Here is a 72,089-nt window from a genome sequence, read left to right on the forward strand (position 1 = left end):
TGGTGTAAAACTCGCCGACATTGGTCTCTGGAGCAGTGGAAACGTGTTCTCTGGAGTGATGAATCACGCTCTACCAGTCCGACGGACGGATCTGGGTTTGGCGGATGCCAGGGGAACGCTACCTGTCCCAATGCATAGTGGAAACTTTAAAGTTTGATAGGGGAGGAATAATAGTCTGAGGCTGTTTTCATGGTTTGGGCTAAGCTCCTTAGTTCCAGTGAAGGGAAATCTTAACGCTACAGCATACAATGACATTCTAGACAATTTTGTGCTTCTATCTTTGTGTCGACAGTTTGGGGAAGGCCCTTTTGTGTTTCAGCATGACAATGTCCCCATGCACTCCAGGACCAACTCCAGTTTGCATACCGCCCCAACAGATCCACAGATGATGCAATCTCTATTGCTCTCAACACTGCCCTTTCCCAGCTGGACAAAAGGAACACCTATGTGAGAATGCTATTTATTGACTACAGCGCAGCATTCAACACCATACTGCCCTCAAAGCTCATCACTAAGCTAAGGACCCTGGAACTAAACACCTCTTGTAATCCCTGTTCACTCATGACTGCATGGCCAGGCACGACTCCAACACCATTATCAAGTTTGCCGATGACACAACAGTGGTAGGCCTGATCACCGACAATGATGAGACAGCCTATAGGGAGGAGGTCAGAGACCTGTGTGGTGCCAGGACAACAACTTCTCCCTCAACGTGATCGAGACACAGGAGATAATTGTGGACTACAGGAAAAGGAGGACCGAGCTTCAAGTTCCTTGGTGTCCACATCACCAACAAACTATCATGATCCAAACACACTAAGACAGTTGTGAAGAGGGCACCACAAAGCCTATTCCCCCTCAGGAGACTGAAAGGATTTGGCATGGGTCCTCAGATCCTCAAAAGGTTCTACAGTTGCACCATTGAGAGCATCCCACTGGTTGCATCACTGCCTGATATGGCAACTGCTCAGCCTCCGAACGCAAGGCACAACAGAGGGAAGTGCGTACGGCCCAGTACATCACTGGGTCAAGCTTCCTGACATCCAGGACCTCTATATCTGGCGGTGTCAGAGGAAGGACCAACAAATTGTCAAAAGACTCCAGCCACCCATAGTCATAGACTGTTCTCTCTGCTACCGCACAGCAAGCGGTACCGAGCGCCAAGTCGAGGTCCAAAAGGCTTCTTAACAGCTTCTACCTCCAAGCCATAAGACTCCTGAACAGCTCATCAAAGGGCTACCCAGACCCCTCTTTAGCGCTGCTGCTGCTCCCTGTTTATAATCTATGCATCATCACTCTAACTCCATGTACATAGTACCTCAATTATCTCGACTAACCGGTGCCCCCGCACATTGACTCTGTGCCGGTACCCCCTGTATATAGCCTCGCTTGTTATTTTACTGCTGCTGTTTAATTATTTGTTACTTTTATTTTATATTTTATATTTTTTACTTCACACATTATTTCATTTTTTCTAAACTTCTTAAAGCATTGTTGGTTAAGGGCTTGTAAGTAAGCATTTCACTGTAAGGTGACCTGTTGTATTCGGGGCATGTGACAAATACAAAAAACAATTTGATGTCCATACAGAAATGGTTTGTTGAGATCGGTGTAGAAGAAATTGACTGGCCTGCACAGAGCCCTGATCTCAACCCCATCGAACACCTTTGGGATGAATTGGAACACCGACTGCGAGTCAGGCCTAATCGCCCAACATCAGTGCCCGACCTCACTAATGCTCTTGTGGTTGAATGGAAGCAAGTTCCCGCAGCAATGTTACAACATCTAGTGGAAAGCCTTCCCAGAAGAGTAGAGGCTGTTATAGCAGCAAAGGGGGGGACCAACTCCATATTAATACGGATGATTTTGGAATGAAATGTTTGACGAGCAGGTGTGCATATACTTTTGGTCATGTAGTGTGTGTGATCGTATACAAATGTAAGCAAGGTTTCTAATGATTATGTTTCAGTCAAATATTATATCTGTTTAGGCTTCTTGAGGTCGATTTGCAGACTACAAATGATTTGTAATTATGTTCCGGCCCCCCGACCATCTGCTAAACTACAAAATCGGTAGCCACGCAACATTCCCCAATACTTGACTTGTGCCTACTCAAGATCAATGACTTGGGACAATTATTAGGCAGACACCTTTCCCGGATTTGGGCTGCACTATTTTCAGAACATGGCATATACCGAATGTCTTGGGAATGAGGGAAATATTAAATTTCGCCATTATTTTCGTAAACAAATCATAGTGTCTGGATTATAGCATTTTCACAGTATGAGTGGGCGATGCACTCTTTTTGTGGATCAGGAGAGGGCCCATTTTATTATGCAAGTGCCCTCTTTTAGTGGCTGAAATCCTCAGGGGTGTGATTGCTCAGACGACGACACATGGCTGAAGAGACACAGCAGTAGGGAGAAATAAGGAGAGCATTAAAACAAATAGCTCATCTGTTGCACAGCGGTTTGTTCTCAGTATAATTACCCGCATTGAAAATGGCAACACTTTCAGTCAATGGCTCATTTTTCAACCGTGCAATATGGAAATGGTTTTGTTCAAACTGTGAAGTAATTTAATTTGTGTCTTTATTTATCTAAGTTAATGTAATATCTTGTAAACTTGTTTAAACAGCCCATTGAGCCTAAAGTTATTAATGATTTAACACTTAAAAAGAAGAAGACAAGGAACAGAATGGTAGACTTTATTTGTTTCCCAATGCTCAGTGACATCAAGTATGCTATAGGAATAACATTTATTTAAAGTACATTGATTAGGTACTTGAGCAGCCAACTAACGTGTTGTTCTATACTATGGTATTCACTGTAGAAGGGTGAGTCATCAAATTATCAAATGTGCGAAAACCAAAACAAACTTAGCATATTTATGAATTCATATACCACCTAATTACATTGCTAAACACCTGTCTGAGCTTATCCTGATCAAAGTTGCATATTTCTGCACTCTCACTCTCCAACATAATACTGCATATCCTGGTTTGATTTAAAGAGGCGAAAAAACAACTTGCAACCTAGAGTGTACTCCTTTTTCCCCTCTCCTCAGCTGATTTGCTATTCTACCATAGAGTCCTTCCTCTACTTTCTCAAACACCATCAGAACATAAGAAGTAGCTCGAGCTCTGATGAACTCGATCATAAACAGACGGAAATACACAAAGCAGCAACGGTTGCCTCCGAGTCTAATTAGCCGAGCATTGTCCTTCATTAATGCAGAATAATACATTATCCTCAACTTTCCCCACACTTCCCTTTCTCCTAGTACACATGTTCATTAGGAAAGTTGTGCTCTGCTCTGCGCTGTCTATGTTGTGCAGATGTCATAAAATGTTTGCCAAGTTGGAGTATTGGATTAATACAGAAACACTGTAAAATCGATGATGGGTCAATTATGCGGTCTCCATTTTTGGACATACCCTGTCCTTTGTCCTTCTCCTAATAGGGTGTCAGTTCTCCAAAATTTCTTCAGACAAAATGGCTGCAAAGAAACAATTTTTTTCTCTCTCTTTTTTTTTACTACTGTGACTTTAACTATTGGGCAAAGCAGAGGTCAATCATTTCATCTAGAATGCTCTCATGTATCATCAAGCATGTGATTTTCAGGTAGATTAGAAGAGGGTAAACTGAAAGCTGTTTTGTCTGACAGAGTTTAGGAGGAGGAGTGACATACAGTATTGTAGTCTGTCATTCGTTTGATCTCTAGTCAAGTCAGAAGTTAGCCTCTTTCAGAATCTCCCTCATACAAAATGTTACTTTTATGAGTTTGAATCCTGTATTTACGATGCTCTACTGTGAGAATTGAGTCACCAGCAACTTATTTATTCTCGTAAAAACAAACACTACTGCTGCCCCCAGTGACTTGCAAATATCATTGTGTAGCAACAAGTATTCTAAACCATTGCTCTGGATATTCTGAATAGTTTCCCTAGCCCAACAAATACAAACAACTTATTGACTTTTGTGTACAGTTGGTTGCTGGCAAAACAATTGTTTTGCTCAAATGAGCTCCACGGCCATTCCTCAATGACCAGTGATGAATCTTGAAGAGCTGGTCTGCCGTAAAGCACTGTACTTTAGATTCAAAATCAATACCACTGACGTTCACTGGCAAGTACGTATTTCCTCTATAGATTTCTCTGCCATGGACTCAAAACAAATAATTGCACCAATGGCATTCATTTAAAAGGAAGACCTATGTCTTAAAATGATCATTTCCAACTCCCAGATGCTATTGTGAATACTACATATAAACAGCCTTGAATTCAATATACTGTAGCAGTGTCCAGACTTGATAACTAACAATGATGTCAGTAACCTTAAACCATATGAATGGGTGCCTGTTGCATTCTGTGTCTATACTCAGTCAACTACATTACCGCTGGTTTTCTGCGTCCTCTTGATTGCTGTCTGCGTTTTGAGGATCTGGTAATATTCTGGTTAGCTGTCACTAGTCTGTCTGGGCACTCTGATCTGGATTTGACCTCCTGCCAAAGGATATTGCACATATCTACAGTACCGGTCAGTCTCCAGTTTTCCAGCAATACACCAAGAATCACCACCAAGAATGGTCTTAGCCAGTATTGATATGGTATGCACATTACCTGGAGATGAGACGTACACTTTTCACCCTTGATTGCTTCTACTGCAGCTGTCACGCCCTGACCATAGAGAGCCTTTTTATTCTCTATTTTGGTTAGATCAGGGTGCGACTAGGGTGGGTAATCTAGGTTGTTTTATTTCTATGTTGGTCTGGTATGGTTCCCAATCAGAGGCAGCTGTTTATCGTTATCTCTGATTGGGGATCATATTTAGGCAGCCATTTCCCCACTGTGTTTTGTGGGATCTTGTTTATGTGTAGTTGCCTGTGAGCACTCCATAGCTTCCTGTGTCGTTTGCTTGTTATTGTTTTTGTGCGTTTCACAAATAAAAAGGTGTGGAACCCGTATCACGCTGCGCCTTGGTCCGAGTGTTATTATGACTATCGTGACAGCAGCATTGTAAAATGTTATTGTTGTTGCCCTCTTAACGGCAATGTCAATGAATTGGACTGTAGTTATTACTGACAAGGAAGATGACATCTTTACTGCAGCTCTTTTTAGGCCAATTGAGACGAGCTAACACTGCTGTAATGAGTCTGTCTGAGATGAGGTTCTGAAAATGGCCTAGAGTTAACAATATTTTATGTTCATTAAAATGTTAATTAGACGATATCCCTGAAGCCAAATTCTGAGTCAGTCATATTTTTTGGTCACACAGTCTTGTTTCCCTTGGACACTGCCAATGCCGAGAAACAAGTCTTACCATATCTTAGGTTAATGGTGTTACTGTTAATGTATGTGTTAGTGGCAACACCATTTTAAAAGATTAAAATAGTTTGGGGGGTTATCTAATTTAAGAGTGTTTTTTACAATTCATTTGTCAATTATAGATGTGTTTTCATGATTAGCATTACTATTCATTAAGTGTTAGAAACATTTGATTGCATTTCTAAAATCATACACCTGGGGTAAAATTTGCCTTGCCGTATTTTGCCAGCAAATACAAAAGTAATTGGGTCATACAATCATGACTATGCCAATGTCAATAACTGTCCTTCTATAATTACGCTCAGAGGTTACCCATTTCCTTTTAGTGATTTGCACATTGCTCACTTTCTGCAGTCGATAGCTTGATGTGCTGTATATTAAAGCTTGACTCATCCTTAAAGTTAACCAAAGAGGAGGCCTGGCTAAATGGCTTCATAATGCAGGTTATAACTTAGCCCTGCAGAAGGACGTGATTGAACCGCTTACAATATATTACTCTCCCTCTCAGCTTACATTACTTGGGCTGTCCCCTGTCTTGGCACATGACATCTATTGCAATGCAGGGCTAGGAAGATTCTGCAGAATACAATGAAAAGTCCTTAGCGTCCGCTATCATATCTTTAAAATAATGAATGATCAAAAGAGGAGACCAGGCCATACAGTATGTGAGACTGACAAGGAGTTTTGCCATTAATATATTTTCTGCATTACCAATAAATAATCCCCTAATTATGTCTAGGCAACGTTCAGACTAATTTTATTAAATTACAGTGAAGTACTCCATGCCTTATGACAGGATCAAAATGAATCCACTTGCAGCATTGATCATTTACTGTAACCTATAATTATGTCTTCAATAGATTTGACTTATTTTACCAGATTAAATCGCTAAATATCGATGCTAACATGGAATCCGTTTCTAATGAGGATTGGGATTGAGAGGAAAGAAGAAATGGTGTTGTGTTTTTTCATCACACAAAATTGCATTGCAAAGTCGAAGACTTATCTAGATTCGAGATAACCTTTTCAGAGCCCTGTAGCACAATAATGACTTTCAAGTCATTGTACAGTATGTGCAGTCAGGCTTACACATTTTACCATTGTGCATTCATGCCACTGATTCATACCAGGGACAAAGATGCCCTAAAAACAACTTTAATTAATTTGACTGTAGCCTGTCACTCTCACATCATCTGGTGTGTGGGTGTTTCTTCCTTGACTATGCCCCCATGGGGGCCTGGGATGATTTGAATGCAGTTGCGCTCGAAGGTAACTCCATATTACTTGCCTCTGGTTTCACTGTGCGATAGTTCCTTTTGCTGCATTAGGCGAACAGAACAAGTCATGTTGCTGTCATGTACTAAACATTTTGAACTGTATGATAGTTTTGCTTCTGGTTTTGTCGGCTTCAAAATGAATTGGAACTAATGTGTTTATTGACATTAGCTCGAAGCAGTTAAATAGTTACCGCTCATTCCATAGTTGAACAAAGCAGGCCAACAAATCCACTGTCATACACTATTTTCTTGGCTCTATTAAATAATATACACCCACTCAAGGCAAGATAATTCCCTACCCACCTACCCTTTGCATCTGACACTCATATTAAATAGTGTGATATCCTTTATTGTTTATCTAACCCTTTATGTACAGAAGGATCATTCACATGGTTCTATGTGTGTGTTCTATGGTTTGTATTGCGCTAAGCCTTCTCACTGTTCTTTCAGTAGATATGGCAATACACTCCCTCTAAAGCCTGAGGGTTCTTACATCCTGAACCTGCAAGGGTTGCTTAGCATCGACTGATACATTTGAACACATTTTCCTCCCCCCGAGCCTCTTATAGAATAAATAAAATCACACAAGGTAAAATAACCTTTATTAAAGATAATCTTTTCTGCAAGTGCCATTAAAGAGCCACACATCAATGCTACAATCAATTGTTTGCATTTAATGAAACAAATAAATAATGCAGGTATCTTTCTCTCTGAGTGCGGCACATGCCCGTGCATGTGAGAAAGAGAGAGAGAGAAAGACGGAAAAGAGATAGATAAAAACAGGGTTGGAAGAGGACAATGTCATTGGATTGCATTGTATTACCTCACAATGTTTTTGAGCGAGGCGTCTTGTTTGCATTTCTCTCCTTTTCTTCAATGACCCCAAGTCATGGGGCCAAAGGGCAGGGCAGTAGGGAGTTACATGTATGCCTTGTTACTCTCTCAACATGCCACAAGGGGATTGTTAGTGGATACTGCTTTGCACTACCCAACAACCCTTATCTGTTTTAGTCTCATTGCTTACCCTGTTTGGTAGTAAATCCTAACCTATGAAAAGCATGCATACTAGGGTTGGGCTCAACTCAGAATTCTGGAATTAACTCATGAGTTGAAATTTGAATTGAATTTGGCCACACCCTACAGGATGTAGAATTTGAATTGAATTTGGCCATACCCTACAGGATGTAGAATTTGAATTGAATTTGGCCATACCCTACAGGACGTAGAATTTGAATTGAATTTGGCCACACCCTACAAGATGTAGAATTTGAATTGAATTTGGCCATACCCTACAGGATGTAGAATTTGAATTGAATTTGGCCACACCCTACAGGATGTAGAATTTGAATTGAATTTGGCCACACCCTACAGGATGTAGAATTTGAATTGAGTTTGAAATTCAAAGAAATTCCACTTATTCATAGAATGTGAGTTTAATTTAATCTGACATAAATGCCCTGTTATTGAGCATTTCTCTTTTGCCAAGATAATCCATCCACCTGACAGGTGTGGCATATCAAGAAGCTGATTAAACAAAATGATCATTACACAGGTGCACAATAAAAGGCCACTCTAAAATGTGAGTTTTTTTCACACAACACAATGCCACAGATGTCGGAAGTTTTGAGAGAACATGCAATTGGCATGCTGACTGCAGGAATGTCAACCAGAGTGCCCCATGGTGGCGGTGGCGTTATGGTATGGGCAGGTATAAGCTACAGACAACGAACACAATTGCATTTTATCGATGTCAATTTGAATGCACAGAGATACCGTGACGAGATCCTAAGGCCCATTATCGTGCCATTCACCCGCCGCCATCACCTCATGTTTTAGCATGATAACGCAGAGCCCCGTGTCGCAAGAATCTCTACACAATTCCTGGAAGCTGAAAATGTCCCAGTTCTTCCATGGCCTGCATACTCACCAGTCATGTCACCCATTGAGCATGTTTGGGATGCTCTGGATCTACGTGTACAACAGCGTGCTCCAGTTCACAAAAATATCCGGCAACTTCGCAAGAGGAGTGGGACAACATTACACAGGCCAAAATGATTGTCAAACCAGATACTGACTGGACTTCTGATCCACACCGCTACTTTTTTTTAAAGATATCTGTGGCCAATAGATGTATATCTGTATTCCCAGTGATGTGAAATCCGTAGATTGGGGCTTAATGATTTAATTTCAATTGACCAATTTCCTCATATGAACTGCAACTCAGAAAAATCTTTAAAATTGTTACATTTTATATTTTTGTTCACTGTATAACTTTTCTCTGGAAACAATGTTCATATACTCCTTTAACCTTAGTGCTTAGATGAGCCAATTATATTTCGACAGCCATTTTATTTTTTGGGCTTCTTTTTCTATTGCATTCTTGGAAATGTACTATTTTTCCCATATTGGACACAATTTAAGTGATTAATGAAATATAATAATTTAGAATATTCACATACATATTTTGTTTCCCTTGATCATTATTTTAAGTAAACCTTTTTAGATAAAACTATACTAAATATATTTACATGCCAAAAAAATAATTGATTTAAAAACCCTGTTTTGCATTGAAGGTCTACTGTAGCCTCAACAGCACTTTGTAGGTTAGCACGATGGTGTAGCCAGAGGACAGCTAGTTTCCATCCTCCTCTGGGTACATTGACTTCAATACAAATCCTTAGACTTACACAGTAATTATGACAACTTCCGAAAGACATCTTTCTACCTATCAGACCAATCAACTGATATGTTGTCTACCCAATCAAAGGATCAGAAAATGAATCTAGTAATGAAGCTACAGTTAGCTAGTGCATAAAATGTGGTGAGTAGTTGACTCAAAGACAGAGAAAGACAATAGTTGAACAGTTTTTAACAAATACATTTCTTTAAAAATAAAGGAGAAGCAAGAGAGAGAGAGCGCTAGCTATATTTAATTGTATTTTTTTCCCCTTTCACTTTCACTTAGCTAGCGAATGCAGCTCGCTAGTTTAGCCTATTGAAACACCTGGCTCAATCAGAGAGGGATGCTATGTTAGCTCGTTGGCTATGACTAGCCAACACTGGAACTCTTCAAAGTCAAGGTAAGATTTTGGTTTTAAAAATGTATTGCCACCGGGGCCTGCCAGTGCTAACCTGCTTTCTGACTATACACTGTACTGCATGTTTGTAGTAGCTATGTTGACTATGACAGTACTAACGTCATTAGCTAATATGATGACAACAATGTGGACTGTGTGTAGCGGTTAGTGGTTATGATATGAAGGTTTGGCTTGGAAAGTATTTATTTGCCTGGTCACAGACAGCTGATGTGTTGTGCACTGAAGTCCAAAAACAAAGGGAAAAATTGAGAGAAGGAGAGCATTTAGATGTAAGAAGGAATTATATACAAGAAAAATGTTCATGCTGTTTGTATGTGGCTGCTATGAAAGTTTACTGTGTTTGCGTGTGATCAGAGGTGTATTCATTCCGCCAATTCTGTTGAAAAAGTTTCTTAAACAGAAGGTAACTGAACGAAGCATGGATAAACATGTGTCCAATACTAACTCTCATTTGCAACTGTTGGACTAATGATTAGATCAGAAAGATGTAGACAAGTGTGCAAGGCAGTTATGAATATTTCTCTATCTGTCACCTTGATTATTCAAATTATTCTCTCAACCTGTGTAATAAATGTTGTAAACTGACATTCATAGGCAAGGTTGTAGCAACCTCATGATGGGTATAGAGAATTTTTTTGTATCATGTAGTAGCCTAAACCTATCGATGTTACATTAAGCTGGGTGAATGGAATATGAATGACAGTCATCCAATATGCTGTAATAGAAATAAGGCCATGCTCATAAATTGTTTTATTGTCCTCCCACATCTTAAACGCCATCGACTGCCACTGGATCATGTTGCCGTAATATAGTATATTTGTTAACAACTTAATAAACTTTGGAATCCAGTTGCTGAATATAAATGTGCTGCCATCCCCAGATTTATTCATATAATAATTTCCCCAGCCATGCTTCCCTGTGGAGCTATAGTGAGCCCGAACCACAATTAAAGTACTGGAGGCTGGGTTGCAATCATTTCCACATAAATAACGGACTTGGTGCTGACCAAATTAACAAACACAAGCCGGGCATAATTTTGCATTGTTGTTCATCTAGCGTTTCCACCCGTGGGGCCAATGGTTGGTATCATCCTTGCTAAATGTCCTTCTTTTCCCATCCCGAATCTTCTGATTAAACAAACCTGATTGCATCCGCAGTTGCAAATTTTAAATTAGAATTTACATTTTTATTTTATTTTTTTATCTCGGTCCTCAGAAGGATGATTGGATGAAATGTGAGAGCAAATTTTTCTGGGCAGTGAAGTTGCGATTAGATAATTTTCCTGTGACCACAGTGTACTTAGGCAGAGACAGAATTCAAAATCAACGTGTACGATTACAGCCCTCCAGTAATACCAAGCTGTTACACTGCATATCTGTTTGCCCAGTTCTGCAATCAACGACAATGTACACAAATACCTGTCTTCTCTGAGTAGGTGACATGCATGCACCATTGTCAAATTCAGTAAGTTAGAGTAAAACATTAGCACCAAAGTACATTTATCTTTATTTTCAAACTAAATAAATTATATACTATACTCTCCCAGGTGTTTCTTTATCACTATTTTAATCTACGCCTCATCCTACACTCTCAGACTACATAGGGAATTATCATGTTGCTGTAATATAGTATATTTATTATCAGATTAATACACTTTGGAATCCAGTGGCTGAATGTGAATGTGCTGCCATCCCCAGATTTATTCATATAATCATTTCCCCAGCCATGCTTCCCTGTGGAGCTATAGTGAGCCCGAACCACGATTAAAGTGCTGGAGGCTGGGTTGCAATCATTTCCGCATAAATAACGGACTTGGTGCTGACCAAATTAACAAACACAAGCCAGGCATCATTTTGCATTGATGTTCATCTAGCGTTTCCACCCATGGGCCCAATGGCTGGCACCGTCCTTGCTAAATGTTCTTATTTTCTCATTCCGAATCTAATGATTAAACAAACCTGATTATATCCACAGTAGCAAATTTCAAATTTGAATTTAAATGTATTTATATATATTTTTCACATGCTTCAAAAGGATGACATGTGAGAGCATTTTTTTCAGGGCAGTAAAGTTGCGGTTAGACCACAGTGTACTTAGACTGAATTCAAACCAACATGTACGATTACAGCCCTCCAGTAATACCAAGCTGTTACACTGCGTCTCTGCTTGCCCAGTTCTGCAATCAACGACAGTGTACACAAATACCTGTGTCTTCTCAATTGCATGCGCCATTGTCAAATTCAATAAGTTGGAGTAAAAAGTTAGCACCAAAGTGCATTTATCATCTTTATTTTCAAACTACCACTGAACAAAAATATAAACGCAACATGTTTATATGTGTTGGTCCCATGTTTCATGAGCTGAAAAAGATCCCAGAAATGTTCCACATGCACGAAAGGCTTATTTCTCTCAGATTTTGTGTCATATCAAGAAGCTGATTAAACAGCATGATCATTACACAGGTGCTGGGGACATTAAAAGGCCACAAACAACTGCCACAAAGTGTGCAGTTTTGTCACACAACAGAATGCCACAGATGTCTCAAGTTCTAAGGGAGCATGCAATTGGCATGCTGACTGCAGGAATGTCCACCAGAGCTGCTGCCAGAGAATGTTATGTTCATTTCTCTACCATAAGCCGCCTCCAACGTCGTTGTAGAGAATTTGTGGGTATCTTTAGCAGGAACCGGGAATCTGTTTGATCACCCCCCCATAACTCTGATAACTATTTACTAAATTACATTTCTATGATACAAGGGTGAACACAATCTTGCATACAGTAACTCCAGATAGATCTCTTCTATCAAAAATGCTGTATATAGCATATATAGCTGTACAGTGTACATAGTAGGACATGCGTACTCGTGTGTCCATATTATGTACACTGTATAGTTGTAACAACGTCGCAACCTGTGCAGAAAACAGTTTCTCCTACAGCAGACTTTAATGATAGCAATGCCACAGATGGTGTTGTGAGCCAATAGACACAACTAATTGAAAATACGAATATCCAGTTGGCATCCTTGCAATCTTATTAGACAAAACATTTTAGTTGTTATAATTGCAACCAGGGTAAAGATACTTTTTGTGGTTTGGACCTCTCTAAAACCTTCAGTGGTGTTTTGACCAGACAGCGTTAAGCTTTGTCCTGATATCCACTCGGAATGGTTGAATGCGCAGTACGTGCCCCATTATGTGCCACACTATGATCGCCCAGTGAACTACATCCAATGTACTCACTAAGTCAAGTCATAATGTGTTACCGATTTAACAGATGGAATCCAGCAGAGGAAGCGGTGTTTGAATCCCATCTGTGAAAATGATTTATTTAAATATTTTTCTGATATCATCATTATAATACAAACTGCTGCAACGTTCCAGTACAGAAGCTTCACACAGTACCGAATAAAATGAAAATTACAGGTCATAACATTTTTGACAGCTCAACAAACAGATAAGACCGCATTGAGATGAAGCGCAATAAGGAAACAATTCATCCATGTGGAGCTGAAACAATGGGGACATCGGCGTCATAAACAAAACATAACTGCTGTGTTGTTGTTTCTGAAACAATATCCATGGATTTGAGTTGCTCAAATGTCATAATATAGTATCTTGTTTGATGGACTGAGACTTCGTTGCTTGTTAGCCACCACAATTGTCAGACGTTGCAATTCCCTTATCAGACGACTGTTGTCGATCCTTTAAATTATATATCCACTTTGCTTGACCTTGTACTCTGTAGTGATTCCATTTCGTGTTGAAGTAATAGGCCTTGCAACAGGTGTGCACTGCCATGGCAAGTGGTCCTCCTTAACAGACTGTCAATAAAGTTGTTTTTAAATTCCATTTCCTGTTGTTAGTGCTTCAAAACGAATATATGACAACATTGTTACAAATACAGAACATAACTTGTCTCTGCTTTTAAACATTTGGATAAAAAAGGTTACATGCTGATTACTTTACAAGTTTTACAGATTTTTTATTTTATTTTTAAAATTTTATACAGGGATTTGTTAAACTGAAGGCATTCTTTTACTGTGCACACAGATATGCTATCCATTTTACCTGCTTGGAGAAGTATGTGATAAACATTCTACTAGCACATGTCAAGTTCTCAAAATCTTCTTCCTCAAAACTGAACAGTTAGGATTTGTGATAATAGTCATAAAATAACTTTTACTCAATGGACAATAGCCTAATATTGATTTGAGGTTAAGCAGCATGACACAGCTCTGCTAGATTAACTGTTCTCATCCCGGGAACCAGCGCAGATTAAATACTGTATATAGCCCACACATTTTGTACCCTGACAAGACTTGCTGATCAGGATATGTCTCTAGCTGGATTCCTCTGTATTATTTGCTCTGTCAGCTAACTCCAACTGCTGTATCAACAGGTTAAGATCCCTCACTGAGTTCAGCAGCGCTGTCTAGAGAAGACTGGAGACTGTTTACGGTGGAGACCTTAAGCAAAATCCTGCTTCTTAGTGGCCCCAGGAATTTTTTTGTACTGCCAATACATATAATTATTCCATCCAAAGTGCTGTTATTTTAAATACGATTTGAAGAAATGGACAGATGGTGCTTTGTGAATCTGGGCAGATTGTCCAACTCGTTCTGAGATTGTAAAAAGATAGGGAATAAAGGGGCACAATATGTGAGAACACTAGGCTACAGTATAAGCAATGTGCAAAGAGATCGATGTTGGTGAGCGTCAATATTGTATGGCCATAGCCACGGTCTTTGGTCACATGATACATTTTAAAATGGAGACTCTCTTCAGTCTATGGATACCCTCTTCAACTCAACTGAAAGGCAGATATGAAGCACTGTTGCTGCACTATTACCAATACCACCTATTCATACAGTAGCTATGGTGGCATAATATGTCCAGTGGTCATTGCACTTAACAATGACGCTACATAAAATAGGTGCATCCATATAGTGAATTGAAATGATTCCAAGTGGTGAATGTCTATGGAACATTGCAGATAGACATTTAGAAAGATTCTATATATATTAACAGTTTAGTATAACAGTAGAATCTATGACTTCTGCTAACGGGTTCTGAAACAAGAGGTCAGATTGTCAAAGCGTTGTGTCGATGAACATTGAGAATGGACAAGAGCGAGAACAATTTAAAACCATTTTCTTAATCACAAGACCTTTAAACTGTTTCCTCGTATACTATAGATACCGTTGGGGCATCATTGCACCATCAAATGGCATAAGAACTCTTCTTGGCTAATGTGAGATTCTTTGCACAAAGACAATGCCCCTGAGCATTAGGCTACAGCAGTACCTAGATTCTTCTTTTCAGTAATGGAGCATATTTGAATATTAGAGCTGTGCTCTAAGTGAAGCATTCAATTTCTTAATGGCTTTTTACAATATTAGTGCAGCCAAATTTTAACGAATGGTCTGCTGGCACAGTCACATATAAACATTGACATTATTATGCTTCATAACATGTGAAGCTGTTGCACATCAGGAAATTACAAGAGATGGAAGTATTGTTTTTGTATACCAAAGGAAATACCGTACAAAAGTAAAGAATGTGAGAATGAATAAGAACAGATCCATAATAACAAAGTTCAAGAATTGTAGTTGCAGATTATACATATGCAGATTTTAAAATAATACAATGTCGAGTTGCCCTAATTTAGCAATCCAACTAGGCCTATACATCATTTTGTTGTATTTTAGTAGTTATTTTGTTTTGGGTGGGGCATGAATACCCTTGTACAATGTAGTTACATGATCAACAAAGTGAATGTAAGCTATAAACAGTTCAAGGAGTTTGAAATAAAACAATTATATACTCATATATTACACAAATATAGATCCTTTTGTTTTCTACTTTGACACAATAAATGTATTGCAGGAAACCAAAATAAAAGTATTTGTGAAAGATATTCCAAGTAGACACAGTCGGTTTCCATTTTGTTTCAATTGTTGGGAGTGCTGAAGAAACATTGGCACAACAGGTAATCCCGCAGCTGGCCTTTGAGAAGGTGCCTCTTGTGTACAATGGGTAATAAGAATTCATTGGGTGCAGAGTAGTGGTGGGGGAAAAAAAGGGCCAACTGTGCTGTCTGCTTGGTGGTAATAATAGGCCATACATAGTGATACTGGGAGGAAAAGTCCGTTCTTGAAACTATAGCAAGGTATCCCTCATAAAGCCACAGCCAAGAATCAGGATGGCAAGTCCGTAGCTTGTAGCTATCCTAGTACCTGTGAATGAAGGCATACAGTCAGGACATACACAGTGTTCATCATCACACAAAATATGTGCACAGTTCTTATCTTTAACATGTACTGCTGCGGAGAAATACATGCAAAAGCTATCATGGCACTAGTCTGAAACATTTTATACATTGTGCACATATGGAATGATCTTATTCTTAAATGAAATATGAATATGGAATACAAAAAAACATTATATATGTTTGTGCATCACCATCTGACAACTGTATGATACTGAAAAGCCTGGCAGTCTTATGCGCATTTGGTTCATTTGCTTCTCAGGGACATTGTCCTTGAATTGATAAGATCAAAACTACAGGAAAAAGGCATCGATACATTTCTGTCCAAAGGATAATGATACAGAACTTATAGTACAGTAGGGAGAGATAGGGAGATATTCTGAATGGCAATGCTCTACTGTATATTGACGCAAGATTTTATTCTGTTTAATCTCCCTGTAACACACAAGCTAAAATAGAATTCAAGGTCCAAAATAATCAAAAGAAACCAGATTCCCTAATGAACTTTTTCTGGTACCTGCCCGGGACTGAAAAAGAGGCACAAAAAAAAATGTCATCCTACGAAACAAAGGCAGCATTAAGGAAATGGAAAATGAAATATTCCCTAAATCATGGTGACATTTACTGGATTTTTCCGTCAGACCAAGCACAGCAATGTTCTAAGAGGAGAATTGTCTGGGGACACTATGGTTCGGCCAAGCTCAATATCGGGAGGAGGAAAAAGACGGAGGCCTGTAACCCGCTGTTCCTCCCTGCCAGATTTCATTTGGCCCGGGGTGATCAAGTGAACAGTATTGCCACAGAGGAGCAGCAATCACGCTAGGCCAAAACATCCTCTACATGGAGAATAATGAATCAGCTCGCAGCTTGATAGGCTGGACTAGGTTTACATGCCGATAGACACAGCTCTGATGACTTGCAGTGAATCTCTCACACCATCCACGAGAGCCCCACCTTAAAACATACTCAAACCCCTGAATATAGCTTAAATGCATTCTTAGATAAATACTGAAAAAGTAATGTTGCAGGAAACGCTTTAAAAAAAACTATAATTTGCCACAACCAAACTAAATAATTAGGTTACAACATGAGTACTACACTACTAAATACCAAACCAAATACTGTTGCTGTACAAGTACTGACTCAAATCGCTTTACAATGCACAGAGTAAAGTCACCTGATCCACCACCAATAGTATACAGCCTCCAGAGCCTATAGAGTCTCCAGTTTACTCCTTATTTTGTCTAATGGAATACAGATTTGAAATATAAGGTAGAGTGACCTCCCTGCTAAGGGTGGGTGCGTCACCCAGGCATATGCCGCTGCCATAGGGAGAGAGCTGGCCTGGCGCCATCTATCTGCCTGCATGATGGAGCTAGTGGTGGGCTACTGAATTTTAAAAAATAATACAGTCTGACTTGTGTAGCAAATCCCAGCTGGGATTAGTGATATCAGAATGTACAGAAGCTAGGTTCCATGTCATACACCCGTGTTTCACAAATTCTCCCTGTTCTCAGTGTCATTCACCACTCAGCCATGTCTGATAGGACAGGGCTATGTATTCCTTCTTCTGTGTTTGAAGTTGTATGAGCACATTGGGAAGATGGTATGAAAGCAGTTATTTTCCAGAACCGGTTGGCGACTTGCCACATGGTTTAAACAAAGTTGAAGGCCTTTTGGTACAGTACATATCACTTCTGGGACATTTGTTGTATTTCAGTTCAGTGACCCAAAGTGTTGAAAAACCAACAGTGCCAAAACCAATATATGCAGACTGTGAGGTAACTAGACCTGACACATTGGTCTTCTCAGCACAGGCAAGTAACGCAGGCAAACCACCATGCACTTAATTCCGACTCGGCTAACAGTTGCCATCGTTTACAGGTAAGGCAACGTGGAAAATCGGTTTACTCGCACAGGTCTAATTTCATCCAATTGTTTGACAATTGTTGTTCATCGACCAAAAAACCTGCATTTGCAGCAATGTAACTGTCCTCCAGTCATAACAGTGCTCAGTAAAGGTAAGACCGCAGGGGGAGCAATAGAGGAACATTTATCAGTGTCATACACTGCACAGAGCATTCAGCGCCACACAGTTGTCAGCATAATTTGGGGCGCCTCTGCCTCATAATCACAAACTGCAGTCTGGGCTTTTATTTCTGCTGTATTTCCACATTCAATTGTAACGTTCACTCACTACAGTGTCCTTCAGTGTCCTTTTGATTAACTACATGGGTGAATTGCTTTAAAGTGGAACAAACTGACAAGCGGACAGCCGACTGAAGGAAGACAGACAAGAAACATGCAGATGGACAAGCAGACTGACATACAGGCAGAATTAAAGACAGATTTTTTTTTTACAAATAGTTAGACGGATTGGCTGACAATTTACCCTACTGAAGGGAAGAAAAATTATATGAAAAACCAAAGCAGAATCTCTGGCGCCGTTATCTCACCTGAACTGTGTTTGACTGTCTTGGCTGATGAAGTCTGAGAGCTGGAGGTAGAGCGGACCCTCTGGTCGGCGCTCATGCCGTCTTGTGCTGCTGTGGAGCCTGTCTTGCGGGGCTTCTTATCTGCTGTCAGGTGGGACAGGGGGGACGTCTTCTTGACCGGTCTGATGCGGGGCCTGGTGCTGTTCACATTCAGGTAGGCCTGGACCTTGTACTCCAGCAGCTCTCCGTAGTTGGCGTTGGTGACTCTGCACTCATACAGGCCCTCGTCACTCTTCCCCACCCGGGAGATCTGCAGTTTGTGGGAGATGTCGTTTCCCTGTACCTTCACCGTCTGTAGAGATAAAGATAAAGAGATGTTCAATGAACGATGCAGGAGCAACTACATCCCATCCACATGACTGGTTGTTCAGTACAAAGAACCATGTAATGACAACAGAAACATCAAACAAATGTGTTTGGTCACATACACCTGTTTAGCAGATGTTAATGCAGGTGTAGCGAAATAGTTGTAATGGTGATGGTTTTATGTGTCCATACTTATAGTGTCCATATTAGTAAATGTGATGTTGCCCTAGTATGGACACTGTAAAAGCTCTGTACATACAATAACTTACACTTATTTTAGTCCCTTCGTCGTCTGGATCAGGCTCTGGTATCATTTCCATCTAAGAAAACAGAGAAAATAAAAATACACTTAAAAAAGCTGAAGATAAGTTTGAAAGGGAGACATCAATGCATTACGAGACTCTAACATGCTGACCACACTGCTCGCGTTGTGTGCGTGAGTGGCAAAATAAATACATACATGTTATTCAATCATTGCACCCACACTGCTTGCGCGCGCCAATGAGCGTCTGTGAAGCCAGGCGCTAAAATAGAACTTGGTTCTATTGGTGACGCTTGACGCACTGCAAGTCTTGGAGGATATACCCACGTGCCATCTCCTCATTGGTTTTTAGGAGCATATACCCATGTGGGTGATTGGAAGATGAACTGAGGTCCACACTCCAGTCGGTAGTGGTAATCCACCTTAAAGTTGGTTTCCAACCTCAATATAAAGTCCAAAGAAGATGACGCCTGAAGGAGGGGAGATTACTAGAAACAAACCCGGTTTACCATTTTATTTGTGGATAAATTGTCGGAGTAGAGGACCTTGTGCATTTCAGGTAAAATAACATTCCAATGTTTATATCCCAGGACAAATTAGCTAGCAACAACAAGCTAGCTAGCTAAATTGCCATAAATGTTTATGTCCCTAAAATAATATAGTTGGTTCAAAGTTTGTTTTGATATTTCAACCTGCGTGTCCTGATCGTGTCTGATGTGGGTGGACAAAATCAACATGCACGCGATGGCGGTCTGGTCAGCATGTAAGAGTGTGGCACTCTAAAAAAAATATAAAATAGATATATTTTTATACCAGTCTAGTCTTCACAGTCACTGAAGCAAAAATGGTCAAAAAGCCTCTGGCATTCCTCAAAAGTACATTTCAGGTGTAAATGCGGCATCATTCATCGATGGCTATAAATGTTTGATAGCTACATCAATAAACAGTTTATCCCAGATGGAAGAAGCAAAAACATACCAATTGAACGAAAGATCGACTAAAATGAAAGAAAATGAAATCCCATATTCTTCCCCATTCTGTACATTTAGAATGAATGAAAAGCTTTGTGAAAAGAATCAATAAAATAAAGGGATTTTGATAGTCAGTAAAAGGAGGCAGTTCGAAAACAGAATGATTATACTCTTTGACAAATTGACAAATGTTTCCTCATAAATGAGACTGAACAAGCAATAATTATAAATCATAATCATCTTAAAAAATGTTCTCTCTATAGGCATATGAAACATAATTAACTGTCTGGAGGCTTTACCCAAAACCAACATTCAAAAAAGAGACTCAAAGAAGTTAAAACACAAAGCCATCAAAAAGTGACCCAGCTTTAGGTTGAGCAGCAGGTAGTCTAGAGGTTAAGAGTGCTGGGCCAGTAACCGAAAGGATGCTGGTTGTTAATCTAGTCAGATTGGGGATTCAAATCTGTTGGTGTTCCCTTGAGCAAGGCACTTGATCCCAATTGCTCTGGATAAGAGTGTCTGCTAAAAATGTAAAACATGCCCACGTTCTTGCTCTGGTGGCAGTACTCTGGCACTATAGCAAACACTCAGTCCATATCATGGAATTGGCATTGCATTTCAAATGGACTTATTCCTGGGAAAGTCTGTTAAATGCAGAGCCTCTTTTAAACCAGTCCATGAAAGAAACAGCAACAGAGGGGATAAACGCTGTCGGCTCCACGGGAGACTTAAAATAAGGCTGGAAAAGTACAGGAGCTACTTAAGAAAACCGGAACGAGAGTGTTTTGTGTCAAGTATATAATTACTTCAGAGATGCCAATACTTACAATATAATACATATTTCCAATTCTGATCAATGCTAATAACAGACAGATTGAGTGTTTGTTATTTTTCTGCCGTCATCAATCTTCACAGATGTCAGACACAAAAGTTAACATTTTACCCTCACCGTCTCAGACAGACCATTCTCTTTTGAATTGCCAAGACAAAGTTGATGGTGATGCAGTGGTCATTTTGCCACTCTTTTTAGATGTAATTCTAATCAGAGAGAGCGAGAGAGAGAGAGAGAGAGAGAGAGAGCGAGAGAGAGTGCGAGAGCGAGAGAGCGAAAGAGAGAGAGAGAAGAACAATCAAATCAAATTTTATTTGTCACATACACATGGTTAGCAGATGTTAATGCGAGTGTAGCGAATTGCTTGTGCTTCTAGTTCCGACAATGCAGTAATAACCAACGAGTAATCTAACCTAACAATTCCACAACTACTACCTTATACACACAAGTGTAAAGGAATAATGAATATGTACATAAAGATATATGAATGAGTGATAGTACAGAACGACATAGGCAAGATGCAGTAGATGGTATCGAGTACAGTATATACATATGAGATGAGTAATGTAGGGTATGTAAACAAAGTGGCATAGTTTAAAGTGGCTAGTGACACATGTATTACATGAAGATGCAGTAGATGATATAGAGTACAGTATATACATATGAGATGAGTAATGTAGGGTATGTAAACATTATATTAAGTGGCATTGTTTAAAGTGGCTAGAGATACATTTTTTACATACATTTCCATTATTAAAGTGGCTGGAGTTGAGTCAGTATGTTGGCAGCAGCCACTCAATGTTAGTGGTGGCTGTTTAACAGTCTGATGGCCTTGAGATAGAAGCTGTTTTTCAGTCTCTCTGTCCCTGCTTTGATGCACCTGTACTGACCTCGCCTTCTGGATGATAGCGGGGTGAACAGGCAGTGGCTCGGGTGGTTGTTGTCCTTGATGATCTTTATGGCCTTCCTGTGACATCGGGTGGTGTAGGTGTCCTGGAGGGCAGGTAGTTTGCCCCCGGTGATGAGTTGTGCAGACCTCACTACCCTCTGGAGTAGAGGTCGACCGATTATGATTTTTCAACGCCGATACCGATTATTGGAGGACCAAAAAAGCCGATACCGATTAATCGGCTGATTTGTATTTTATTTATTTGTAATAATGACAATTACAACAATACTGAATGAACACTTATTTTAACTTAATATAATACATCAATAAAATTAATTTAGCCTCAAGTAAATAATGAAACATGTTCCATTTGGTTTAAATAATGCAAAAACAAAGTGTTGGAGAAGAAAGTAAATGCGCAATATGTGCTATGTAAGAAAGCTAACGTTTCAGTTCCTTGCTCAGAACATGAGAACATATGAAAGCTGGTGGTTCCTTTTAACATGAGCCTTCAATATTCCCAGGTAAGAAGTTTTAGGTTGTAGTTATTATAGGAATTATAGGACTATTTCCCTCTATATCGTTTGTATTTCATTAACCTTTAACTATTAGATGTTCTTATAGGCACTTCAGTATTGCCAGTGTAACAGTATAGCTTCCGTCCCTCTCCTCGCATCTCCCTGGGCTCGAACCAGCAACACAACGACAACAGCCACCATCGAAGCAGCGTTACCAATGCAGAGCAAGGGGAACAACTACTAGAAGGCTCAGAGTGAGTTACGTTTGAAACGCTATTAGCGCGCGCTAACTAGCTAGCCATTTCACTTCGGTTACACCAGCCTCATCTCGGGAGTTGATAGGCTTGAAGTCATAAACAGCGCAATGCTTGAAGCACAACGAAGAGCTGCTGGAAAAACGCACAAAAGTACTGTTTGAATGAATGTTTACTCGCCCGCTTCTGCCTACCACTGCTCAGTCAGATACTTAGATACTTGTATGCTAAGTCCGATTATATGCAACGCAGGACACGCTAGATAATATCTAGAAATATCATCAACCATGTGTAGTTAACTAGTGATTATGATTGATTGTTTTTTATAAGATAAGTTTAATGTTAGCTAGCAACTTACCTTGGCTTACTGCATTTGCGTAACAGGCAGTCTCCTTGTGGAGTGCAACGAGAGAGAGGCAGGTCCTTATTGCGCTGGACTAGTTAACTGTAAGATGGCAAGATTGGATCCCCCGAGCTGACAAGGTGAAAATATGCCGTTCTGCCCCTGAACGAGGGAGTTAACCCACTGTTCCTAGGCCGTCATTGAAAATAAGAATGTGTTCTTAACTGACTTGCCTAGTTAAATAAAGGTATAAAAAATAGATATATTAAAATCGGCAAATCGGCCGATCACCGTTCCACAGACACCCCAGCCACATTTATGTCCAAAAGTAGAACGGGGGCTGATGACTGTTTTGCCCAGTGATGTAGTCGAGTAACTAAACCTCGCCCAAAAATACAGATTTCCGATTGTTATGAAAACTTGAAATCGGCCCTAATTAATCGCCCATTCCCGATTAATCGGTCAACCTCTACTCTGGAGAGCCTTACGGTTGTGGGCAGAGCAGTTGCCATGCCAGGCGGTGATACAGCCCGACAGGATGCTCTCGATTGTGCATCTGTAGAAGTTTGTGAGTGCTTTTGGTGACAAGCCAAATTTCTTCAGTCTCCTGAGGTTGAAGAGGCAATCACAATCCCCAGATGGTGCCGCAAAGTAGTATGGGTTGCACCTCCATCACTCGGTCCCGTCATTGCCATTGTTATCACAGTTCCACAGACACCCCCAGCCACATTTATGTCCAAAAGTAGAACGGGGGCTGATGACTGTTTTGCCCAGTGATGTAGTCGAGTCACTAAACCTCGAGTCCAAGTCAAGTCCCAAGTCCCCTATGCTTCAATCCGAGTCCAAGTCCGAGTTACCAATGGCTGAGTCACAAGACGAGTCACTAGGGTCCATATTAACTAAATATAAAGTTACCCAGTCAGATAAGGTGTAGTGGCAAGAGGGATTTAGTCAATAAACATTTTTCTATCCATAGACTACTGGTAATGTTACCAGGGCAACGTTTAGTTAGAAAACAGTGCTGATAGAAATTCCATGAATAGAACCTACGTTATTTTTTTATTCTATTTGCCAGAGAGGCATGTTTGTTCTACATCTATCTGAACGTTCCAAAATGTTGTGTCCTGCTGAACGTGCCCCAGGTTGTTAGCTATAACCAGCTAATGAGGTAACATGACTGAACAAGGTGTAGCTTAAAGACAGAGGCGTCTTGCCCATAGGGGGCCCAGGGGCATGTTCCCCATGAGATTTGTCCTGTTAAAAATAATAAAGTTGAAGTTGGCTTTAGCTAGTCCAGATAGGTTCCCAATGTCATAACTATTTACCAAGAAGCCATTTCAGGCTATCAATCAAGTTAGAGTAGCTAGCTTGTCTAACTATCTTAGCTGGCATGCCTGCTGGCAAGGTTGGTAGTTTCAAGTTTCAAGTTTGAATGTACAGTGAATTGCCTTTCTTGCAAACTAAAAACTCAATAATGCAATAATCAATAACATTGTAATACTAGAAAAAATACATAAGAAATAAGAAGAAATATGAATAACACAATAAGTAAGTAAGTAGGCATACTACTGTATATACAGGGTCAGTTTCAATACCATATTTACAATGTGCAGGGATACTGGAGTGATGGAGGTAGGTACTGTATGTATATGGGTAAGGTGACTAGGCAATAGGGTATAAGATAAACAGAGTAGGATAAAGACTTTAGAAAAGCAAGCAATTACTAAATGTATCGAATAAGACTCACATTCCTTTCAATAGTTTACCTAGATTTTAGCAAAGATGCTGAGAAGCATATTTAGTTTCTTTAAAAAAATAACCACCTCTCAGGATACAGGCAGTTCAAGATGTATGCTTAGATATGCGGGAAAAGTAACACATTTTTGACATAGAATTAAGCATTAAGGATTATATCTTTAGATTGCAGAAAAATCTGTTTCAGGTGTTTGATGTGGTTAACACTAAGGTCCGCAAGTAGCATACTTTTAGAACAGCCCGCGATATGCTTATTGCATGTAAAATGCGGCCCGCCAATGCACGATAGAAAGAAAAAAACAGAGAAAAAACATATATTTTGAACGGTAATGGCTAGAATCAAGCTGTTTCCTCTGAGGAAAAGAGGGAGACTTGGCTAGTACGTTCGCTACAGAACCTGGCTATAAAATTCAGAAGGGATGAGCGAGACTACAAATTACAAAACGTGTCTATGCTCAAGGGAGCGACAAACATAGCTAGATCGTTGTATTACTGTTAAACTTAATTCTGCTATTGTTTTTAATTTCTTAAAACAGCTTGTGTTTCTTAACCAGGAAAAGGGTATCTAACTAGAAGGCTGGTGCTGACTGGTTAGCTACGGGGAAGCAAGAGAGTCCCCTGTGCAATGTCTATGATCAGAGGCGGAGCAAGAGTGGAGCCTGTCTTCACACACTCATCGCTTGCTCCCCCGCAGCTCATGAGCTGATGTAGCATAGGCTGTGTGTGCCGAGTGTGGCACATCCTTCCCACTCCTATTAATTGTGCTCATAAATGAAAAGCTCTCAATCTCTCCAAAAACTCTTGTCCAGTCCACTTAGTAGTCTGATTTTAGTCACAGAGACAATTTAGTCTCGACTTGTTTTAGGGAACTGAAAAATATTTTTTGTTTAGTTATAGTTTTTTTTCTGGGTCTATTTAGTCAGTTATAGTCTCGTCAATTGTCACTGAAAAATAGGTGCTTGGTGAATATTTTAGCCAATATTTTTGGTGATGAAATTAACACTGTGGTGATGTGAAGGTAATTGGTGGGGCTTCTGCATGGATTTCACCAAAGTCCTCTATCTCAATCTTTTTCTTGACCAACTGCCCCCTGATTTAAACAATATATGTCACCTGGGGTAGATCATCTTCTTAAAAGAAAGACATCCATTCACATCTGCCTACCTGGTTTCCCTCTGTGTTCAGACATCATGTATTTCTTAAAGTGGACATGTTAAATACTCTGACATTCATCTACCCTTCAATGACCAGAGAATAGGTCCAGCAGAAAGAGATTGGAGTATGCCTAGCCTGTCTCTCCAGTTCAGTTCTGGATCACAGCTTTATGGGGTGCTTTATCCCAATTGGGTCTGGTGAATTTCCATTGGCTTTGCGAACCATAAAAATGCTGGGCATTTAACTGTCGAACTCCATTAGTCATTTAGCCTTGTACAAACAAATGCAATTTACTTAATTGTGAAATAATGAATTTCAGATATTATTTCAGAATCCAGACATTTATCTTGAAGTGTAATAGACATTTATAGGCCACTTGCAGACTGCCGTTGTGAGTCATCAGGCACTTAACTGTCACGGAAATGTGCTGATTTCATAATGAGAGAAATCTATACAAATGTACACAAGTGTAAGCCTATCTGTAGCTTCAGCGGAACTGAATAGCTTGGTTTTTCAAATGGGAAATAGACTTGTAGTCTTAGAATGCCCGTTTTCATCAATAAAGATGCCCCTTCGCCTCCGAATGTGTTCTGTATAATTTACAAGCGTTCTTTAGATTGACTGAATGTCTTTTGACATTGATGCAAAAGTTTAAAGTGACAATAAGAAACAAAAGAGCCATTGCTTTCTCATTTATATTTCATTTTCGACGCCTGGCTGCCTTCTGAGCTCGACACACTCTCAGCCGTTTGGAGTATCTCAATTTCAATCTCTTGTCTCTTTATTACAAAAACCCTCCACTGTGACACACTGCTGTTTCTCATGCAAACTGAAATTGACTTCATGTAAAATGAGTCCCACAATTACTGTGTAAAAAGCAAGGGGCCGCCCATTTCTCTGCAACCAAATATGGTAATATTTACGTTGAAATACTGTATAGACCTAATGCACTTCCACTCATCATTACGATTGTCTGGCTTATTTCATTATTTCTGTTATGATCCTTTTGTTATTGTCAATAAGGCCTTTGTGTTACATTTAATCACTAAACCTTGATTTCAAAACAAATCATGTCTCTATGTCCTTCATGCTTTGAAATGTCTGATGTACAGTATGTATGTTTTCCTTTCGTATATAATGTTTTCCTGTTTTTATGTTCACCTGCACGGGGACTACAGATGTAAACGAGCTGTTAGCTAAATCTGTTGCAACGCACCACTTCTCACTGTTGATAAATGCTTGTTGCACATTGTACTACACATTAATAAACAACTAGACTCGCCCTCTCATCCTTTAAAAGCTCACCTAAGCCCCTTGAGCTCAACAAGCTATTCACAATAGCGTTACTAGAGCCTGCCCAAGCCAACAACCAAACGAAAGATGATCAACTTGGATGTAGATTCACTTTTGGTAACACTTGAGTCTTTAATTGGTGGAACTGCCACGTCAGTTTTGGATATTACAACAACAAACTAGTTACTACAAACAACTAACACTTTTCTTTTCCCCTTGCACTCGAGATAGAATAGCAGAATGTGTACTGCGTTTTCTTTTACAACACTTAATCCCCATTCACATTACATCTAAGCAGTCCGTTGCGTTACGCCTGATGTCATTCATTTCAATGGGGACTGTCCACAACGGAATGGTATCGCAGCGCCCCCTTGCGGTTGAAGGCTCAGTTGCGAAACAACTGAGCCAGAGTCCGTCAATAGAACAGGAAGTTACCAAACCACAGAGCAAGAAAATAATATGTGGTTTTCGGCAATGGCCTTGTGGGACAATTACGCATTACTATAAGTGATTACTATTTTAGTAGCCTAATGTTTAATAATACACATTCGCTGTTAAGCAAATTATATTTTGACTGTTGCCTCCTGTTATATTTCATTGTGATGGTAATGACACTTTTTTTAATGATCATTATTGGGTGGAGGTCGCTAGCTACAGTATCTTCAACCTAGTTGCTCTGTAAACTAGCTTGACTTGAGGAAAGTTGAGGGAAAAGTAACTAAATTAAACATGTTTTATTATCACCTGAAACAATGTTTCTCCTGTCTTAAATAAAGGTCATGTTTTCCAATCTTCCAAAATAAATGTGATTTCTGACAGGATGCTATGCTCCTCCATTTTGTATTGTGAAACCTTATGCTCTCCGTCCAGTAGCGGGACGAGATGAAGATGCCGTACGGCGTAATGAAATTTGTCACAATGTGTGGACTACTGTGCTCCTCTCCTCCATTTCTCCTCCATTACATCAACAAATCAGAGACGATAACAAATGCGCCGGGTGAAAATGGTGTTGTTTCCCCAAATGTGGAGTCGATCTTTAAAACCTTTTTACTGCAGTGAGCTAAATCAGGGTCACACAGTGTTTATTGGTAGTCTTAAACAAATCTACTTTGAAACAAAAGCATACAGATCACACACATGGTTATGAGCTTAAATAAAGTAAGACACCTGTACAATGTTAGATAAGGAGTTGAAATGTATTCAATTATTTTTAGTGTGCATCCCACTATTACTTTATATACATCACAGAAGACTGAAATATAACAAAACTGTTTGACATAGAAACACTGGATTTCGAGAAAAAAAAGTTGATTAATTATGAAATTATGAAAATGTTTAATAATGTTCCACCCATAAGGCCACTAGAGGGTGATTTGGTCATTTGACCACAGCCAACAGGCAAAGGTTTATTAGCAGCTATTTTCAATCAGTTAAAAAATTGGCACTAAGGCATACCATGACTGAAGTAAGCTTGCAAGTAAGCATTTCACTGTTTCATGTGCACGTGACGAATAAACTTTGATTTGATTCAAAAAGTAGAAGCCCTGTGTACAGCAATGTGTTTTCTTTAAGTTGCTGGTTAGTAACAAATTAGAGTCCAAAACACATGTAAAAAATAAAAAACAAAAAACATGCACACTTAGAAAGACAACGGTCAATCTTGATTCATTGTCTGAGGCTGTCCTGATATGGACACCATTTTCAAGTGTGCCGTTTTTAACATGTGTTTTAGGAACTACAAGTGAACTTCATTTACAAAATCTCTGAACTTTTAAACAAGTCCTCTGTGATAACATCAAGTGGCCGATAATAACGTTAGAGTGTGTTAAGTTGGAGTACATAAAACACCATGCAGCCTTGTAAGTGCTCGCTAATTACAAACCTCACTAACTCTTGAGTAGGCGCTCAAGACGTTATGGCCCAAGATCTGTTGTTAATGTTAATTATAGTCACTGAAATCATGTTCTTGAGTTCTTCTCACATGGAAAAGAGCAGCAAAGGCTCCAGTGCAATTGGTCAAGTGTCAGGTGCTGCAATGGCAATTAAATGTAAAATAGTTACACAGCAGTATCTCCCGATATGAGAGAGAGTGTAGGACTCAGATTCAGTCAGCTAAACAGCCTTCCAAATGTGCAAAGGTGTTAAAAATAGCAAATATTAAATAGACGGGACAAAACAAGTTTGGAATACTCAGTGGTGCAAATTACTTAAGTAAAAATACTTTAAAGTACTACTTAAGTCTTTTTGGGTGCTATCTGTACTTTACTTACCTATTTATTTTTTTGACAACTTTTACTCCACTTTTACTCGTTAAATTTTTTAATGCTTAGCAAGACAGGACAATTGTCTAATTCACACACTTATCAAGAGAACACCCCTGGTCATCCCTACTGCCTCTGATCTGGCTGACTCACTTAACACAATTGCTTTGTTTGTAAATTATGTAAGTAAATAAATAAAAACAAGGAAATCGTGCTGTCTGGTTTGCTTCATATAAGGAATTTGAAATTATTTATACTTTTAATTTTGATACTTTAGTATATTTTAGCGATTATATTTACTTTATATACTTAAGTATATTTAAAACCAAATACTTTTAGACTTTTACTCAAGTAATATTTTACTGGGTGACTTTCATTTTTACTTAAGTCATTTTCTTTTAAGGTATCTTTACTTTTACTCAAGTATGTCATTTGGGTACTTTTTTTCCCCAACACTGGGAATACTGTACATGTAGCTCATGATTGCATTGCATATATTGTTGTGCTGTTTGCATTAAATCTGCATCATTTATCATCTTCTCAGAGGAATTGTAAAAAGGGTTTGAGATAAATCACTCTGCAAATAGTGTAAAGTAATAATGTCTGCATTGCAGTGCTGTTTAGAAGGCATTCAATTAAATGAACATTCCGTAAAAGGAAAAAGCTGAGTCGTGTGGACGAAACAACACTCCTACTCAGCCCTTGAGATGCTCCCAGTCTAGAAACAGGACACAAGATTAAGTTTCAAGAAATATGTTAAAGTAAAGCATTGGCTTTTCAAAATTGGCAGAGGCTTGTGTGTTGTGACTCACAGTGGAGAAAAAGACAGGAGATGAAACTGAGCCTTTGGGATCTCAAACATACATAGTTCAAGGAAGAACAACATCTTACAAAAATAACTTCTAGACTACCTCCGGATTTCTATGGATAGATGTTGAAGGAAGACTGCTGCTACACTTTCTATATAGATATCTTCACTGGCATTGATGTTGTTAATGCGTCTGGGCAAGAAGTGGCTACGTATGGAAAGACCCTTAGTATTTTTTTATAACAAAAAAAGTTTTCAAATACATTATTCACATTCATGTTGAATAATCACTGTAATTATGAAGCTAACTTTAATATGCACAGTCTAATAACACTATAAGCTATTATCCAATTTGATGGAAGTTCATTGGCACATCAATCAACCATTAAAAACATCTTGTGGTATTTCAGTCAAAATCACCGACGGATTACAGATCTTGAGATAGCATAATATCTACAGCTTTTTGTTTTTATAACTACCGGTCTATTCTTAACTTGTACAGTTGTGTACATCATACACTGTGACGGGTTGTACAGTAGCGTAACAATCCAAGTACTGTACACACGACCTGTTCATTGACCAATCAAAGTATTTAGCAAAGTATTGACCCATGACCTTCAGAAATTACTTAAGTCTGTAGAAACTGAGCAAAAGTCGTATTTATGTGGCATTGGCACATATGAAATTCCTCAACCGCAATAATACCTGAATACCTCAAATCAATATTATTTTACACTTGCTTAAGGGTTTAAAAGTAAAGCCATGTTTTCCTTGCAATTGGCATACCAAGGGAAGGTACTGTATGTACTGCATTATTGAAAAGCTGTGCTTCACTGGATTTTTTGATTCTAAATGCAAAAGACCCCTTATAGGCAACAGAAAGTTGAGAGAGAGAGAGAGAGAGAGAGAGAGAGAATATGAGTGCCCGTCTAGAAGTTTTGGGGGGAATCCATACATGCTTTGAAGTTAAAACAGTAGGCCTCACATGATGCAACATATAAATGGGCATCGCATACCACTAAAAACAAAACAAAAAAATACAATAACATTGAGACTAAAATGCAGGCTTAGGTTAAATGTTGCCTGAAAAATATCAGAGCCTTAACAATGATGAGAAACAAGCAATCAAATATAATACATGTGCACTAATTACTAAAGTACAGTACCTGGACTGATATCAGTCATTTTGATGAATTATTATCAAACTCCCTTTGAGGGGATTGATACAATCATACGGAATATAATCAAATTAAAGAGATTCCAGCTGGAAACAAATACACATATTTCTCTCAATGATGCCAATAACACATATTGTATCATACCACTTCCACTGCTTTGTTTTATGTAAAGCCAACCTAACAGTGGGGTATATCCACATATAGAATGTGTTAACATGCGTTACACAACCACATGATATAACCTGTCACCATAGGTCAACATGAGGGTGTTGAGGCACCACAGAGCAGTAACGCTTAACACTCCTGGTAGCTGGCACGCATGGGTGATTGATACCTCTCCCCCTCAAATAGATATCTGGTCTACTCCATGATTGACACATCGATTGAAATGACTTATTTCACTCACTGAAAATGGTTTCTCTTTTCTCCCACCTGAGAGCATGGAATCCCAAGATTATTTATCCAAAGTAGACATTGACCTTGAATTTCAAACAGCTAAGGAAACCCAAACTGTGTACAGATACAGTACTGGTTTCTGTGTACACTGTAAAAAATAAATGTTGGTTCAACATACAATTTAAACCAGCTACAATATGTTTGTGAGATTGCAAAGAAAAAAAGTTGTTGGGCACACACAGTCAAAAGTTTCTGTGTGGAACATTTTGTTGCGCAAACTCACAATCCTATCACAGCTGCATGCTTTACAATTGTACAGTATGTTGGACACATCTACTCATTCAAGAGTTTTTATTTATTTTTTAAAATGTTCTACATTGTAGATTAATAGTGAAGACAACAAAACTATGAAATAACACATATGGAATCACGTAGTAACCAAACAAGTGTTAAACAAATCAAAATATATTTGACAGCTTTGCACACACTTGGCATTCTCTCAACCAGCTTCACCTGGAAAGCTTTTCCAAACAGTCTTGAAGGAGTTCCCACATATGCTGAGCACTTGTTAGCTGCTTTTCCTTCACTCTGCGGTCCAACTCATCCCAAACCATATGACGTAGCACTCCATCACTCTCCTTCTTGGTCAAATAGCCCTTAGACAGCCTGGAAGTGTGTTTGGTCATAGTCCTGTTGAAAAACAAATGTCTCACTAAGCGCAGACCAGATGGGATGGGGTATTGCTGAAGAATGCTGTGGTAGCAATGCTGGTTAAGTGTGCCTTGAATTCTAAATAAATCACTGACAGTCCCACCAGCAAAGCCCCCCACAACATCACACCTCCTCCATGCTTCACAGTGGGAACCACACTTGCGGAGAACATTCGCTCACCTACTCTGCATCTCACAAAGACACGGCGATTGGAACCAAAAATCAAAAATTTGGACTCATCAGACCAAAGGTCAGATTACATCGGTCTAATGTCCATTGCTTGTGTTTCTTGGCCAAAGCAAGTCTTTTATTCTTATTGGTGTCCTTTTGTTGTTGATTCTTTGCAGCAATTCGTCCATGAAGGCCTGATTCATGTAGTCTCCTCTGAACAGTTGATGTTGAGATGTCTCGTTTAACTTGAACTCTGTGAAGCATTTATTTGGGCTGTAATTTCTGAGGCTGGTATCTCTAATGAACTTATCCTCTGCAGCAGAGGTAACTCTGGGTCTTCCTTTCCTGTGGTGGTCCTTATGAGAGCCAGTTTTATAATAAGACTTATCATAGTTTTTTGCGACTGCACTCAAGTTCTTGAAATATTCCGTATTGACTGACCTTCATGTCTTAAGATAATGGACTGTCGGTTCTCTTTGCTTATTTGAGCTGTTCTTGCCATAATATGGACTTGGTCTTTTACCAAATAGGGCTATCTTCTGTATACCACCCCTACCTTGTCACAACACAACTGACGCATTAAGATGGAAAGAAATTTCACAATTTATCTTTAACAAGGCACACATGTTAATTTAAATGTATTCCAGATGACTACCTCATGAAGCTGGTTGAGAGAATGCCAAGCGTGTGCAAAGCTGTCGTCAAGACAAAGGGTGGCTAATTTGAAGAATCCTAAATATAACACATATTTTGATTTGTTTAACACTTTTTTGGTTACTACATGATTCCATATGTGTTATTTCATAGTTTAGGTGTCTTCACTATTATTCTACAATGTTGAAAATAGTTAAAATTAAGAAGAACCCTGGAATGAGTAGGTGTGTCCAAACTTTTGACTGGTACTGTATATTTTTTCATTTTTACAGTGTAGGTCTGTGGAGCGAAGAAAAACAAAACATCTTTCCAATAATGATACAAATTGTGGTATAGAAGAAACTTCTCACTTTCTGCTGAATGATTGCTTTGCCTTTTTCTCTTTCAGACTTAACATTTGTGTCACAAAACAAGGTGGCGTACCATTGAAATTAGTGATGCACCGAAATTAGATTTTTTTCCTTGTCAAAAAAACCCTGATACCGATAACCGATACTTAAAAAATTTAAGCAGCCTTTTAACCATTCTAGTACAGTTAAATAGTTAGCATACACATGGATGCAGCGGTCTAAGGCACTGCATCTCAGTGCAAGAGGCATCACTACAGTCCCTGGTTTGAATTTTGAATCCAGGCTGCGTCACATCCGGACGTGATTAGGAGTCAGATAGGGGGGCCCACAATTGGCCCAGCATCGTCCAGGTTTTTCTGGGGTAGGCTGTCATTGTAAATAAGAATTTGTTCTTAACTGACTTGCCTAGTTAAATAAAGGTTACACACACACACACACACACACACACCACACTGACAAAATGTATTTAGTTGGCATTTACGCATTCCCCATTAACAGTAAAACATAAATCAAAACCTATTTCTTTCACTTACTTGCTGTTTCGTTGTTAATTTATTCATTCGTTTGATTCTCAACCAGGATTTATATGGAACGCCGTTTTGGTCTTTGCGTGTCAAAAAATATACTATTTAACACTATTTGACGTGTCAAATAACACTATTTGACGTGTCAATTATGCTTGTTGACCAATCAGGAGCCGAATGTGACTGCACATCACATAATAATTTAACGCATTCATACATTTTTACATAGTTATTACACATTCATTACACTATCACTCGTATTTCATGTCACAACGATTTATCAATATGTATGCTATGATGCTGGTAAAGTTGTCTCGCACACCTACAGTGCTGGCCATAAAAAAAAAAGCTAGCTAGCTCATGGATGCAAACAATGTTCTTCCCCAAAAACATAGCAAAGCGACATCTGTTTCAGTAGCTATAGTTAGCTAGGTGTCATCATCTAAAATAACCCTAATTTATCGGACCCATCTATGTGAAGCTAGCCACAACAGTGGACTTGGCGGTTAGCCTTCAAAATAAAAGTATGGCATAATTCTACTATTTGTATTCCTTTGCATAACTGTCAATGACATACTTTAATTTTTAAGGCAAACCGCAAATTCCACTATTGTCCCTAATCTTTATTGTGGCTAGATTCACAGCACATAACCCGGTCCGGTCGAGCTTCACTAGCCAGATAAAGCTAGCTGGCTGCTTATAACTTTAGCTTTGGGCAAAAGGGTTAAGTAGCTGGCCAGCTATTTATTTTCATGAACTGAAGTTCAATTTCAATAGGTGAACAACAAGTGGCAACCTAGCTACTACTTACTCACGATGATTCCTAAATCATTGCTAAGAATAATGAAAATGACTGCAGTTTCTACTGATCATTGCTGGTTGTGTTGGCACTAGCTAGGTACTAAGCTAAAGCTAGCTACCCCAGAAGTTGCGGTCGAACAAATGATGCCAACGCGGTGTTGAAAACACATTGTTCGTGGCTGATGTTTGCATACTTGCAGACTTTTTTGTACAGCTTTGACAGTGCACTGTATCTTTTTTGACACGCAAAGACCCAAACGGTGTTCTGTAATATGTATGTCATGAAGCTAATAGCAGTGACGCTATTACTGTGTAACTCCGGCCGGGCAACATCTGATAAGTAGCACACTTGGTAGTGTGCATCGGTGCTCGGCCAGTTGGCGAAAGCCAACATCGCCCATGACAGAGAATGGTTGATTGTCAGAAGCAATGAATTCCATTATCTTGGCTTTAATGGATTTTCCCTTCGAATTGTCTCGCTGAAATGTTCTTTCTCTTGCAAATGACTGCTCTATCCACATAGCAGACATTACGGGATAAGTTAGGAATTCTGTGTTGCACGTGTAGTGCAATATTTTACGTGGCGTCATTGCGTCGTTATATAGGTGTGCACGTCAGCTTTGACATCGGTTTTGCACATCAGCGTTAAACTAGACATCCAATATGTTCACCGATATATCGTGTATCCCAACTTGAAATGCTTAATATCAAAAGTGGCGGGGTGTCTTGGTCGTAGAAGTGGACATTTTTATAATCTGTCAGTATATAAACCTTCACTGGGAGTCCTAATTAGGGGCTTAATTCAAAACTCTTGTTGCTCACTCATCTCCAAATGCATCATGGAAAATTGTTAAGCAAGAATCTCAGCTCGGCTAACTGCTGTTTCGTCCAGGTGGTTTCTGACTCCATTTACCATCAGAGACTGGTTGTCAGCGTGGTTACAGGTGCGTAGCAGCACAGTACAGTATGGTGTGAGTCAGTCAAAGTGCAGGGACTTTGGCGTGTCAGAGGGGATGTGGGTTGAGCTATGACCTGTGTAACCTTCCAGTCCAAGCCCAGCTAAGTGCCTATACTCTTGGACATTTCCCATTCATCACAAAGGACACAATGATCCAGTCGATAATGGCTGTTATTTTCAGCTTTTGCCTTGTGCCCTGTCCATTTAGAGTTATTACCTGTTAGAGTACAGGTGTGACTCATAAACCATAACAAGGCACAGACAATTCTCTTTTTCATTCAACAAAGTCTATCATGTCAGGAAATGGGCGTTTGCTCAGACAATCAAGGGCACAACTGATATGAGGATTATTGGCACATATGACTACATATCCCGGTGTGATCAGTGCCATAACTGTTCTGCACGACCATACATTACTCTGATAGCCCTCCCTCTGGGTTCATTTCAAGCTGATTGGGCGGGTCGAGACAGAGAGAGTAGAGAGAGAGAGAGAGTAGAGAGAGAGAGTAGAGAGAGAGGGATCTGGGAGTGTTGCAGAGGGAGGCTAGCACAGTGCCATGGTCAATGTCATCCTACACATCAAGGGGATTGGCCACGTTTAATCTAATCAGCCACTTTTATGTGCGGACACTCATCTATTTGACACTCGCACCAGACGTCCATGAGATTCATCTGCGAAAGCTCCACAATGGGCTCTTAATTTATCCTATTACAGTAGGGGAGCAGTCAGGTTGATAACACCGGACCACAGTGGGTCACACCTTGAAGTGGAGATGCCACTACACTATAGTCTCTTAATAGGGAGACATGCTGGGCCCATATTCATGAAGCATCTCAAAGTAGAAGTGCTGATCTAGAATCAGGTCCCCCCCTGTCCATGTAATCAGACTCATTGTGATCTAAAAGGCCAAACTGATCTTAGATCAGCACTCTGAGGGGCCCTTACCCCTACTTAACTCTTCACTCCAGCCTCAGACCAAACCTTATTAACGTTATTTTAGATCTCCAAGACAGGCTCATGATGAATACCTTCCCCAATAATGTAATTAGAATAATGGGCTAATCCATTATGATTTTCCACTCGGCATGAAGTAACAAATACATTTAGGTAATGTGCCAACAACACTTTCCTCAAGTGGATATGAGGAAACAGTTGTAATATAGTGCACAGTGTGTGATCTACATAATTCAATTCAATATCATTCTTAGAAGTGCTCCAAAAGACTTTAAATATATAACACCAGAAATATTTGTATGTCCTAACTTAGTTTGGGGTTGTGTTTAATGCACAAGTTATTAGGTATAATGTATGGTTAACAATGTTAAGGTCTATGCACACATATCATGCCATCAGAACAATAATAAGAAAAAGTTTCATAGAGCAGCAGTTGAAAATGTGACAAAATTATTTATCAAGCGTTTGCCCTTGGGGATAGAACATATCCAAATGTATTTGTCCTATTGGAGGAGACTTCTGATTGACATCTCACATCCATATCAAAGTATTAAAAACACAACAGTACATAATATCAGAAGAATCTTTAAGTATGATACATGCCTTAACATTGATCTATGCAGTGGACACAAACACATCTCCTCGCTTCTCAACAATCAACAGCCCCTTCGAAAACATATGAGCTGATTCTCATTGTGATGCTGTCGCACTGCAGTTCTGGTTCACACCTCCATTTCTGCCTTCTCCCTGTAATCCTTCCCTGGAACTGAGCGTCCCGGGCCTCCAATCATCCAAGTCCATGTTTCATTTCCTGTCCCTCCGCGATACATATAAGCCCTTTCCTCCCTGTGCATTCTATCACTGCGGACAATGTGGATCTGGGTAGAAATGTCACTTGAGTGTCGCTGCTGTTTCTACCGGTCATAGGGGTCACAAGCAGAATTCCACATACTGCAGGGTTTCTGTCCTTTTTCAGAGAAAACACATCTGGAACTCTAAAGAAAATAGTTTTTTTTGTGTTGTCCTTGAACTATGTTTGTTCTAGTGATGTTTGCCATGTTGGGACACTTGTCATGTCAGCTCCAACTATTCATACCTTGACTCAACAACATCAGTCGGTCACCTATGAATGCGCACACACACACAAACGCACGCGCAAACACATCATGCACACACATGAATAGACCTTCAGCCGAACTTTCACCTTTCTTTAGTCTCCCGTTGACTTGTTGGACGAGATCAAATGCTAGTCATTCTCTAATTGTGAGTCCAGCCACTATGCCTGATGTCTTCAAAGAAGACTGGTTCTGTTCTGATCCAGTAAATTGAATTGGAGGAAGCTGCTGGCGGTGCATGCCAGACAAAGCCTCTTCTCAAGCTTATGTTTAGTCAGATGTACATCATGCATGGAGAATTGTCTTTCTCTTTTCTCACCAAATATGGTCATAAAGCCAAGAGACATCCCACTCTGTGCTGCTCTGCAAGCCTGTTAGTTGTATTCCTTCCTACAATTCACTTATGTTTGATGTCTTTTGACCAAAAAAATATATAAAAAATTGGACACTGGTCAGGGTCATGCAACCATTGGATATTGCACTCAATAACCCTATCCACTGATATCACCACTGAGTTCCTGCAGGGAATTCTCTGAAGGATGTTGAAGACAAGATTGCTGTTACATCCTCTAACTTGCCCAGTGGCTCCGATCCATCTCCTGTGTGAATTTCCCCTCCAGGTGGTCTAACTAATCTGGCCTAACACATGGCAGTTTTACACCGGAGACATCCTCACACTCTTTGACTGTGTCACACTAGTTAGTTACTGTGGCCACTTCAGTGGCCCCCAAGGCCCTCCCGAGGGGCCCCTAGTGAAAGCTGTAAATGTGTGATGTTGACAAAAAGCACTGAGAGACAATTATTATAGTACAAGATTTGCAGCAAAGTATTTGAAAGGGATGTCCCTTCGTTAGTGCTGGTCCTTGTCATAATGATTTATAACACGTTTTTGTTCTTAAAGCATGCAGATAAAGGAGATTACTCCGGAGATTCTCAATGCCATATTTGTGTTTCAGGTAGCTAGTATCATCAAAGGATTAAAGTGAAGAATTACACACAACAAAAATGAGAACTTGTAAAGCAAAACGGGGACCTGTATTATTAAACATATTTAACAAAGGAATTAGTTAAAATTATTAAATTAAAATCATCAATTAACTAGCACAGAAGAACCTTGTGTTGGTTCAGCTGCTGTCAGTGACAATGGACTCGATACGGCAGATGGGATGCATACAGATGGCTCTGTTCAAATTACTACTAACTTTCTAACACCCATTGGGACCACGCTAGCCATGAGGATAAGTATCTAATAGAACTCGGTGCTGATAGCCATTTTGTAATGTGTGCCTCTGTTTTTATTCATCTTCTAGAAGCCATTTTGCTATGACGACCTGCAATGGCCTCCCATCATTGTCTGATTGTTCCAATAATTATAATACTCAGCCAGACCCTTCAAATTGCATGTGGCGTTTGTTATTTCCCAGGAGCCTTTGCATCCTTATTGTCTCACGTGTTCTGTATGTTTTTTCTCACCCATCTCTTCATCACCCTTTCCTTCAAATGAATTGACTCCAACTAAAGTCACTAATGGTCCAATAATTGAGCCATTCCAAATGAGAAATCAGTAATGTTATTGACACACTGTAATAAGGGTGAAGTAGCAGGGAAAAAGACAAATGGATGGTAAGCAGGACCTAATCTACTGTACTACCTGTTCCCCACCACCCACATCTTGATCATGTGATCCCGCAAACCTTCCATCCATTAAAGTGGTGTGTCGGTCTCTTAATGAGACCGGGGTCGATGGGAGCCTCTGCATTGTATTGACTCTGAATGTTATTATCTTGGCCAGACAGGGCACAAGGCTCTCGGGGCAGTAGTTGCGAGGGCCGGTGAAGGAGATAGTAGCCTAAGGTCCAGAGGCTTGAGCACAGCTATGGATTTTATGCTTCCTTCTGAAACAGGAAATATGTGCTCTCATTAAACATTGCAATGGTCTAAACTCATTCTCTCAGTATCATGCCAATTTCAGAATTATACATATTACAATTCTTGGAATACAAAGACCTGCTATACCTTGATCCAAGACAGACGTTCTGTACATCTGTGACCTTCACACTTCAACTTTCAGACTCATGTTTTATTGAGACAGGTTAGAAGTAGAGACACGGGGATTAAACCCTGGTCTCCAGTAGGGAGGCATATGTGGTTGCAGCGGGTGTGTTACCACAAGACCACAGGCTTTGGACCACACTTCCTCTTTAACAGAGAAGAAAAGAGAGACTTATCTTATCCCGTTGAGAGAGGCTGTGGCACACAATGTCAATCAATGGTTTTAGGCTTTTCAACAACCTGGGAAGACACAACTGTTACCTTGAAGGGAAATCCCATTTGCGTTTGCTTATAGCTACCCTTAATCCCACACCAAATAGAATTACCGGCGAACAGGATTGTAAAGATTTACTCCATAAATTGATTTGATAGCAAACAGTGGACCTGTGGATTAAGCAGATAGCGATAGATCCAGACTTGAGGAGATGAATCCCCTCTTCAACATCAGAGTAGCGGGACAGACCACCATCTTAGCCCAGTCAAACAAGGCAAAGCAGAGAGCTCAGAGCACCATCAACCTCTGCACATGATAGTGTCATTGGGACTATAGCTCACAGAGCTAGAGAACGGACATTGTGATGCCACTTTGATATAGTCAATGTGCCCACCCATGAAGTGTGTTTCAATTGTTATGTTTTTGCCCTAAACTGGACGCTGTAGTCTATATGTGCATGTCTGTTCGACTTCAAATCATATTCCACATTCATTAATTTTCTCAGCTCTACTGTTTTCTATGGCATCTTTTATAGTTCCCCTTTATGACTCCTTAGCGTGTTTTTGTTGAACCTCATTCCCTGCGAGAGAAAACCACTGCTTGTCATTTCAAACAGATGCCATGAAAAGAATTGGATAATATGAGCTACAAAGCCGTGGTGTGCGTCGATAGCTCCTTCAGCCAACATCTAAGAGTGATGAACCAAATGGATCAAAGCCTTGGCAATGCGGGCATGATGGGTGACAACAAAGGAGCAGTAATAACTGTTTTAAAGCCATGTGGATATCCAAGAACGGGCTCTCTCTATGCATTGTGGTTTCACTGCGAGGAAGATGAGCATTTATCAAAGGAAACATTCCCCTGTTTGATGTCAGTGATGACACACTGCCAAACTCCTCTAAAATGTACCAGCCATCTGAATAGAGGGAGCATAAGAAGATGCAGACACAAAGTAACTGATCATTATCCACAAGGAGAAGCTGTCATAGGTAGCTGTCCAATGTAGCAATGCATTACAAATGCCAGTCGTGTAGGGTCTCAGAAAGTACACTGTTCAGGCTTACTGTATATAATGAGTCAATTTGAAAGAACGTGCAGTGAAGCTTTATGCTGACTCTGAGGGTCCTACAATCATAAATGACCATACATGCACTTAACTGTGGTCATATGGCCTTATACATACTCCAGATTACATTTCCAAGTCACTTAAATTAGCCCTGGGTTCCTGGAAAATGTACATGTTGACTTAATGTTAAATGCACTTGGTAAAGAAGGCTGAGATGATACAGACCAGTATTATTTTCCCACTGCATCTTATGTAAATCTGTTGTCAAAGGTTATTACAGTAAGTCTTACAGGATAATATAGGGATTTAAAAAGTGGATAAAAACACCAAATCAGTTCCAAGTCAAATACAGGTAGACAGAATCACAGATAATACATTTCATGTAGGCTATGGGAACTATGCTATTCTTGATAATGTTAAGCCAATCATGTTAGAATTCACGGCGTTGTCTGTGCCTAATGGGCTTCGGCGAAACTGCGCAACTATGCAGGCATGTGATTGCAATGTGAAGGGGCATGGCGTCATATTGTAAAGAAAGTCCTCAACATTTAAACAGGTATTTGAAGCAAGTGAAATCCATACGTACTTCTTCGTCATCATCCTCCTCCTCGCTGTTGCTCGGTTCTTCTGGCGCTCTAATGAACCACCACTGAATCTCCAAGTAAACTGATGCGGTTCCACTCTGGAAGGCGCACGCCATTTCAATGTTTTGACCTTCTTTAACTGTTAGATTGGAGGGGATATCCGTAAACTTTCCTGAAAGAGAGTGAAACAGTCAGTATAATTACTGTGCGTCCATGGTCGTAGGGCTATTGAAATGGAGGCCTTTCCCTCCGCAACTATAGCCTATTTCTAACAAACGTATGATATAAAAACGTAAAAAATGGTGATAGTGTATGGCATGCGTGTGTCTTATTCTTTCAACAAATGGCAGTATAATTAAATTGTAGGTGATCGTAATAGTGAACGAAATCCTCGGAAATGGCGGGGCTCCACTATGCTCTAAAATGTCACTGCGATAGGTATCACATCATTATAATAAAGGGATGCCTCCTAACATATAAATAGCATTCTCAAACATTGACATATGAAATAAATAAGTGACTAAACATGAACAGATATTTGCCAGATTCACTCTCCAATAACTATAATCCAAATTAATGCGCAGTGTAATGAAAATAAGACCAGTAACGTTATATAATATAGCCTATAGTGTATATATGTTGAATATATATTTAAGTGTTGACAAATGTTACACTGGTTTAATCCATGAAAACACTCTGAACATCACAATAACTCTCACTGTAGCCTACATTTTCCCCTGCAAGACTCACTGCGCTTAAAAAGTATTTGCAAGGGATACAGACTATCTTTACCGAGACAGTGGCAGACGTGCAAATGTATCATATTTCGTTTGATGAGATTCAAAGGTAGACAGAAACCACTGAGGGACAGATCAAGAATCTCACTGGTATGTCAACAGAGTAACTGTCAATTGTGCTCTCTGCTTTCCAACCCTGTTTCTGCATATCCGTTACTTTAAATGCATGTCGCGCTCTGTGACTCTACAAAGTTATACAAAGACATTAACTACAATAAATACTAAATCATACCTAGATGCCATTTTATAAGCAATCAACAGTTGAGTTTTGTTCATTTGGGCAACGTTAGGTGAATGCTAGGTAAGCTACTTTTTCTGCATTTATTTTATAGCCAAGCATAATGGATGTTGCATTCGTTACTTGTTTCAATCGTAATAACCATTATTTCATGTCTGCACTCTGCAGCTTTAATGCTTAAGTTATACGCACTCAAATGTGACCTATAGGTTGTTTTTACCTAGAACAAGCCCGGATAGGTAAGCATTTATATACTTGTTTTATGACGATATGTTTCAATTTACCTTCAAAGGAGAATCCAAATTGGATACATAAACTGGACAGGAAAACAAATCCAATAGAGTCATGAGAGGTCCACATCATTCCAAAGGGATAATGTCACATCAGCCGAGGAAAAAACGATCTTCCAAAACTGCTCAGCAAATTAAACTGTTGCCATGCGGATATGCTTGGATACAAAATGCCGAATATGTAACATGCTGGAACTATAGCAAGGCTTCTGAAGTTCTTTATGTGCGCTGCCACGGGCTTTGCGGATAGAGACTGACGACTGCGCGCTCTGCACAAGGTGTTGTGAAGTATGTCAAAGAATAGCCTCTGTTCTCAGCTCTCGGTACGTGGCTGTTGATGCAACGTCAGTGTCCAGCTCCCCTATTGCGTGCTGATTGCGTGCCTGGTGCTCTAGCGACAAGTAGAGCTGGACTCAACGGATATGTTCGTAAGTCTACACACCTCTTTACACCTCTATAAACCCCGTTGTTCACATTCCTTTCAAATGTAAATAAACGTAAAGATATTAAACATTATAGATTGAAAATTATTATCAAGTACAGCAGCAGGAGTGGCGACTTTTAAACCCAGTAATAATTTTAGCATTTAAGCCCAGATTTGTGTGAGGAGAACAAAATAGCTCCACACTTTTCTCAGCAACCAAAAAATGCCAAATCATTGAAGAGACTGAGAGAGCTGTCACTCAAAGCAACATCATAACAGTATCTGATTCTGAAGTGGTATGCGGCATGAAGCATTTACGTATGGAGTGTGGGTGTGTCCATCTCACGTTTAATAGCTACTGTTTGCAGTCAGAGGAGACTCAAGCAGGCACAGAACAGACCCACTGGTACAGAGGCTATAAAACAATATTGTTGCCATTGAGGGGAGACAGCTCACACAGGGCTTGGACCAGAAACTCTGCAAGCATCAGTCAAGCATACAAGACCCGGACCTCTTGCCAGAGGCTGTAGTTCTCTTACATCCCAGGATGTGTTTCTGGCCAGCGCGAAACCTCAGCGCAGACAAGTGTACACTTGCAATGCAGACTTGAGAGATAATCCCATTGCTGTCACCAGTGTAGTGAAAGAGGGGGAAAAGTTGGAGTGGAGCTTTCCTTGTCACCACCAGGTCACTGGTTGAAGTCCTGCTCAGCCCATTCTGGCTTTATTGCAACAATAAACTGCAGTATTTATATGAAATCAGACTTAGGGCTCTATTCAAACCATATCGTGGAAGTTCTGCCTGACAGTGTGATTTAATTTAAAAGGCAACGTTCCCGCATTAGCAGAGACTGCATTCATGTTAGACACTGCATATGTCGGCTCAATTTCAAATGACCTTTACATTTCTATCACACAATCTATTATGCTTCAACGATACAGATTGAATAGAAACCTAGATCCAGTTATATACTCTATGGTTGCTGTTGTTGATGATCAGCACTCTCTCTAGCAATAGTCAGTGGGGGGCAGGCAACGCTACACAAAGGGGCTCATCCAGCTCTGGCTCCTTGCCAGTATCCATTTTCTCAACCTGAGCATTCTTCACGAGCTCCTTTGAGAGTGCATCCAGAAATAATTAAACACTTTTCTAAGGTGATGATGTTAGCAATAATTAATTACATTCACATCCAACCACGTTTGTTAGTGTGCATTCGACAATAATACCTTCTCTCTCTGTCGCTCTCTCTATCTAGCTCTCTCTTCCCAGAAGTCATCATGTTAATGACAGCTGGTCATGCAGAACATGCTGATAGCATGTAGAGGCCTACAAGGCCTTGAGCGCCATACACTGGTAATGCTGGTGGGAGTCAATGACAAAGGGTTGGCTAGGTCACCATCATTATCAAGGGAAACAGACAGTCTGCCCTGAGCACTGTGTCTGCACACAAAGGACACCTCTATCCACCATGAAATATTAATAGGCTCCTTAGACATGGTTTGTCATACTGAAATAGCATGTTCCTACCCAGCAAACCGGGAACATTTCCAGAACATTAGCTAAGATTCCCATGAAGTTCTAGTTAGGTTTTTAATCTAACATTAGGATAATAACAACCCCAAAACATTAAAATGTTTTTTGATAAGAAAACACTAAAACATATGGAATGTTATCCTAACATTCACAATAATTTGGTGCACAGCATCTGCAACAACCACCACAGAACATTCCCCAAAAGTTCACATTAGGTTTATAGCTAATGTAATAACACAATGTACAACTAAATGTTTTCCCAAGCAAACCAAACTTGGTTCTGTGAAAGTTCCCATAACATTCCTTAGGTTGTGGCAAATGTACTCAAAATACAAAAACTCTAAAGAGAATACCTAGTCAGTTGCACAACTTAATGCATTCTACCAAAATGTGTCTTCTACATTTAACCCAACAACTCTGAATCAGAGGGGTGCAGGGGGCTGCCTTAATCAACAGCACCCGGGGAGCAGTTGTTGGGGGTTACATGCCTTGCTCAAGGTGAGAACAGCAGATTTTTCAACCTTTCCGACTCAGGGATTTGACCCAGCTGCTGTTTGGTTACTGGCACAACACTCTTAACCACTAGGCTACAGTTGAAGTCAGAAGTCTACATACATATAGTTTGGAGTAATTAAAACTTGTTTAACAACCACAAATTTCTTGTTAACAAACTATAGTTTTGGCAAGTTGGTTAGGACATCTACTGTGCATGACACAAGTCATTTTTTCAACAATTGTTTACAGACAGATTATTTCACTTATAATTCACTGCATCACAATTCCAGTGGGTCAGAAGTTTACATACACTAAGTTAACTGTGCCTTTAAACAGCTTGGAAAATTCCAGAAAATGATGTCATGGCTTTAGAAGCTTCTGATAGGCTAATTGACATAATTTGAGCCAATTGGAGGTGTACCTGTGGATGTATTTCAAGGCCTACCTTCAACCTCAGTGCCTCTTTGCTTGACATCATGGGAAAATCAAAAGAAATCAGCCAAGACCTCAGAAAAAACATTGTAGATCTCCACAAGTCTGGTTCAGCCTTGGGAGCAATTTCCAAACGCCTGAAGGTACCACGTTCATCTGTACAAACAATAGTATGCAAGTATAATGGGACCACGCAGTCAACATACCGCTCAGGAAGGAGACATTCTGTCTCCTAGAGATGAACGTACTTTGGTGCGAAAAGTGCAAATCAATCCCAGAATGACAGCAATGGACCTTGTGAAGATGCTGGAGGAAGCAAGTACAAAAGTATTTATATCCACATTAAAACGAGTTCTATATCGACATAACCTGAAAGTCTGCTCAGCAAGGAAGAAGCCACTGCTCCAAAACCGCCATAAAAAAAGCCAGACTACGGTTTGCAACTGCACATGGGGACAAAGATCGTACTTTTTGGAGAAATGTCCTCTGGTCTGATGAAACAAAAATAGAACTGTTTGGCCATAATGACTATCGTTATGTTTGGAGGAAAAAGGGGGATGATTGCAAGCCAAAGAACACCATCCCAACCATGAAGCACAGGGGTGGCAGCATCATGTTGAGTGGGTGCTTTGCTGCAGGAGGGACTGGTGCACTTCACAAAATAGATGGTATCATGAGGAAGAACAATTATGTGGATATATTGAAGCAACATCTCAAGACATCAGTCAGGAAGTTAAAGCTTGGTTGCAAATGGGTCTTCCAAATGGACAAAGTTGTGGCAAAATGTCTTAAGGACAACAAAGTCAAGGTATTAGAGTGGCCATCACAAAGCCCTGACCTCAATCCCATAGAAAATTTGTGGGCAAAACTGAAAAGTGTGTGCGAGCAAGAAGGCCTACAAACCTGACTCAATTCCACCAGCTCTGTCAGGAGGAATGTGCCAAAGTTCACCCAACTTATTGTGGGAGGCTTGTGGAAGGCTACCAAAAACATTTGACCCAAGTTAAACTATTTAAAGACAATGCTACCAAATGCTAATTGAGTGTATGTAAACTTCTGACCCACTGGGAATGTGATGAACATTCCCTCCATTATTATTCTGACAATTCACGTTATTAAAATAAAGTGGTGATCCTAACTGATCTAAAACAGGGCATTTTTACTAGGATTAAATGAAGTTTAAATGTATTTGGCTAAGGTGTATGTAAACGTCCGACTTCAACTGTACCTGTCGCCAGTCGTACATGAGATTTCAAGTACATTCCCAGAATGCATTTAGTCTGTAATGTAAAGGTTCCCATAATGTTTCATTAGGCTGTGGGAACAGTCTGGTTGGAACATTACAAAAGATATCGTATGCACTCAAAACAAAAAAAACTGTCCAGTTGTGTGAAGGATTCTACAATGTTTCTTTTAGGATGCAAAAAACATTCACCTGATGTTAGAGGAATGTTCCCAGGGCCTCCCGAGTGGCTCGGCGGTCTTTGCAGTGCTAGAGGCATCACTACAGATCCAAAGAGGAGGCGCACAATTGGCCCAGCGATGTCCTTGTCCTATTGCGATTTAGTGACTTCTTGTGGTGGGCCGGGCACATGCATACTGACTTTGGTCGCAGCTGTACAGTGTTTTCTCCGACATATTGGTGTGGCTGGCTTCTGCGTTAAGTGAGCAGTGTGTCAAGAAGCAGTGTGGCTTGGTGGGTCGTGTTTTGGAAGACGTATGGCTATCGATCTTCGCCTCTCCTGAGTCCGTACAGGAGTTGCAGTGATGGGGCAAGGCTGTAGCTACCATTTGGGGAGAGAAAAAAATATAATGTTCCCAGAACACTTTTTGTCTGTTCTTTAAAGGATCCCAGAATGTTTCTTTAGGTTGTGGGAACAGTCTGGTGGGAACATTAGGGTACATCACAAAAGATACTGTATGTCTCCAAAACACAAAACTGTCCAGTTGATGAATGATGAACATTTTTAAAGTCATGTCCCCCTCATCCTTAACTTTTCCTACATGTGTCAATATAACACACTATTGTTAGAATCTTAATATCACAAACAGAACTGGAGTTATAACCAGTTTTAGGAGGTGCCATGACTCTCCTGTGAGGATCCAAAGATCAGGTTACAATGGATCAACGTCCACCAGACCCCTCTCACTCAGGGAGGGGAGTAGGGATTGATGTGGGATTTTATGACACCTCACGCCAATCGTAAATTGTATGCAGCAGGGAACTCTTTTTGGTATTCAGGAGTGGTGATTGGGATGTACCTTTGTTACAGAGACATTTTGCAGCCCAAAAACTCTGACGTCCAAAAGTGAACACTGGGACAATATTTCTAAATATCCGGATGTGGAGAATGATGTCAGATGGTCTATGGAACATGAATGTCTATTTTGTGATGTCATTAAAAATGGTATAAAAATGTTACAAATTATTGTAACTTGAAGAGCTTTCACATTGTGTATGTCAGCTTTACATCTTTTATGTTGTGTAGGAAATATCAAGGACGAAGATACGTTTTTGTTAATAAGATAGATTGTGGTTTTAGTTTTCTAACAAGATCATAGTTTTGATGATACTTTTTCCATTAAGTAGCCACACCCCAAATGAGGTCAGAGAGCTTGTCAGCGTTTTGGAACCGCCCTTTTCGACCAGAGTGCTTAAAAGGATATGGGTAAGAATGAACATATCATACCAGAAGACGTGAGACTGTGGTCCACACGTTGAAATTGTTAGAAACTCAGAAACTCTCAACCTCAACACTAGATAAGAAGATAACCTCAGCTACTAGATCAGGAAATGTGGAGCATTAGCTACACGCGGGAAATGGTTGAAACAACACAGGGTGAAGAAGGTAAACTCACGAGACTATAACCAAACATGAACATGCTGCAGCTGTCTGTGTAAAAGTGCTTCAAACTCTCACTATCCAAGTTCTGAACAAATCTCATTGGAGACCGGACAACTAAGAAGAAGGACATTGTGACCTCTGGTGGACAATCAGACCATGTAAAAGTGGGCCGCGGAAATGCCAACAAAACCCTCTTTCAAGAAGGTTTGGTTTCAACAGTGATAGATGACGAATGACAGCCTTCAACACATAAATACAGTCATTAATTCTTATTCCAAAACCTGGCGGTGGTTCGTGTGCAAGGTATAATGATTAATGTGAAGACAGTCCTAGAATGTATTCACAATAAATGTCCCTTTTTCTCTCTCTATTTCCCCACCCCCTTCTCCATCTCTGTGTAATAAGCCATCATATCTTGTCAGTCCACTAGGGACTTTCGTCTCATGTAAGTGTGTATGTGTATTCTGTGTTATTATCTAGTTAGTTAGTAAATAAATAAATAATTACATCAATTTGTGTAGTACTGAATAATCAGCAACGCTGGGGTTCTTGCGGATCCAGAAAGTTACGACTGTTCAGAATGAGACTGATATGAGGTCATGATTAACAAGTGACTGTTATCGATATATAACATATATATTCTAGAGTTTAATTCGGGAGATGGTAACTCGTTAAACAACTTCTACCGTGGTGCCCCAAATTCCTAATGAGTTAATTGTTACATGGTTAATTTAATCGGGTAACAATTAAACATAGTTAGTGGATTAAATAAATAAAAGTCATCAGATTAATGTAAGACATGACAGAGGGCATGTCATTTCTTTAATGGTTTTCCCCGGCCTACTCCACTCCTTCTCCCGAGCTCCTACTCCCGATAGCTAAATGTGCCGTGCCCAGTTGATAATCACCCCGATAATTGCCTCGAAACTAAACCTAAACTATACTGAAACTAATTTCACACATATAACAGATTAAATAAATTAAGTATAGTATGATAGGGAGGAAAGGGGAAGAATGGGTGACTTGATGAGCGAGGGGAAACAAAAGATGCATAATTCTGTGATCCCCAATTGTGAATGAAGAACAGCACGGGGCATTCTATTCTATTTATCTATTCTAATTATGATCTCAAAACGGTGTACCCTATATCAGTCCACCGAATCCAAGCAGCATTATTAGTCTACTCTAGGACCTCTTGGAGTAGGCTACACAGTGAGAGTGTGCGTAATTTACAATGGCAAGACAAATGGATCATGCTACAAGATCGGAATAAAAATGACTCAGATGGCAGGGAAGAAATGGATCATGACATCGCTGATGATTATTATTCTGATTCATGCTGAACAGCTTTCCATGTCTGGGAAAGGATCCATATCGGGCAGCAATTGAACGAGTGTCTGATGAGTGTCTGATAATGTTTTCGGATCAGATGGAATGGCTGTATTAGGTGGAACGCGCAGATGGCCTGTTGCTGTGTTCTACAACATGCTTGACTTGGCTTCTATCAATGCACACCTGTTGTTGCACGAACAACATCATAAGCAGGAGAGACTTCACCATGAGTCTGGCACAGGCTACATGAGAGACATGCTGTATGAGGGCCAAGGTTGCTGCAAAAATTCCACACGAGCGATTGTGCTAGCCAAATTGAGCATAGATCCTAGGGAGGAGAAACTGCAAGGTGAGCAGATGCATTCGGAACAGAATCCATGCCATCCGTTTCAGGTGCAAGCGACTTGTTTGTATGAAGTGTTGCAAAACAAGTGAAAGGGACAGTGGTGACTGTTAGGACAAGGGATAACAGCTAAATGAGATCCAACTGTTGCGTATAGATGCACAACTTACTGTAAGCACAAGCGAGGTCACAAATAATGCGTCCAATAACTGACAGTAATATACTATTTTTGACTACTGTCATGTCGACACCTATGTTCATTATGCCATTATTGCTTTTGTGCTGATTTTCACTATTCACAAGCACATGTGGTGCTTATGCTGATGTTTGGGCTTCTGATATTTACATCATTGACCACGTGTCTTGCGGTTTGGGTATTTTGATTTGTAATAGCTTTTTGGTATTTTATGAAATACAGTATATCTGAAAGTACTGCTAGTAAATAAGCATATTTAGGAAAAGTCAGGGCATATGGGTTGAATGTTCTTATTTAAATAAAGTTATTGAAATGACAAAATGGTCAGGTTGACCGTCTTGGCTGTTCTAGTGTTAAAGCTTCCCAGAGCATTTAATTCAGTTATGGGTGTTGTCTGGGGTGTTGTAAGAATATTATTGTGATATTCACATAGGTTGCACAGAACATGCCTACAATATTGCAAAATGTTCCAGTTTCCAAATAAGTCAGTCATGACGTTCATAGCACATTTGTTTTAGATTTAACATCATTTTCCATTGATGTTCATGCAATATATGTCACGTTCTGACCTTCATTTCCTTTGTTTTGTATTTAGTATGGTCAGGGCGTGAGTTGGGTGGGCAGTCTGTTTTTCTATGTTTTGGGGTATTTCTATGTTTCGGCCTAGTATGGTTCTCAATCAGAGGCAGGTGTCATTAGTTGTCTCTGATTGAGAATCATACTTAGGTAGCCTGGGTTTCACTGTGTGTTTGTGGGTGATTGTTGCTGTCTCTGTGTTTTGCACCAGACAGGGCAGTTTTTGGTTTTCCACGTTTGTTGTTTTGTAGTGTTCGTGTTTATCCTTTTGTTATTAAACATGAATCAATATAATCACGCTGCTTTTTGGTCCGCCTCTACTTCACCACAAGAAGACCGTTACAATATAAATTAGACCTTGTCTTGGAGGTCCTCAGAACATTAACAACATTTCATTTCTACCTAATATTACCACAACATTTGTAGCTCCTTAAAACGTAAGAAAGGTTTTTGGAATACATCCCCATTATGTAATGGCAATTCGCATTTAAGGACTGTATTGTAGGCCCACTACAAGGTGATATAGACCGCTGCGCCACTGCGTCTCAGTGCTGGAGGCGTCACTACAGACATATTCGTTCGAATCCAGGCTGAATCACAACCGGCTGTGATTGGGAGTCCCATAGGGCTGCGCACAATTGGCCCAGCGTTGTCCGGGGTGGCCGGTGTAGGCCGTCATTGTAAATAAGAGTTTGATCTTAACTGACTTGCCTAGTTAAATAAAATAGATACACATGGCATTTCAATTTCTTTAATAGGACTTTGAACATGCAGCATTTAATCATACAAAAACAAATAATATTTTTTACACTTCATATGTTGACAACCTGCATATGTGTGTAACGGTGTTCGTCTATAGGAGGAGAAGAAGCGGACCAAAGCGCAGCGTGGTGGTTACTCATGTTCTTTAATTAATGGAAACTGAACGATACATGAAATAACTTAACTCTACAAAACAACAAACGGAACGTGAAAACCTATACAGCCTATCCTGTGACACCAAACACAGTGACAGGAACAATCACCCACAAACAAACAGTGAAACCCAGGCTACCTAAGTATGATTCTCAATCAGAGACAACTAATGACACCTGCCTCTGATTGAGAACCATACTAGGCCGAAAACATAGAACTGACCCAAAACATAGAAAAACAAACATAGACTACCCACCCAACTCACGCCCTGACCATACTAAATAAATGCAAAACAAAGGAAATAGAGGTCAGAACGTGACAGTACCCCCCCCCCAAAGGTGCGGACTCCGGCCGCAAAACCTTGACCTATAGGGGAGGGTCTGGGTGGGCGTCTGTCCGCGGTGGCGGCTCTGGCGCGGGACGCGGACCCCACTTCGCCATTGTCTTAGTCCGCCGTATTGTCCGCCTCCGTGGCTTACTCCCCATGCCCACCCCTCTCAATGACCCCACTGGACAGAGGGGCTGCTTGGGACAGAGGGGCAGCTCGGGACAGAGGTGAAGCAGCTGCTCGGGACAGAGGGGCGGCAGCTGCTCGGGACAGAGGGGCGGCAGCAGCTCGGGACAGAGGGGCGGCAGCTGCTCGGGACCGAGGGGCGGCAGCAGCTCGGGACAGAGGGGCGGCAGCAGCTCGGGACAGAGGGGCGGCAGCAGCTCGGGACAGAGGGGCGGCAGCAGCTTGGGACAGAGGGGCGGCAGCAGTTCGGGACAGAGGGGCAGCTGCTCGGGACGGAGGGGCAGCTGCTCCGGGCGGAGGGGCTCTAGCGGCCCCTGGCTGACTGGCGGCACTGGCGGCCCCTGGTTGACTGGCGGCACTGGCGGCCCCTGGCTGACTGGCGGCACTGGCGGCCCCTGGCTGACGGGCGGCACTGGCGGCCCCTGGCTGACGGGCGGCACTGGCGGCCCCTGGTTGACTGGCGGCACTGGCGGCCCCTGGCTGACTGGCGGCACTGGCGGCCCCTGGCTGACTGGCGGCACTGGCGGCCCCTGGCTGACGGGCGGCACTGGCGGCTCCTGGCTGACGGGCGGCATTGGCGGCTCCTGGCAGACGGGCGGCATTGGCGGCTCCTGGCAGACGGGCGGCACTGGCGGCGCTGGGCAGACGGGCGGCACTGGCGGCGCTGGGCAGACGGGCGGCACTGGCGGCGCTGGGCAGACGGGCGGCACTGGCGGCGCTGGGCAGACGGGCGGCACTGGCGGCGCTGGGCAGACGGGCGGCGCTGGCGGCGCTGGGCAGACGGGCGGCGCTGGCGGCGCTGGGCAGACGGGCGGCACTGGCGGCGCTGGGCAGACGGGCGGCACTGGCGGCGCTGGGCAGACGGGCGGCGCTGGCGGCGCTGGGCAGACGGGCGGCGCTGGCGGCGTTGGGCAGACGGGCGGCGCTGGCGGCGTTGGGCAGACGGGCGGCGCTGGCGGCGCTGGGCAGACGGGCGGCGCTGGCGGCGTTGGGCAGACGGGCGGCGCTGGCGGCGTTGGGCAGACGGGCGGCGCTGGGCAGACGGGAGGCTCCGGCAGAGGCGCCGGACAGGCGGGAGGCTCCGGCAGAGGCGCCGGACAGACGGGAGACTCCGGCAGCGCTGGAGAGGAGGAAGGCTCTGGTAGCGCCGGAGAGGCGGGAGACTCCGGCAGCGCTGGAGAGGAGGAAGGCTCTGGACGGATGGGCCGGAGAGACAGCCTGGTACGGGGAGCTGCCACCGGAGGGCTGGGGTGTGGAGGTGGTGACGGATAGACCGGGCCGTGCAGGCGCACTGGAGCTCTTGAGCACCGAGCCTGCCCAACCTTACCCGGTTGAATGGTCCCGGTCGCCCTGCCAGTGCGGCGAGGTGGAATAGCCCGCACTGGGCTATGCAGGCGAACCGGGGACACCGTGCGCAAGGCTGGTGCCATGTAAGCCGGCCCAAGGAGACGCACTGGAGACCAGATGCGTAGAGCCGGCTTCATGGCACTTGGCTCGATGCCCACTCTAGCCCGGCCGATACGCGGAGCTGGAATGTACCGCACCGGGCTGTGCACCCGCACTGGGGACACCGTGCGCTCCACAGCATAACACGGTGCCTGCCCGGTCTCTCTAGCCCCCCGGTAACCACAGGAAGTTGGCTCAGGTCTCCTACCTGGCGTAGCCATACTCCCTGTTAGCCCCCCCCCAATAAATTTTTGGGGCTGACTCCCGGGCTTCCATCCACGACGCCGCGCTGCCTCCTCATACCAGCGCCTCTCCGCTTTCGCCGCCTCCCGTTCTTCCTTGGGGCGGCGATACTCTCCTGGCTGAGCCCAAGGTCCTTTACCGTCTAGTTCGTCCTCCCATGTCCAATCCTCCTCGCGCTGCTCCTGCTGCTGCTTTCTCCTTTGCCCATTACCACACCGCTTGGTCCTGTTGTGGTGGGTGATTCTGTAACGGTGTTCGTCTATAGGAGGAGAAGAAGCGGACCAAAGCGCAGCGTGGTGGTTACTCATGTTCTTTAATTAATGGAAACTGAACGATACATGAAATAACTTAACTCTACAAAACAACAAACGGAACGTGAAAACCTATACAGCCTATCCTGTGACACCAAACACAGTGACAGGAACAATCACCCACAAACAAACAGTGAAACCCAGGCTACCTAAGTATGATTCTCAATCAGAGACAACTAATGACACCTGCCTCTGATTGAGAACCATACTAGGCCGAAAACATAGAACTGACCCAAAACATAGAAAAACAAACATAGACTACCCACCCAACTCACGCCCTGACCATACTAAATAAATGCAAAACAAAGGAAATAGAGGTCAGAACGTGACAATGTGGGGTTTGAACCAGCAATGTTTGGTTCCCAAGCCAGGTATTTTAACCTCACATTTTTTTAAACGCACCCAATATAATTCCCTCTTTGAGATGCTTCATATTCTGTCTTATTTTTCATGATCTGAAAAGCAAAAGTGATCCTAAATCAGCGCTCATAGTCTTGGATACCTTGTAACTATGGACCCAGAAGTATGCATCATATAAAGAGGATGGGTGAGGTGACGGTGAATAACTCAGTTACCAGTATTTCCCTGGGTTGGTTATGTCTAAGAAGGCTAAAAAGGAAGCATGGAATTCCTGATTGACAATATTGCCATGGCTATATACACAACTGGCCTCCCTGGTGGCGCAGAGGATAAAAGACCTGGCTTAAAAAACCTAATGAAGGATTCTGTAAACCTTTAAAGAACAGATGAAATGTGTTCTAGGAACGTTCATGCAACATCAGGTAAATGTTCTCTGCACCCTAAAAGAAATGTTGAATCATCCACACAACTGGACATCTTCTGTCTTTTGGGAACATATATTTTGTGATTGCCCCCACAATGTTCTCACCAGACAACCTAATGAAACATTCTGGTAACCTTTAAAGAATAGATTACATGTGTTCTAGGAATGTCCTTGCAACATCGGGCAATATGTTTTTTATACAAACATTCTATAACCATCACCACGACGGGACAGTTTTTGATTATGGGAACATGCAATGTGACCTAACAAATGTTCTGGCAACATACGAAGAACCAATTTGGGTTGCTAGGTAGTCTCAATTGAATATTTTTTTAAATTTTTTCCTAAGAGACGACATTAAGGAAAGATATAATCTGTTTTTCCTTATATATCATTACCTACGATGTTGTGTCAAGAGCAACGCCAAGAGGAAATAATTTTATTTGGAAAGAAATCCTCATTAGGGGGCACTGTAAAATTAGTATGAGTAAATAGAGGAAGAGTTCACTGGCATTCTGTATACGGCATGGCCGTATAGGATGCATTTCCAAATGCTAAGAGAGAACTGAAAGGCTAATGCTACCTCTGGCAAATACATTAGGGTATGTCAATAGAATACAACTAAAGACGGTGTTCCACTCTGTAGTTCAAAATTTCAGACATGAATAGAGAGACCCTGATGATCTTTCTTTCTCTGCATTGTTCAATGTGCTTTTTTCTGTGCCAACAGTTAGTGTTAGTACAGGAAAGTAGGCCTAACTACACTACCATCATCCCAATGGTAACATAACCTGTAAAACACAATGCATGCACATCATTCACAACACAAGAGAGTGCAAGAGGATCATTGGTTGTTTTGTATTATCCCTGAAGAGGTCCAGTTGTAAATTATGTGAAAGAGCAGCCCCTGGTATCATTAAAACATGATGTGATGAGTAAATGGGCGCCATAAAGTTAAGGGATGCCTTTATGCGTTGTTTTACTCACTTGTGGCTTGAGTGATGCAGTAATTAATGTCAAAATGGAAATGATTGCATAAATGGCTAATTAATGGTAATTACCTGATTTACAATAGGGATTAGCCCACCATGTTGTGGCTAGAGGAGAAAAATAGATTTGCACGCAGATAAATGCAGTGATGAAAACCCTAGGCGCGGGCCGTGTGATTAAAACTGAATTAAATAGACTTTTTGGAAAATAGAATGCCTGATAAGACATAATTAAATCAAATGTCTCCTCTTAAATCAACATAATTAGCTTAAATTAAGCTAACTTAGTATTGCTTGCTTTGTGACTGAGGGGGCGGCTATGTAGAGGCCATGACATTGTGACTCTTTATGTGAACAAGAATGGCCATTTCACCTGCGTCATTAACCCAGCTTACCGCAAGGACAGAGCTGCTATTTTGAGGCCGAGTGACTTGTATTTTGAGGTCCAGTGTTTTGCAAACAGTGTTCTCTGTAGTGATGGGGAAACTGATTAGAGGGATCACAATGGGTAATATTGTCACACTATCCACCAGCTTACAAAACTGAATAGACCTCCATGATGCTGTATCGCCATACATACAGTGTCACGTTGTATAAGGATAGGAGACAGGCGCACGAATACGAAATAGTTTTTAAAAAATTGCCTACCCAAAATAGAGTACGTCATTGAACATGACAGGGACAAAGCCCAAAACAAACACATAATACAGTATATAACGACGGGATGCAACCCAAACAAAGAGCGAGGCATAAACCTCTAATAATTACACGGGACGGGACCTGTACTACATACACAGTAACATGAAAGCAAATAGAATAGAGCACAGGTACTCACAAGACCACCTGACATGGAACAATAACTGACAAGGACAAAGGGGAACAGAGGGCACATATATACACATAGTAATCAGGGGGAATAGGAACCAGGTGTGCTTAATGAGACAAGACAGTCCGGGGTTGGTGGTAATGAATCCAGGTCACTGACTCCTAGAAGGCAGGTGACATAGACTTCCGGAGCTGGTGAACCGAATGAGCAGCAGTACCCGGGGGGATCCAGACTTCCGGAGCTGGTGAACCGAATGAGCAGCAGTACCGGGGGATCCAGACTTCCGGAGCTGGTGAACCGAATGAGCAGCAGTACTGGGGGGATCCAGACTTCCGGAGCTGGTGAACCCAATGAGCAGCAGTACCGGGGGGATCCAGACTTCCGGAGCTGGTGAACCGAATGAGCAGCAGTACTGGGGGGATCCAGACTTCCGGAGCTGGTGAACCCAATGAGCAGCAGTACTGGGGGGATCCAGACTTCCGGAGCTGGTGAACCCAATGAGCAGCAGTACTGGGGGGATCCAGACTTCCGGAGCTGGTGAACCCAATGAGCAGCAGTACCGGGGGGATCCAGACTTCCGGAGCTGGTGAACCGAATGAGCAGCAGTACTGGGGGGATCCAGACTTCCGGAGCTGGTGAACCCAATGAGCAGCAGTACTGGGGGTATCCAGACTTCCGGAGCTGGTGAACCCAATGAGCAGCAGTACTGGGGGGATCCAGACTTCCGGAGCTGGTGAACCCAATGAGCAGCAGTACCGGGGGGATCCGTGACATACAGACCATAATGATGCTGTTGTACAGTAAGATCTTCTCTTTCAAAGTGACATGCATAGTAACTGAAGTGACTGTGCTCATATGGACACTGAATACAATTTTTATTTGCACCTTAAGAGTCAGCGATCAGGTAGTCAGCAATCAGCGAGTATAACTGTTTATGACTTTGGTGATGTCATCATTATGACAGTGAAGGCTGTGATTGATAATATGAATTACAGGTTATTACAAAAAATGTCTGTGAAAGCTCTACTTGTGTTCCTCATATGTTTACAGATATCTAATTCCTGGCTCCAGATTCGCTCCCCGGCTCCTATCTGATTGTTATGCTGTGGTTGATAATTACCCCTGGTGAGACACTCGTGAAGCCCAACCATTTGTCACAGCTTCAAACATTGCAGATTAAGGCTTTGCTTTACGTTTGAATTCCGGCACGTCTAAAAGCAAAATGCCTGGCAAGGTAACACAATAATATGCAGATGCGGGACTAAAGTGTGGATTTGAAAAACTTGGCTCTGGTCTGAAAGGAAATGTGTAGATAAGCATAGGAAACAGACTTGAAAGTCCACATCAGTGGGAATATATATATATATATATATATATATATATATATATATATATATATATATATATATATATATATTCATCTGAAATGGGAGAGTTCTGCACTTCGGGATCGTCGGTCTCCACCTCGCCACTCGCCTCCCTCCTTTGGCTGTCCTGAGGTAGAGCCTGAACCCATGGAGGTGGGGGCCACGCACCTCTTCGGGGGTCCACTAGAGCCAAGGGGCGGCCCGTGACCTTCCGTCTCCCAGGGTAGGTGTGAGTATTCCATCACTTTCCACCAAAACCTTTCTGGTTTCAATTTCGCTGGCTGTCCATCCTCTGTTGTCTTTACAGTTCTAGTGGACTCCAGTGCCACTGGGAACTTCATCGACCAGGCCCTCACCTCCTCCCTAAACATAACTTCATACCCGCTCTCCTCTCCTTTTCCTGTCCAAGCTTTGGATATGCGACCGTTGGGATCCGGCACAATTACTCACGTCACAGCACCACTTACCCTCACCGTGGTACCCAAGCACCAGGAAAGCCTTCCCTTCTTCATCACCTCATCCATACACAAAGTCATCCTCGGCCTTCGTGGCTACAACTCCATAACCCCACCATCTCCTGGTCAAAGAGGAGGATTACTGTCTGGGGACCAGGCCATAAGCAAACAGGAAACCGCTCATCCAGAGGCGGCGCTCCTAGTAGCCGGGGACTTTAATGCAGGGAAACTGAAATCAGTTTAACCTCATTTCTATCAGCATGTTAAATGTGCAACCAGAGGGAAAACAACTCTAGACCACCTTTACTCCACACACAGAGACGCGTACAAAGCTCTCCCTCGCCCTCCATTTGGCAAATCTGACCATAATTCTATCTCACTGATTCCTGCTTACAAGCAAAAACGAAATCAGAAAACACCAGTGACTCAGTCAATAAAAAAGTGGTCAGATGAAGCAAATGCAAAGCTACAGGACTGTTTTTCTAGCACAGACTGGAATATGTTACGGGATTCATCCGATGGCATTGAGGAGTACACCACATCAGTCACTGGCTTCATCAATAAGTGCATCGATGACGTCGTCCCCGTAGTGACCTTACGTACAGTACATACCCTAACCAGAAGCCATGGATTACAGGCAACATCCTCACTGAACTAAAGGGTAGAGTAGCCGCTTTCAAGGAGCGGGACTCTAACCCGGAAGCTTATAAGAAATCACGCTATGCCCTCCGACGAACCATCAAACAGACAAAGCGTCAATACAGGACTAAGATTGAATCGTACTACACCGGCTCTGATGCTCGTCGGATGTGGCAGGGCTCACAAACTATTACAGACTACAAAGGGAAGCACCACCATGAGCTACCCAGTGACACAAACCTACCAGACGAGCTAAATTACTTCTATGCTCCTTTCGAGGCAAGTAACAATGAAACATGCATTCCACACGACTGTGTGATCACGCTCTCCGTAGCCGATGTGAGTAAGACCTTTAAACAGGTCAACATTCACAAGGCCGCAGGGCCAGACAGATTACCAGGACGTGTACTCCGAGCATGCGCTGACCAACTGGCAAGTGTCTTCACTGACATTTTTCAAGCAGACCATCATAGTACCTGTGCCCAAGAACACTAAGGTAACCTGCCTAAATGACTATCAACCCACTGCACCCACATCTATAGCCATGAAGTGCTTTGGAAGGCTGGCCCCTCAGGGGTTGCGTGCGCAGTCCCCTCCTGTACTCCCTGTTCACTCATGACTGCATGGCCACTCCAACACCATCATCAAGTTTGCCGATGACACAAAAGTGGTAGGCCTGATCACAGACAACAATGAGACAGCCTATAGGGAGGAGGTCAGAGACCTGGTCGTGTGGTGCCAGGACAACAACCTCTCCTTCAACATGATCAAGACAAAGGAGATGATTATGGACTACAGGAAAAGGAGGACCGAGCATGCCCCCATTCTCATCGACGGGGCTGTAGCGGAACAGGTTGAGCTTCATGTTCCTTGGTGTCGACAAAGCCTATTCCCCCTCAGGAAACTGAAAAGATTTGGCATGGGTCATCAGATCCTCAAAAGGTTCTTCAGCTGCACCATCGAGAGCATCACTGCCTGGTATGGCAACTGCTCAGTCTCCGACCACAAGGCACTACAAAGGGTCGTGCGTACGGCCCAGTACATCACTGGGGCCAAGCTTCCTGCCATCCAGGACCTTTATCAGGTGATGTCAGAGGAAGGCCATAAAAATAATCAAAGACTCCAGCCACTCTAGTCATTGACTGGTCACTCTGCTACCGCACGGCAAGCTGTACCAGAGTGCTGCTAAAACTGCTGAACATCTTATCAAATGGCTACCTAGACCCCTCTTTTACGCTGCTGCTACGCTCTGTTTTTAATCTATGCATAGTAACTTTAACTCTAACTCCATGTACATATTACCTCAATTACCTCGACTAACCGGTGCCCCCGCACATTGACTCTGTACCGGTACCCCCTGTATATAGCCTTGCTTGTTATTTTACTGCTGCTGTTTAATTATTTGTTACTTTTATTTTATTTATATTTTATTTAACACTGATTTTATTTTTTTCTTAACTCCTTAAAGCATTGTTGGTTAAGGGCTTGTAAGTAAGCATTTTACTGTAAGGTCTAAACCTGTTGTATTCTGCGCATGTGACAAATACAATTTGATTTGATGTCCTGCACCCTGTGGTTCCACGTTGGTGGAGGGTCTTGTGAGTGTCCGCAAGAGTGTCCCGCTCCCCCTCTCCGGCACTCGAAGTCGCTGGTCTATTAACCACCGGTCCTGGCAACCCTCACACCTAGACTCACCTAGACTCCATCGCTTCCCTGATTACTCCCCCTTTATCTAGCATCACTCTTCAGGCAGTATTGGTTCAGTTTTCATGTCCAAACGCTTCTCTTGTTTTTGTAACTCTCCATGTTCATTATTATTAAACTCACCAACTGCACCTGCTTTCTGACTCCCTGCGTCTACGTTACAATGTTGGTTAATAAGTAAAGATCCTGCCTTCCGATTGGCTTTGTAGTCTAAGGCAGTGCTAGCTGTGCCACTACAGACCCTGGTTCGAGACCGCGACCGGGAGACCTATGGGGCGGTGCATAATTGGCCCAGCATCGTCCGGGTTAGGGGAGGGTTTGGCCGGCAGGGATGTTCTTGTCCCATCATGCACTAGCGACTTCTGTGGCGGGCCTTGCGCAATGCACGCTGACACGGTCGCCAGGTGTACGGTGTTTCCTCTGACACATTGGTGCGGCTGGCTTCTGGGTTAAGCAGGCACTGTGTCAGGAATCAGTGCGGCTTGGCTGGGTTGTGTTTTGGAGGACGCACGGCTCTCAACCTTCGCCTCTCCCGAGTCCGTACGGGAAATGCAGCGATGGAACAAGACTGTAACTACCAACTGGATACACGAAATTGGGAAGCAAATGGGATACAAAAACAAACAAACAAACAAAAAAATGTACATACTTCGCTGTCAATTAACTGTAATCGGTATATTCTACAATATAGCTATAGAGTACATGGATTCTACCTCACACTAGCCTGCTCACACAATCTTCATTCACCAAATCAATCTACCATTCAAATGATCAAGCAATATTGCTTCTGTCAGTGACTAATTAACATGTTAGAGCGCAAAACAGCAGTCACATTTTTTTTTGTTCGGCCGTTGTGGCAATCGTAATTTACATAGGCTTTCTAGGGCAGACCAGGGCTTATCAGCTGATGTAAGAAGGGCTATATAAATAAATTTGATTTGATTTGGCAACGCTAGGTTGCTTCGCAGTAGCCGACCAGCAGAACTTGTTACTTCATGCTCTCGACCGGACACTGGGGGCCTGGTAAAGTCAGACACTTATGGAAAGCGAAACATCTCATATGCTTGTTTATTCTGGTTGGGGGCGGGCGGGCAAGGTGGGGATTTCGGGTCAGGGCGAGAGGGAGGAGGGAATTAAGGTGACCAGATCCAGGTGTTATTGCATTGGTGCGTATTGGAGAGCCATAGGATTTGACCGACTATTACAGATTTCCCCCCATACAGTAACTGGAGTACTTTTTTGTGTGGGTTAGGGTTTGTGATTTTATGACAAACCCAAAGTGTTCTGAGAATTTTGAGCCCAAATTGACATTTGAGGAGATTAGGAGAAAAATTATTTTGTGTAAGTTCTGTGCTAGCGTAGGACGCTTCTGCCTGGTCGCTAGTCAGGAGGGATGGGGGAGGGGGCTTAGTAACTACCCTTTATAAAGACCGGAACTTTTTATTACTAACCATTTTATTTTATGAAAGATGGCTTCCATGCGAAATCTTCATTTGAAACCATCTTTGATAAAGTATCACCATAAACGTCACAATCTCTGCACTTTTTTGTATACCTGAAATTGACTAGTATTGACACACACATACTCACGTAGGCACAGGCACACACACACACACGCACGCACAATCACACGCACACACACACACGACACAAACACAAATTCAAACGGCTGACACCACCCGACAGAATGGAGTTACAGTTATGTAATTGAAAATCAGGGTTTCACTCTCGAATATAGCAATTGATATGTCACTGGTAATACATATCAATACAGGTGCAGGCCAAATCTTTCATCCTTGACCACAAAGCAGACTTGTTTAATAATCAATTTTGTAATATCCATTGGCCAGAACCTGGTCTTTATATCAAAAGACTAGACCAGTACAAGCATTGCAGCATTAAAGACACTGTGTGAATCCCACTAGGCCATGCAGCCTTAACAGCCTTAGCTGAGATATAGTATTTTTATTGCACTTCAGTTGCAACTGCCTGAGCCCCTCCACCATCTCTGATCTGCTCTTGTTGTCATGCATTATGCACTGTTCCGGAACATATATTTATTTATTATTTGTCTTTCAAGATCAAAATGAATGCCAAACAAAGTCCCCATATAAATATTGCATCAGGACCACTCCGGATTTCGATGTGAAGTGTTTCACAAGAGGTGTGTCTTAATAGAGAATATCATGTAAATGCTGCTTTTTTTTTCGTCAAGTGAAGCTCAAATGGAAGCAAAGTGTTGTTTTTAAATTCATAATGCAATAAGAGTCTCCATCTGTCTACATAGGCTACATATTCTGTATGATGATAGCTATTACAGTTTTTTGACATATAGCATTAATTAGTGAAAGGAAATGTGTCATTATTATTCTCCCTAGGGTTTTTACTGTGTGGTTTCAAATGCATGCTCATAGAGAGTGAATTAAGTACAGAATCTATAGATACACCATGAAACATACAGCAATAAGCCATCTTCCTAACAACATAAATGACCGAGGTTTGATGCAAATAAAAATACAATTACATCTTTGTGAAAGTAAAGTGTATTTTCATCAGAAAATAAAAGGTCCTATCTTTTGTTGAAGTTCAAGTAAGTTATTTACATGGGAGAAAACAATCGAACTCTGAATACCATGTCCATGTTAAGTGAAATTATCGCTGAATATGTAGGGAATGGATGATCTTTAGTATCTTTCAGTTACTGCTCTGAAAGGCCTGAGGACCATCTTGTCGTTGGCTGAAATGAAATGTTTGTTTCCTAAAGTCCCCTATGCAAGTGTACCCACATGTTCTTCCCTTCATCAAAAATAAAACGGACAACACACTCAAAGATGGTCAAGGAAATTGTGTTCCCTGTACAGCAGTGACATGCAGTCAGAGTAGGTAGGGTAGGCAGTGCTTAACCTGTGATTAAAACTTTTTTTTAAATTAAAAAACTGTTGTGAAAAGCTAAATAAAAAGTACAATTATATTTAAAAAATATTATTGTTTTTGTTATATTGTGTTTTTATCAATGATTCTAGTGGTTTTTAGGCAAAAAAATCTCTACATTTGCAAAAACTGTATCAAAACCTCAGGAAAGGTGCCAGGGTATGCGTGTCTTACTACCCATCCATCCATTCAAATCCACTCAAATCAATGATGCGGACAGCTGTTCCTGACTCCAGTCACTGTTGATGAACAGGGTCAGCATAGGCCCACATCACTGTTGTACAGTCATTAGTCCTTCAAGTTGAGTGTTGTATTATTTCATGAAACCAAAGCTCTGGAAAAGAAATTGGATTCTATTTGATTTGAAACGCACATGGTGAACTCCACATGACAGTTAAGGGGATTGAACCTGTGTTTGAGTAGCGACAAATTGGATGAGTTGTATTCGTTTGCCTCATTGATAGATAACTGGAGTGATTATCTGATTCATTGAACTACAATACCATTCCTTCATGACTGAACGACGAGTCAATACAGATGGGGGGGAAAAAAGATGCATATTATAATCCAAATCCATGTGTATCTACTTGAGAAGGTACTGGCATTGTGTAAAGCAGGGGGAGGCAGCCACCATATTCAGGTGAGTGACGATTTCTGTCAAAGTGGATGGTCGGGAGGGTGGAACATAATTATAATTTGTACACTACAAATTGACCACAAAAAGAGATCTTATTTGAAAAAGACAGTCATTTCATACCTTGATTACACTGAGACACCATCACGTCTCCTTTTTTATTCATGGGAATATTTGGGAACAGATTTCCTTTTTTTTAGCAGAATTCCTGGTGATTTTACAGTCTTTTTAGACCAATAATAAATATCCGTAAAAAAAAATGTAAAAAAAAATGTTGCCGACCCCTACTGTACTGTATTACTGCACTCCTCCTATCACACCTCAGCCGCCTAAAAATGAGTCTGCTTTGTTTCAATCAAATGTTATTTGTCAAACACGTTGCAGACAACAGGTGCAGACTAACAGTGAAATGCTTACTTAGAAATAGTGACACAAGGAATACATACAGAGTGAATAATGAATAAGGATAGCAAGTAAAAATAACATGACTACATACAGTATAGGGATTAGAAAATAACATTCAGACCCCTTCACTTTTTCCACATTTTGTTACGTTACAGATTTATTCTAAAATGTATTAAATTGTTGTTGTTTTTCTCATCCATCTATACACAATACCCCAAAATCACAAAGCAAAAACATTTTTTTTTGTTTTTTTGTTAATGTATATAAAAAAAAAACGGGAAATATCACATTTACATAAGTATTCGGACCCTTTGCTCAGTACTTTGTTGAAGCACCTTTAGCAGAGAACACAGCCTCAGGTCTTCTTGGGTATGACGCTACAAACGTGGCACAACTGTATTTGGGGAGTTTCTCCCATTCTTCTCTGCAGATCCTCTCAAGCACTGTCAGGTTGGATGGAGAGCGTTGCTGTAAAGCTATTTTCAGGTCTCTCCAGAGATGTTCAAGTCTAGGCTCTGGCTGGGCCACTAAAGGACATACAGAGACTTGTCCCAAAGCCACTCCTACATTGTCTTTGCTATGTGCTTAGGGTCATTGTCCTGTTGAAAAGTGAACCTTCGCCCCAGTCTGAGGTCGTGAGTGCACTTGAGCAGGTTTTCATCAAGGATCTCTCTGTACTTTCCTTCGTCCATCTTTCCCTCGATCCGGACTAGTCTCCCAGTCCCTGCCACTGAAAAACAACCTCACATCATGATGCTGCCACCACCATGCTTCACCGTAGGGATGGTATTGGCCAGGTGATGAGCGGTGCCTTGTTTCCTCCAGACGTGACGCCTGACATTCAGGCCAGAGTTCAATCTTGGTTTCATCAGAACAGAGAATCTTGCTTCTCATGGTCTGAGAGTCCTTTAGGTGCCTTTTGGCAAACTGCAAAAGGTTGTCGTGCCTTTTACTGAGGAGTGGCTTCTGTCTGGCCACTCTACCATAAAGGCCTGATTGGTGGAGTGCTGCAAAGATGGTTGTCCTTCTGGAAGGTTCTCCCATCTCCACAGAGGAACTCTAGAGCTCTGTCAGAGTGACCATCGGGTTCTTGGTCACCTCCCTGACCAAGGCACTTCATCCCCGATTGCTCAGTTTGGCCGGGCGGCCAGCTCTAGGAAGAGTCTTGGTGGTTCCAGATTTCTTCCATTTAAGAATGATGGAGGCCACTGTGTTCTTGGGAACCTTCAATGCTGCAGACATTTTTTGGTACCCTTCCCCAGATCTGTGCTTCGACACAATCCTGTCTCGGGGGTCTACGAACAATTCCTTCAACCTCTTGGCTTGGTTTTTGCTCTGACAGGCATTGTCAACTGTGGGAACTTATCTAGACAGGTGTGTACCTTTCCAAATCATATCCAATCAATAAAATTTACCACAGGTGGAGTCCAATCAAGTGGTAGAAACATCTCAAGGATGATCAATGGAAACAGGATGCAGGGTCTGAATATTTGCACCAAAAAAATTAAAGTGTTTAAAGTGTCTATTTCATATTTTTTTTAATTTAGGCTGTAACACAATAACATGTGGAATAAGTAAAAGGGTGTGACTACTTTCAGAAGGCACTGTATGTATTATACTTATACAGTACCAGTCAAAAGTTTGGACACATCAACTCATTCAAGGGTTTTTCATCATTTTTAGCATTTCCTACATTGTAGAATAATGGTGAATACATAAAAACTATGAAAGAACACATATGGAATCATGTAGTAACCAAAAAAGTGTTAAACAAATCTAAATATATTTTTGATTATTCAAAGTAGCCACCCTTTGCACACTCTTCTCTAAACCAGCTTCATGAGGAATGCCGCCCACACCATCAAACCTCCTCCTACATGCTTCATGGTGGGAACCACACATTCAGAGATCATCCGTTAACCTACTCTGAGTCTCACAAAGACACGGCGGTTGGAACCAAACACATCAAATTTGGACTCGTAAGACCAAAGGATAGTTTTCCACCGGTTTAATGTCCATTGCTCGTGTTTCTTGACCCAAGCAAGTCTCCTCTTCTTATTGGTGTCTTTCAGTAGTGGTTTCTTTGCAGCAATTCTACCATGAAGGCTTGATTCACACAGTCTACTCTGAATAGTTGATGTTGAGATGTGTCTGTTACTTGAACTATGTGAAGCATTTATTTGGGTTGCAATTTCTGAGGCTGGTAACTCTAATGAACTTATCCTTTGCAGCAGAGGTAACTCTGGGTCTTCCTTTCCTGTGGCGATCCTCATGAGGGGCAGTTTCATCATAGCGCTTTATTATTTTTAAGGCTGCACTTGAAATGTTCCATATTGACTGACCTTCATGTCTTAAAGCATCATTTCAAAATCTGAGACGACAGGGTGATTAACAAAAGGCTAAGCTGTGTTTCGCTATATTTCGCTTGTGATTTCATGAACATTAATATTTTCTAGTAAGATTATTTGACCGTTGCGCTATGCTAATTAGTGTAGTTGCTGACAATTCTCCCGGATCCGGGATGGGTAGTTCCCAGAAGGGGATAGGGGGCAGCATTTTCACTTTTGGATAAATAGCGTGCCCAATTTCAACTTCCTGCTAGTCATGCCAAGAATATAGGATATGCATATTATTAGTATACAGTTTCTAAAAACTGTTTGAATCATGTTTGTGAGTATAACAGAACTTATGTAGCAGGCAAAACCCAGAGGATTCATTTTTTTTAGGTCTCTGTCTGTTCAGTGAGGTCTATTTGGCAAACAATATTTCTTAGGAACTGGTTTTCAGTTCCTACCGCTTCAACTGGATGTCACGAGTCTTTGGAATTTGGTTGAGATTATTCATTTGTGCAATGAAGAAGTAGGCCATCTAGGAACTGGGTAACACCGTTGAGAGTGCACAAGACGTGAAAGGTAGCATGGTTTGTTGTCTTCCTGTATTGAACACAGATAGACCCGTCTACAATTTGATCGATTATTAACGTTTAAAAATACCTAAAGTTGTATTACAAAAGTAGTTTGAAATATTTTGGCAAAGTTTATAGGCAACTTTTGAAATATTTTGTAGTGACGTTGCGTTTTTTGGAAGCTGTTTTTTTCTGGAGCAAACGCACTTTATAAATTGACATTTGGATATATATGGACGGAATTAATCAAACAAAAGGACCAATTGTGATGTTTATGGGACATATTGGAGTGCCAACAAAAGAAGCTCGTCAAAGGTAATGCATGTTTTATATTTTATTTCTGCGTTTTGTGTAGCGCCTGCAGGGTTGAAATATGCTACCCTCTTTGTTTACTATTGTGCTATCATCAGATAATAGCTTCTTATGCTTTCACGGAAAAGCCTTTTTAAAATCTGACATGTTGGCTGGATTCACAACGAGTGTAGCTTTAATTGAGTATCTTACATGTGTGATTTAATGTGATTTTTTTATTTTGACGCGCTGCATTTCCTGTTTTTTTTTCCCAATTGGGACGCAACCGTCCCCTAAACAATAAGAAGTTAAGTAAAAACACCTTTAGTAAATCCTCTGTGAGAGCTTCCCATGTCTGGAATACACTGTCTTCAGACATACATAACTGCACCACCTATCACACTTTCACAAAATGTATGAATACATGGCTAAAGGTCAATTAGATTTGTGATCATAATCCCTAGCTGTGTATTGTCGCTTTCCATGTTGTCTGTAGCTTGTGAGGTGTGGAACCACTTTGTTGCTTTTATGAATTTTGTCTTGCTGCTTTTTGTTCTATTTTGCTCTGTCTGTATGCTATGTCTTGCTTGTCCTATGTTGCTCTGCATGTGCTCACTGCTCAATGATTGTCTATTTTGTAATTGTTCTTAATAACCTGCCCAGGGACTACGGTTGAAAATTAGCCGACACTTTTACTGAAACGTTGATTAATGTGCACTGTCCCTGTAAAAATAAAAAACTCAAACAAGAAAATTTCAGAGGACATAGACATACGGGGCGGCAGGGTAGCCTAGTGGTTAGAGCGTTGGTCTAGTAACCGGAAGGTTGCAAGTTCAAACCCCCGAGCTGACAAGGTACAAATCTGTCGTTCTGCCCCTGAACAGGCAGTTAACCCACTGTTCCTAGGCCGTCATTGAAAATAAGAATTTGTTCTTAACTGACTTGCCTAGTTAAATAAAGGTAAAATAAATAAAATAAAAAATCTGATATTGGAAGAAAGCTTAACTTATTGTTAACCTAACTGCACTGTCCAATTTACAGTGAAAGAATACCATGTTATTGTTTGAGGAGAGTGCATAATTTTGAACATGCAAAGTTATTAATAAACATATTAGGCACATTTGGGCGGTCTTTAAACAAGATTTTTAACATAAATGCAATGGTTCAGTCTTAAGCTTTGCACATACACTGTTGCCATCTAGTGGACAAAATCTAAACTGCACCTGGGCTGGAATAATACAATAAAGCATTTCTCTTGCATTTCAAAGAACGGTTGTTTTTTTTCTTTGTTTTATCTTTTACCAGATCTATTCCGTTATATTCTTCTACATTTCTTTCACATTTCCACAAACTTCAATGTGTTTCCTTTCAAATGGTACCAAGAATATGCATATCCTTGCTTCAGGGCCTGAGCTACAGGTAGTTAGATTTGGGCATGTCATTTTAGGCAAAAATTGAAAAAAAGGGGGGTATCCTTTAGAGCTTAAAAAGGAAAGAAATTCCACAAATTGACTTTAAACAAGGCACACCTGTCAATTGAAATGCATTCCAGGTGACTACCTCATGAATCTGGTTGAGGGAATACCAAGAGTGTGCAAAGGTAAAGACTGGCTACTTTGAAAAATCTCAAATATTAAAAGAAATCTATTTGTTTAACACTTTTTTGGTTACTACATGTTCCATATGTTATTTTATAGTTTTGATGTCTTCACTATTATTCTACAATGTAGAAAAGAGTCAAATTGAAGAAAAACCCTTGAATGAGTGGATGTGTCCAAACTTTTGACTGGGCTTTGAGCCGGTTCGTGACAATCACCACTTTATTTTAAGAATGTGAAATGTCACAATAAGAGTAGAGATTGATTTATTTGAGCTTTTATTTCTTTCATCACATTCCCAGTGGGTCAGAAGTTTACATACACTCAATTAGTATTTGGTAGCATTGCCTTTAAATAGTTTAACTTGGGTCAAACGTTTCGAGTAACCTTCCACAAGGTTCCCACAATAAGTTTGGTGAATTTTGGCCCATTCCGGCTGTTCTGACAGAACTGGTGTAACCGAGTAAGGTTTGTAGGCCTCCTTGCATGCACACGCTTTTTCAGTTCTGCCCACAAATTGTCTATAGGTTTGGGCTTTGTGATGGCCACTCCAGTACCTTGCATTTTGCCACAACTTTGGAAGTATGATTGGGGTCATTTTCCATTTGGAAGACCCATTTGCGACCAAGCTTTAACTTCCTGACTGTTGTCTTGAGATGTTTCTTCAATATATCCACAATTTTCTTGCCTCACGATGCCATCTATTTTGTGAAGTGCACCAGTCCCTCCTGCAGCAAGCACCCCCACAACATGATGCTGCCACCTCCGTGCTTCACAGTTGGGATGGTGTTCTTCGGAATTACAAACCTCCCCCTTTTTCCTCCAAACATAATGATGATCATTATGGCCAAACAGTTATATTTTTGTTTCATCGGACCAGAGGACATTTCTCCAAAAAGTATGATCTTTGTCCCCATGTGCAGTTGCAAACCATAGTCGTGCTTTTTTATGGCGGTTTTGGAGCAGTGGCTTCTTCCTTGCTAAGCGGACTTTCAGGTTGTCGATATAGGACTTGTTTTACTGTAGATATAGATACTTTTGTATGTGTTTCCTCCAGCATCTTCACAATAACTTTACTGTTCTGGGACTTATTTGCACTTTTCGCACCAAAGTACGTTCATCTCTAGGAGACAGAACGCGTCTCCTTCCTGAGTGGTATGACAGCTGTGTGGTCCCACAGTGTTTATACTTGCGTACTATTGTTTGTACAGATGAACGTGGTACCTTCAGGCATTTGGAAATTACTCCCAAGGATAACCAGACTTGTGGAAGTCTACAATATTTTTTTCAATGGTCTTGGCGAGTTTATTTGGATTTTCCCACGATGTCAAGCAAAGAGGCACTGAGTTTGAAGTTTGGCCTTGAAATACATCCACAGGTACACCTCCAATTGACTCTCATGATGTCAATTAGCCTATCAGAAGCTTCTAAAGCCATAACATAATTTTCTGGAATTTTCCAAGCTGTTTAAAGGCGCAGTCAACCTAGTGTATGTTAACTTCTGACCCACTGGAATTGTGAAACAGTGAATTATAAGTGAAATAATTTGTCTGTAAACAATTGTTGGAAAAATGACTTGTGTCATGCACAAAGTAGATGTCCTAACCGCCTTGCCAAAACAATAGTTTGTTAACAAGAAATTTGTGGAGTGGTTGAAAAACAAGTTTTAATGACTCCAAACTTAGTGTATGTAAACTTCCGACTTCAACTGTATGTGTGTGTATGGGCGTATGTAGTGTGTGTGTGTTGGAGTGTTAGTGTAAGTATGTGTGAGTGTGAGTGTGTGGAAGT

At 41.3% G+C, this 72,089-nt stretch overlaps 1 protein-coding gene across 1 annotated transcript; it reads right to left on the reverse strand.

The window, feature by feature from the left end:
- Nucleotides 1-12,952: 12,952 nt before the first annotated feature.
- LOC139366746 (V-set and transmembrane domain-containing protein 2A-like) lies at nucleotides 12,953-43,430 on the reverse strand. The gene is made up of 5 exons (XM_071104444.1): nucleotides 43,159-43,430; nucleotides 41,842-42,011; nucleotides 19,039-19,089; nucleotides 18,425-18,755; nucleotides 12,953-15,936 (listed from the first exon to the last, which is right to left on the reverse strand). Exons 1-5 carry the CDS (start codon nucleotides 43,235-43,237, stop codon nucleotides 15,860-15,862), a joined length of 708 nt encoding a protein of 235 aa, XP_070960545.1. The 5' UTR covers nucleotides 43,238-43,430; the 3' UTR covers nucleotides 12,953-15,859.
- Between the last annotated feature and the right edge of the window lie 28,659 nt (nucleotides 43,431-72,089).

The sequence above is a fragment of the Oncorhynchus clarkii genome, chromosome 15 (assembly GCF_045791955.1).
Source record: "Oncorhynchus clarkii lewisi isolate Uvic-CL-2024 chromosome 15, UVic_Ocla_1.0, whole genome shotgun sequence".
Lineage (NCBI taxonomy): Eukaryota > Metazoa > Chordata > Actinopteri > Salmoniformes > Salmonidae > Oncorhynchus > Oncorhynchus clarkii.

Coding starts and splice junctions, on each gene's coding strand:
- LOC139366746 (XM_071104444.1), bottom strand. CDS start 43,237: ATGATGTGGACCTCTCATGACTCTATTGGATTTGTTTTCCTGTCCAGT. Junction 19,090..41,841: donor AGGAGGATGATGACGAAGAA/GTACGTATGGAT, acceptor CTGTTTTCTTAG/ATGGAAATGATACCAGAGCC. Junction 18,756..19,038: donor ACGAAGGGACTAAAATAAGT/GTAAGTTATTGT, acceptor TTATCTCTACAG/ACGGTGAAGGTACAGGGAAA.